This window comes from Lithobates pipiens, unplaced genomic scaffold, assembly GCF_037356315.1.
Source record: "Lithobates pipiens isolate NorthernLeopardFrog02 unplaced genomic scaffold, aLitPip1_a1.2 Scaffold_13, whole genome shotgun sequence".
NCBI lineage: Eukaryota > Metazoa > Chordata > Amphibia > Anura > Ranidae > Lithobates > Lithobates pipiens.
Window position 1 is genome coordinate 533,874,359 of NW_027507718.1, and position 57,148 is coordinate 533,931,506.

The following is a 57,148-nucleotide window of genomic DNA, read 5'->3' on the forward strand; positions in this document are numbered from 1 at the left end:
CCAGAGGATTTTCGGTGGGAAAGGTGTCCAAGTCTGACCTTGCCCCTAGGTATTGCTGCACCATGTAAATCAGACGCTGGCGATGGTTGCTGGAACCGATCATACCTTGGGGCTGCGGACTAAAAAATTGTCTGAATGCATCGGTCAGATGGCCACCTTCTCCACCGCTCCTTCTGACCGATGCCTCAGCAACACATTGTCCAGGACCAGGAGTTTGTAACCTCCCAGTCTCTGGGAACGCGTTGCACAGACCTTTCTGCAAGGTCTCCCGGAGATGTCTCATCCTCTGCTCCCTCTGCGATGGCAAGATCAGGTCGGTAACCTTACCCTTGTACCGTGGATGAAGGAGAGGGGCCAGCCAGTAATGGTCCCTCTCCTTGATCCGTAAAAAACCGAGGGTCCTTCCGCAGGCTTTGCAGGATCAGGGAGGCCATGCAGCGTAGGTTAGCTGAGGCATTCGGTCCGGAGTCCTCTGGATCACCAAGGACAACATGATCCGCAGCTACCTCCTCCCAGCCACGTACAAGTCCACGGGTTTCTTGGGACTGTAAATCATCCCTACAAGACTGCTGCTGCTGCTGAGTGCCAGCCTCCACCTCCATGCTAACACAATCATCCTCCTCCTCCTCTTCCTCCTCCTCTTCCTGTGTAATGGGTGGGACAGCAGGAACACTGTCTGGATAAAGAGGGCCTTGAGAGGCAAGGAAGTCCTCCTCTTCCTGCCTCTGTTCTGCCTCAAGTGCCCTGTCCATTATTCCACGCAGCGTATGATCCAACAGGTGACAAGAGCTACAGTGTCACTGATGCATGCACTGTCACTGCTCACCATCCTTGTGGCCTCCTCAAATGGTGACAGGACAGTTCATGCATCCCTGATCATGCCTCACTGGCGTGGTGAGAAAAAACCAAGCTCCCCTGACCCTGTCCTGGTTCCATAGTCGCACAGGTACTCATTGATGGCCCTCTGCTGCGTGTGCAGCCGCTGCAGCATGGCCAACATTGAGTTCCACCTGGTGGGCATGTCACATATAAGGCGGATCTTCGGCAGGTTCAACTCCTTTGGAGCTCAGCTAGCCGAGCACGGGCATTAAATGATCGGCGGAAATGCACACAGACTTTCCTGGCCTGCTTCAGGACATCCTGTAAGCCCGGGTACCTGCCCAAGAACCGCTGCACCACCAGGTTAAGGACGTGAGCCACACAGGGCACATGGGTCAGTTGTCCCTGTCGGAGGGCGGAGAGGAGGTTGGTGCCATTGTCGCAAACCACCATTCCTGGCTTAAGCTGGCGTGGCCGTCAACCACCTCTCGGCCTGCCCTGCAGAGCTGACAAAATATCTGCCCCAGTGTGGCTCCTGTCCCCCAAACAAACCAGCGCAAGCACGGCATGGCATCGTTTTGCCTGCATACTTGCATAGCCCCTGGAACGCCTACGGAGCACCGCTGGTTCTGAGGACAGAGCACTGGAAGAGGCCATGGAGGAAGAAGAAGAGGATTGGGTGGAGGAGAGAGGTGTTCCACAACCAATAGTAGCATTTTGGAGGCGTGGTGGCGGAACAACCTCCAACACTACTGCACCATGTCCTACATCCTTCCCAGTTGCCAGAAGAGTGACCCAATGGGCCGTGAAAGACAGGTAATGTCCCTGTCCATGCCTGCTGGACCATGAGTCAGCGGTAATATGCACCTTACCGCTGACCGCCTGTCCAGCGAGGCAAGGACATTGCCTTCCACATGCCGGTAGAGAGCCGGAATCGCCTTCTGTGAGAAAAAGTGGCGTTTGGGACCTGCCCACTGAGAACCGCACATTGTACAACTCACGGAAGGGGGCCGAGTCTACCAACTGAAAAGGCAGCAGTTGAAGTGCTAGCAATTTAGCCAAGCTAGCATTCAACCGGGGGCATGTGGATGGCTGGGAGTGAACTTCTTTCGATGGTCCAGCAGCTGGGCAGGGACATTTGCCTGCTATAATCGGACGTGGGTGTACCGCTAGCAGAGTTCCCGGAAGCACTTGACTGTGACACACCTAATTCTACCACCTTCATTCCTCTCAGAGCAGGTTTCAGAGAGGACTGAAGGTCTAGTGGGGTTGGAGATGCCAGCTGATGAGGAGCAAGGAGAGGTCCGCTTGTTCTTTGGTGTGGGTCTTTGAGGTACGCTTGCCAAACAAGCTGCATGGCAGGTCAACATATGTCTGGTCAAGCATGTGGTGCCCAAGCGGCTGATGTTTTGGCTACACGAGATACGCTTGAGACATATGTTGCAAATAGCAGCGGTGCGATCTTATGCACTCGTCTCAAAAAATGCCCACACCAAAGAACTTTTAGAATAACGTGCAGAGACAGCGCCCTGCACAGGTGGAGCTCTGCAGTGTGATCAGTCGGTGTGCTGCCCCTAAGCTGGCCCCCGGAGGGCATCCTGCCTCGTTGGACATGTGCCTCCTCCTCCTCTCTCCTACCAGGCACCCACGTGGAGTCAGTGCCCCCATCATCCCCTCCCTCTTCATCGCTGGAGCAAACCTGGCAGTATGCTGCAGCTTGTGGAACATGACTGCCAGATTGCTGTCCTTCTTGAGCATCCCCTCTCTCTGCGCTCCCGCTACTGCCTTCCTCTAGCTGAGTATCATCATCAGAGCCTACAAAACACTGGGCATCCTCCTGGAGCATGTACCCAACACTGTGCTCAAAGAGTTAAGGAGACTCCTCAGGAGGACATGGTGGGTCTAGGGAAGGAGTCACTGATGATGACATTGAGAGGAGGGAAGACCATGCGTTGGCAGCTGCTTTGCTAGTACCCTGAGACTGGGCGAGAGCAGATGAGGAGGATGAAGAGGGCTTGGTCATCCACTCTACCAAGTCTTCGGCATGTTGCGGCTCAACATGTCCAGCTGCCGAAAAAGAAGACAAGCGTGTCCCATGGCCATGTGCTGATGATGACGATGCACCACGTTCACGACCAGCACTGTTGTCTCTAGACACAGAGCCTGCTTGCCCTCTTATCGGCTCGCACCTATCTGCCTCTCGTTGTTGGCCTTCCAGACCTGGTAATGGCCTGAAGGGAGATGGGAAAACCAGCAAATTGGGTAGTGTATATTGTGCTGGAGGCACAACAACACCCACTAACTCCTGCAGATGGCTCAATTAGAGAAGAGCTATATAGGTGGATATAAACAGTGTATACTGCGGTCCAGGGCACGCAGACAGCACGCACAATCTCCTACAGCTGACTGCAAGCTCTATTACAGAAGAGCAATATAGCTAGCTATATAGGTGGATATAATGGTGTATATACTGCACTACAGAAGAGCAAGAACGCAAAATCGGCCGATAACGAACGGTGTATACTGTGTTGAAGGTACACAGAACACCCACTAACTCCTACAGACGCCAACACACTACACAAGGCCGCTGCGCTGGCGACCCTATATAGTGTGGGGCGTGTACTACACAGCCTGAGCTATGATTGGCCACAGGCATCCTGCCTGTGGCCAATCATGGCTCTCCTCGCTGCCGGCGCCGTGATTGGCCAAGCATGCGGGGGTCACAGTGCATGCTTGGCCAATCATGAGCCAGCAATGCACTGCGATGGCGCAGTGCATTGTGGGCCGTGAGCGCCACACAAATTGGCGCGAACGGCCCATAACGTTCGGTATTTCGCAGAAACGGGCGAGAAGCCGATGTTCGAGTCGAACGTATGTTCGACTCGAAAAACTAAGCTAATCCCTACTGCTGAGTGCTGACCGATTCTGCAAGCTGTCCTTTATCAGTGTAGGGAAGGACAGTTTTGGTGTTTGGAGCAGGGGACAGTCTGCAATTCACTAGCTACTATTATGTCCACAAAGGTCCTTTTAAGGACTGGTATAGGTGTACTATTTGGTGTGCTGTATAGGGGTGTAATACACGTATAAAATACTTGCACATATAGAAAGTATAGTATAGTGCATTTCTACTGTGCAGCAATGTGACTGCTGAGCGGTTCTGCAGCGATACTACAAAGAGTGACAAACACAATAAAAAAAAAAAAGAAGTATTATAACTGGTGGTGATAGACCAGTGGCCCCCAAAACAACAGATTGAAGCGGAGTGTTATATACCTTCTTCCACATACATACTGCACTTCTCTAGAGACTTGTCACAGGGTCATTTAAAAAATGACAGGCAGAGGAAGAGGCAGGCCCTTACGCAGGGGTGGTAGGGGTAGGGCAGGAACAACAGACTTGAACCAAAGTGGCAAATTGCAGAAGGGTGCATGCGATTATGTCAAAGGACGCACCAGAATTGGTTGAGTGGCTCACTCAGCCTTACTCTTCTGCACCCTCCTCATCCTCTCGCTCTGCACCCTCTTCTTCACTCTTCTGCTGTGTGCACCCCCCAAGACACTACCACCAACACCACCACCATATACCCTCCGCTTGAGTCACAGGAATATTTTTCCGATCCATCACAAGACATTGCCGATGCGCAGCCACTCTTGGCATTGGATCAGGAAGAGGAGGTAGCACAACAACCACCACTCAGCAGTCTGACGACAGTACCCAGATCAGCCCAAGGAGGAGGTTGGTCCCCGGTGTTTGCTGCCTACTCCGAGATCTCTAATTATAGCGGTGGGGAAGGTGAACGTCGATGATGACGTGTCTAGTGATGTCACGTGGGTGCCCACAAGAGAGTTAGAGGAGGGGAGTTCAGAGGGAGATATGACCAGCAGATAGGAGGAGAACTTAGATTGCATAGGAGGGGACAAAACAGACTGCTAATGTATCAGGAGCGAGGCATCAACCATGTACGGTCACATCTGGCGCTCCCAGGACGCCGGCACATGGCTCCGCAGTGTGGGCATTTTTTAACGTGTCCGCTGCTGACAATTAGTGTTGCCATCTGCTCTCTCTCTCCTCACAATTATCCTCCACTCTACCTTCCATCACGCCATCCTCACGTTTTTCTGGAAAAAGGCAGGCTTCCGTGGGCCAAATGTTCGAGCGTAAAAAATGATGACGCCGGATAAACCCTCTTGCCCAACGGTTTATGGCTGGCTTTGTCAGAACTGATAGCCCGCCAACTTACTGCCATATAAACTGGTGGACTCGGAGGCCTTTCGAAAATTTGTGGCCATTGGAACACCACAATGGAAAGGTCCCAGGAAGAAGTATTTCTCACAGAAGGGCATCCCAGAGATATATGGCCACGGAAAGTGAATGTATCTCTGGCACACAGTGTCGGTGCCAAAATACATCTGACCACGGGACACATAGTCTAGCAAACACGGGCAGGGAAGGTATATCACTTTTACTGCCCACTGGGTGAACACTTCTGACGGCCGTCAAGCATGTAACCCGTGGCACCCGTGTAGATTTGGTTTTACCACCATGGATTGCATGCAGGCCTGCCTCTTCTTCTCCTCCTCCTATTCCATCCTCCTCTCTCTCCTCCTCTCTCTCCTCCTCGGCTGACTCCTCTTTTCCGCTGCTAGCGTCTCTTCCGCTGCGCCACCCAAGCTCCCCAGAACCTATTCGACATGCCAGGTGAGATGTTGCCATGCTGTGCTGCGTCTGTTGTGCCTGGAAGCCAAGAGCCACACTGGCCCGGCACTCCTTTCAGCTTTGCGTTCACAGGCAAATCAGTGGCTAACACCGCTCAATTTGACAGTTGGTAAAGTGGTGTGTGACAACGGTGACAATCTGCTTAGCGCATTGAAACAGGGCAAAATTACGCACGTGCCATGCATGGCACACATCTTAAACTTGGTCGTGCAGCGATTCGTTGTCAAATACCCTGGTGTCCAGGACATCTTGCAGCAGGCAAGGAAAATCTCGGCCCATTTCAGAAGATCTTACATGGCTGACATTCAGCGGAGACACAATCTGCCGGTCAGACATCTTATTTGTGATTGCCCGATGCGAGGGAACTCAACCTTCTATACGCTTGATAACTGCACGTTTCTGCTGGAGCAGCCCAACAACTACCTGTACGAACTCTGCGGCAGAACAGGTTCTGGGGAGCTTGTTTTTTTTTCACCGCGCCAGTGGCTGCTCATGCGCGATGCATGCAGACTTCTGTGGCCATTTGATGAGATCACCAAACTTGTCAGTCGCAGCCATGGCGCCATCAGTGACATCGTACCTTATGCCTTCTTTATGGAGCGTGCATTGCGTTGTGTCATTGATCAAGCCGTGGAGGAGCAGGAGCAGGAAGATGAGGAAGTCGCAATGCTGGATGAATTCCCGGGGGGGCTACTCTGAGACAAGTCAACAACAGGAGTCTGAAGAGGAGTCAGAGGAGGATGGTGCCGGGGCGGATGAGGAGGAGCAAGAAGAGCATGCTTTAAACCTTTCTGGGATCCCTGTTGTGTGTGGATGGGGAGAGGAGAATGAAGAGGACGACATTATCCTGGATGATGAGCAGGAGCCAGGCCACCCCACCTCTTCCAGTTTAGTGCAAATGGACCCAGGGACCCCCGTATAAAAAGCATAAAGGTCAAGGACCAGTACTGGGTGGCAACGTACTTAGACCCCCAGTACAAACACAAAATGGCAGAAATGTTACCACCATCACAGAGGGCTGGCAGAATGGAGCACTTCCAGGCCTTGCTTCGAGAAATGCTGCATTCTGCTTTTGCGTGCTCTGGCAGAGGAGGAATTCCCACTCCCAGAGAAAGAGTTGCGGGGACAAATCCAACAGCGCCTGCAAGAAGAGGGCGGTTTGAAGATGTGTTGGTGACTTCTGATATGAGGTCATTCTTTCAGCCGACCCATCGACAGGTCTCATCCGGATCCAGCATCAGGGAACGCCTAGACCGCCAGGTGTCCGACTACATCGGGTTAACGGCCGATGTGGATGCTCTGAGAAGTGATGTACCCCTGGACTACTGGGGGGCAGGCTTGACATCTGGCCAGAGCTTGCCCAATTTGCAATGGAACTGTTGGCTTGCCCCTCGTCCAGTGTCCTGTCCGAAAGGACGTTGAGCGCAGCAGGGGGGATCGTGACCAATAAGCGCACTCACCTAGCTCACGACAGTGTTGACTACCTCATATTTATAAAAATGAATGAGGCATGGATCTCGGAGGAATTCAACACATGTGACCAGTAGACCATGTATATGCATAACTCTATAAACAATTTATTTAATCGAGCACACAGACCTTTTTTCTACCTTTGGCTCACTTCCAAAAAAGCACACCGTACCATATGCCCGTACCCTCCTGTTTGAAGAGGTGGAGCGTTGTCATATTTTTGGGTCCCACAGCGAGTTGCTGGTATCAGTGCTGCTGTCAGTGCTCTCCATCTCGGTGCTGGTGTCAGTGCTCTCTCTCTATCTCAGTGCTGGTGCTCTCTATCTCGGGTGCTGGTGCCGGTGCTCTCTCTCTGTGGTGGTGTCGGTGCGCTCTCTCTGTGCCGGTGTCGGTGCGCTCTCTCTCTTTGCTGGTGTCAGTGCTCTCTATCATGGTGCTGGTGTGGTGTCAGTGCTCTATCCCGGTGCTGGTGTCAGTGCTCTCTGTCTCGGTGCTGGTGTCAGTGCTCAGTCTCTATCGCGGTGCTGGTGTCAGTGTTCTATCTCAGTGCTGGTGTCAGTGAGGGAGATAGCAGCGGAGAAGTCAATCAGCAGGCAGTGCCAGCACCATGGCTGAGGATCAGCACTGGACTGGCACCTCCAGACCACCACAGTGGAGCCCTGCATAGGTGGGGGTAAGGGCCGGGCAGAGGGAGGGGCTCAAGCACAGGTTGGCACACTGGGACACTGGCACAGGACTGCGCTGCCCTGACTGTGGCACTGATCATCTCCTGCACCCCCTTCATAGCCTGGCCTGACCTTGCCTCTCCTATGGCCTTCATGCACTCCTGAATTGTCAAAATGTCACAGATAAAAAAAAAAAAGAATGCTTGTTGTTGTCGATCCCAGATTCGCTTAATATTTTTGTTATGTCAGTGTCCATGTTGCGGGACTATGTGTGCACAGCTAGTAAGTATTTTGTGGCTGAAAATATGACCTGGAGGTTTTTAAGGTTCGCCTGCCATTAAAGTCAATGGGGTCCGCCGCGAAATTTGCGGTTCGCGGACTTTTGGCCGCGTTCGCGAAACATCCCATTGGAAGTTCGTCCATCACTATTCATGGATCCACACTTGTACGGTATCGCCGGATCGGCTGAGAGATACTGGTACTGCATGATAGCTCTATTAATTTGTCTATGTCCCTCAGTTAAGCTCAAGTCTTTGGCAGAGACTTTACTTTACTTAACACATCAGCTGCTAGGCCTAGTGAGAGGAGGGATATCCGTGGGGGGGGGGGGGATGGGGGGTTGTGAAGATCCAGCTGTGAAACGGTTATGCTCTGGATTCCTTTTATAAACATTTTCCATCTTTGACAGTCCAAAGTACCTGAACTTCCTCCTAACCCTCTACTCTAAACAGAGATCTTGTTCTTATTCCAAATAAATAACCTAAAAGAAAGATCCAGTGTCAGTTTCCACATTTCTTTGGGCCATCTACCATGGGAAACCCTAGATGGAGACGAGGTCAAGAAGGTAACGGTAAGCCCAATAAAACCAGCAGCGCCTTCGCGGGTCAGTGCTTCACAGTGTTATTGGATTTATTACAGAATTGTTTTCCGGAGTTCTGTCGGATAGTGCCTACTATCGAGAAGTGCCCGGGTTGTTCTTTGAAGGATAGCATAAAAAGTTTATTTAAAAAACTGCCCACAACATGTAGAAATCCGCCTCTGATCGTCATGAACTAGACATGTGCAAAAGGAAAAAATTTGTTTAGTTTCGTTTTAATTCGTTAATTCATTAATTTCGTTCAGTTATATTCGTTAACTTCCTTAAAGTCGTTTTCGGATGTCATTTAGTTTTCTACCGAATTTGAAAAATCGGCCACATTCGAAAATATTTCAACCAAATTCGAAAATATTTCTACCGGATTCGAAATGATTTCAACATGATTCGACATTATTTCAACCACATTCGAAAAAAATGTATGACCCGACTTTAGGGCCATGTATCTCGGGGTCACTTATAGCTAGAAACCCCAAATTTGGTATGCAAACACAATAATACTAGCACTACAACATATCCAAATTTCAAGTGTCTAGCACCAAGTGACCCCGAGATACATGGCCCTAAAGTCGGGTCACAAAATATTTTCGAATGTGGTTGAAATAATGTCGAATCATGTTGAAATCATTTCGAATGTGGTTGAATAATGTCGAATCATGTCAAATTCATTCGTTATATTTCTTTCGTATTCGTTGTAATTTGTTATTTTTTTATGTTTAAGATGCAAAATTTGGCCGAATTTCGATTCGTTACTAAACTAATTGCACAAGCCTATCATGAACTCGCTACGGGAGCGCAGGGCACAATATGACAGAAAATGTATTCTGTCGGCTATTGTGCGTAGGCGCCGTCACAACAGCCGATTGTAAAAACAGTGTTGTGCTGTTCTGTAAAGTGCATGCGTCGTTCATCCCATGCGCTCCTTGATAGCGGGCACTTCTCAACACAACACCGGCAACCACTGCCGACAGATTTATTTTACCCCCCCCGACCTCTGTTGTGATCGCCCCTTTACCCACTCTCAGGACTGGGCTGAGGGGGAGTCAGAAGAGGGGACTACTTTGGGGGATCAGTGGGCGGGGGGCATAAAGGACAGGACCTGTGATCTATGCTGCTGAAGTAGGTCACAGCTCATGAATGGGGGAGGGCACTTTGGCCTGTTTGCTTCGGGTGGTAAAAGACGTCATCTCGTCACTGAATTATATCACTGCTGATTGAATACAGAAGGTGTAGTTCAGCCTCCCTGCGCAGGTGGCACTGTTAAGCAGCTGCCATGCAGAGAGAGGCCTCTGTAGGCATCAACAGTAGAGCATTGGTCCAATTGGACACTACTGCCCAGGGTGACCTTAGCAGCCAGCTTTAGTGTGGGCAGTTCTAATAAATATCGCTCCGTACGCAGCTCACCCCCGAACTCTACCTTCTGTACACAGTGCACTCCTGAACTCTGCATTCTGTGCACAGTGCACTCCTGAACTCTGCATTCTGTGCACAGTGCACTCCTGAACTCTGCATTCTGTGCACAGTGCACTCCTGAACTCTGCATTCTGTGCACAGTGCACTCCTGAACTCTGCATTCTGTGCACAGTGCACTCCTGAACTCTGCATTCTATGGGCAGCACATTCCTGTGCTCTGCACTCTGTAAATAGCACACTCCCAAACCCTGCACTCTGTACACAGTTCATTCCAGAGGTTAATTACTGTGTTATGCTGAGCTTTAATGCTTGTGCAATTTTGGGGGCTAAATGTTGTTCAATGTTATGGGTTAAGTATTGTGTTGTGCTGAGGGTGAATTATTGAACCATGCCCTGGATAAATGACTGTGCTGTGGGTTAATTATTGTGGGGTACTATGTTAAATTATTTTTGCTGTGCTGGGGGTTAGTGCAGAACTTCACACAAGCTGAGGTGTTCTCACTTCTGGCCCCAAGTGGGATTATTTTATTCCAACTGTCTCCTCAGTTCACCCCAAGTCATACTTGGTCTATACAAAGAGTCAAAAGTGTCACACTACAAGCCATAGACCATGAAGGAACACCCACTTGCTGTCCATGCCCACTTGCAGGCTACACTTACTGTTTGGCCATGTCGACATGTGCACAGTAGATGGCGCGCAAAGCGTGGCACATTAGCACTTCTACTCGCAATAACAGCACAGAACCACCCAAAAAAAATGGCTGAAGCTACCTCTGAAAGTAATTATATTTGCTCTGTGATGTGTTTATGTCTTTATTAATAGTAAACATGTAACGTGTGTAACTTGTGTGTCCCAATAAAATGATGGACGTGTTCCATCGGGATTACAAAGTTCTTGTGGAATGTAATGAGGAAATAACGACCTCTGATCCCGGTGAAGCTCACCCCCGAACTCTGCATTCCCCACCTCATACAAAACAATAAAATAATTTTTTTCCTATAGATACACAGTGATGTTGGAGACCCCAGGGCCGTCATTCTGATCCTCGCTACACTATGTAGTGTGTCACTGACCCAGAACAAGCATGCAGCCAGTGAAGGCTGAGCAATCTGACCTCCTGCATGCTTGTTCCTGGTCAGTGACACACTAGGTAGTGAAGTGAGGTTTAGGATGAAGATGACGGCCCCGGAACCTGCAGCTTTATAAATAAATCCCTCATGTTTCCTGTCCTTTGGTGGAATACTCATCCAATAGGAGGAAGAAATCACCAATCAGGTAATCCACCTTGTGATGTCTCTGGGCAGATCTCTCACTTTTGATTCCCCCCACATATCTTTATACAACCTCCCCATCCCCCTACATATACCCCAGCATGGAGGGGGTCAGTGAAGGTGGTGGTGAAGGTGTGGAGATGTCGGATCGGGTCACACAGATCATAAAAGGAGATCCGCCCGGCCTCATAATCCAGATCTATCCTGACTCTCCCACTGGAGACACCGCCGGGTAATGGGGTCTTATTACTGTCATGTATCACTGAGAGCTGATTACCCCACCTCCTCTGTAAACCCCAGGACTTCTTATTATATCCAATCAGTGACTGACATCCTCTCCTGTCTATACTGGGGTAACACATCCCGACTATCCAGTGCCATGACCCCCCGACATCCACTTCCCAGTAATGTCTCCCTGAGGAGAACCTCTGAATGCTCATCACCTGAGAATCCTGAAACCTCTCTGATGTTTCTGGGCAATTCTGATGTGATGAGGATGCAATTTTCCTGTCATCTGATATATGTAGATTATTACCAGCTGTCCTCACATCCAGTAATATGTCTGTAACCCCCAACACCCCCGATGTTTGCTGTACAGCCCCAATATTTGGTCCTCCAGCCTGTAGGTGTGAGTGTTGTATGGTGGGGGAGGGTTGGGGGGGTCTCCTGGATGGTTGTATGGTGGGGGAGGGTTGGGGAGGTCCCCTGGATGGTTGTATGGTGGGGGAGGGTTGGGGAGGTCCCCTGGATGGTTGTATGGTGGGGGAGGGTTGGGGAGGTCCCCCGGATGGTTGTATGGTGGGGGAGGGTTGGGGAGGTCCCCCGGATGGTTGTATGGTGGGGGAGGGTTGGGGAGGTCTCCCGGATGGTTGTATGGTGGGGGAGGGTTGGGGAGGTCCCCTGGATGGTTGTATGGTGGGGGAGGGTTGGGGAGGTCTCCTGGATGGTTGTATGGTGGGAGAGGGTTGGGGAGGTCCCCTGGATGGTTGTATGGTGGGGGAGGGTTGGGGAGGTCCCCTGGATGGTTGTATGGTGGGGGAGGGTTTGAGGCGTTTCCTGGATGGTTCAGCATTGATGTGACCTTCGCCCTTTGTAGTAGAATGTGGATAGACATGTGTGCCTGGACATTTCTCTACATTTACCCCAGACATGATATCAGATAAACCTGTGTGTAATGTGTGTGAGATCCCCCCCACATCCAGATCCCCCCCATCATGGAGGAGGTTATCATGTCTCTCTCTGTCCTCATCATCTCCATCCTCAGTATCACACAAGTCACCTGTGTCTGATTCCTGTAGGACAGTCAGTGGATCCGTCACGTTACACAGCTCCTCAATGTGACGCAACTTCCTGGACAGCTCCTCCTTCTTTATCTCCAGATCCTGGACCAGATCATTGATTATCCCGGAGATCCGCTCTGCCTGCCCGGAGATTTCCCTCAGGACTCTCTTCTCCAGGTCTTCCAGACGTCTCCTGAGGTCTCTGAACAGGACAGTGACTCTCTCTGTCTCATCATCTGCTTCTCCTTGTACTTTCCTCCCGTGTTCCTGCAGACTCTGGACTCTTTTCTCCATCTCCTCTCTCTCTGTCATCAGTTTCTGCAGAACATTCCTCAGTTTCTTCTTCTTCATCTCAGAGGCCTCATCCAGAGTCTCCACCTGGTGCCCCCGATGTTCTCCATCCAGCCTGCAGGACATACAGATACAGGTCTCATCCTCAGTGCAGTAATACTCCAGGATCTTCTTATGGACGGAGCATTTCCTGTTCTCCAGGGAAGTGGTGGGGTCACATAAGACGTGTTCTGGTGACTTGCTGTGGACTCTCAGGTGATTGTCACACAGAGAAGCTTCACAATGCAGACAGGATATGACAGCAGGTACAGGAGTGTGAATACAGTAAGTACAGAAGACCCCGGACTCCTCCTGATCCGGATGGGTGGACAGGAAATTCTCCACTATGTTACATAGTTTCAGATTCCTCTGAAGGACGGGACGTTTCTGGAAGCTTTGTTTACATTCAGGACAGGAATAACCTCCAGACCCCTCCTGTGTATCCAACACACGACCAATACAGTCCCGGCAGAAGTTATGTCCACATTTCAGGGTTACAGGATCTGTATAAATGTTCAGACAGACGGAACATTCCAGCTCCTTCCTCAGATCTGCAGACGCCATCGCTGAGAGCAGAAGAGAGAAATAACAGTGAAAGTATCGGACACCAAGACACGTAGTCATAGGACTCCTTATACAGAGGAACACAGATAATACATGGGAGGACTCCTGACAATAATCTCCCTATCTGGGGAAATAAAGGACATGTAATAAGATGAGGGAACGTTGTGTCAGGAATTCTCCTTCATATCATTAGAACATTTCACAGACAAAGGAACACAAAGTTGATGTATTTGGCTCCAATAACACAAGTCATACGAATGTAGCGTCCATAACCCTTTGCAGGGCGGCCTTGACGTATTGGGCTTACCGGTTACCTCCGCTTGGCTTGTCCTTCCACGTCTAGGGGTTCCCAGGATTGATACCCAACAACTTGGACGCTGGCACCAATAAAGTCCTTTGGAAAGGTTTTTATTTGCAGGGGTAACATCCAACAACACAGTCTCTCATGGGAACAGAGGACGGGGGGTGAAGAACTCAGGCACCTTGAACTGCAGACATTACAAAGTCTCTAATACCACCCAGAGAGTAGCCACTCGCAGCTGGGCAATTCAAGGCTGAACAGATCTCTAGCCAGAGATTATAGCAGTCAGCACGTTGATTCAGAACTTGTGAAATCTCTGACCTTGAACAAGTTGTAAAAAAGTGAACAGGAACCTTTTTCCTCAGTACCCGGAATGTTCTCTGTCTCCTTGGCAGTACTGGAAAAAGTGTGGATTGGTCAATGTCCTACCCAACTCAGTACCCAGGCACTTCTCAGGATGACACTTATCGGCCCTCCTCCGAAGAGTCCTCCCCCGGTCACTTCCACGAGCTGTGGTGCCCCTCCAAGCCGAGAGCACACCCGGACACCTTGAATCCTCCCTCAGTTACTGCGCCTCGGACCAGCCGGTTCCGAGACTCGGGAACAGACGGATCCTCACCCCAGACCAGATGGGTCTATCGCGGGTAACCAACTGAAGCATGGCTACCCCGATGCAGGAAACAAGAAACAGACCGCTCGGGCCTCTCAACATGTGACCTCAACATCTTAAGTACCTCCTCCCAGACTCCTCAGTGGGGCCCGGCACTCCCACTGATTGACTCCAAGAAGGCTGATACTCAAAATGTCCAACCAGGCCTGGTTCTGGCTTCACTTCACTGTGCACATGACCAGGCAGAACTTCTAACACAGCCCGGCCAGACTGATGTCAAATTTAACCTACATAATTAACCCTCAGAACTCCACTACTGATCTGAGGCAAAAACTAAATTTACACTTAAAGGACACTTTGTCCAAAATGTTATCTGCTACATATGGATAGAGCCGGATTACACACAAGCTGCCCCAGGCAGGTGCCTAGGGACTGGCAGTTTTCCAGGGGCCGCCTATATCTTCCCGATTTCTCCTGTAGTGGCGGCTCCTGAAGAGCAGGCGCTATGCATTTTTTCAAAGTTAAAACCTTGCCTAAACTGCAGTTTGGTTTGGGTATAATGGTCTAAATTGGACTTCAGCATCAGTCTGACTGGACTATAAGATGTTCAGCCTAGCCACAGGGGGCACTGTCTCTTCTGGCAGGCATGGAACTATGGTCTGGTTAGGTGCTTAAGTTATTCTCTTCTGGAGCCCGGCCAGTGGGAGTGGCCCTCTCTCTGTGCTTTCTGGGAGAGGGTATTTAAGATGCGGACGTTCCGTGGTTTGGTGTTCCAGTCCAGAATGAGGTGCTGACTTCATGGTCCTGGTCCTCCTGACCAGCCTCCAGGAGGGCTATGGCCTGGGGTGCGGAGCCACCCGACTTTAATGTTTCGGGGCTGACTAGCCCGAGGCAGGGAAACTAAAGGAAGAATTCTGAGGTGTTGACTGTCCAACCTGAGTGATCATCCAGTTGCGAATGGCTATTCTCTGGATGCAGTCAAAGTGAGCAAGTTCTTCAACGTTTTTTCACTTTGACACTAAGAGCATCTGAACTTCCTTTCCAACCCTCCGATCACAATTATTTTTTTTTTTTTTAAATAAAATTTTATTGAAAAAGGCATAGAACAAATTGTACAGCAATTTAAAAAGACTGTTCAATTGTCTAAGTTTTGCAAATAAAATCCATTCAAGTGGATCGGTTGTCAGTCTCAAGTTACGAGGCTATTTACCACGGGACATCCCCTAGACGTGCAACAAGGAGAACGGAAGGTAACGGCAAGCCCAAAAATAACCAGCAGCTCCTTCGGGGGTTAGTGCTAGACTCCCTTCACTATCACTCTCAGATAATAGGAGTGTAAAACATTTCACACCTCAATCATGGATTGCAGCAGATGACTTCAACTCAATTAATGGATCATCTGTCTTGGCTAGTGTTGCCACGTGTACGGGATTTACCTGGACAGTCTGGTTTTTGCATCATGTGTCCGGGTATCTGACTGGCAGACATAGTATTCTGACAGCATACTTCTCGGTGAGATGTCCCCAGTGCCCGTCAGCAATGTATAGTCCCCTCATCTCTGTCCCCAATCCAGACTCCAGTGACCACACACTGCCGGTGTTCTGTTGGATAGGGCCCGCTATAGAGAAGGGCCCGGGATGTACGGCGCATGCACCATACGGAACAGCACAAAAGCTGATTTTACAATCAGCTGTTGAGACGGCGCCTGCGCACAATAGAGAGGGGTGAGGGGCGGATTCGTACATGTTGGGGCGGATTATAAAATTATGGGCAGTGCTGCAAAGATGGGGGCGGATTTTTAAATGATGCCTCATGCCAGTGAGGGGCGGATTTGTACATGTTGGGCGGATTTTTAAAAGATGGGCTTCCCCACTGACAGCAGAATGTAAAAAGAAAACACACACATCGTGGTGTCCCTGTCTCCACCAGGTTCATACCAGGACCTTCGGGTCTAGTAGGTTTTCAGAGGGGACACCCCTACACCATTTTTTTTTTAGAAAGAAATGGCGTGGGGGCCCCCTTAGAATTCATACCACACCTTTATTTGAGCACGCAGCCCAGCAGGTCAGGAAAGGCAGGGGACAAGCTCCCCCCTCCTGAACCATACCACCCACATGCTCTCAACATGAGGGGGCAGCCCCACCCAAAGTACCTTGCCCACATGATGATGGGGACAAGGGCCTCTGCCCGACAACCCTGGCCGGTGGTTGTCAGGGTCTGCAGGCTTATCAGAATCTGGAAGACCCCCCCATGTGAATGTGTATCTGGTATACCGTACCCCTACCCATTCACCCCACAAAGCAGTGAAAATGTTAAAAATATTTAAAAAAACAAACACACACACACACACACACACACAAAACCACAAGGGCTGGTTTTTCACAGGTCCTTTTTTTAAAAAACAAAAATAGCCCTGAGCCATCTTCTCCCACTGCCGGTTACCCACTAAGGTCGCTGAGGCCGTCTTCCTCCATTGTGTTGTCCCCTACTGCCTGGTGTCTCTTATATAGCCATGGGGTGTGGCAATCCAACGTCACCCAGAGGGCCCACCCCTTGTGACATCTAAGGCGTGGGCTCTCTGGGTGATATCATTGGATGGCCACGCCCCATGGCTACATAAGAGATGTCAGACAGCGGACTACAACACAACGGAGGAAAACAGCCACAGAAGAAGAGCGGCCTTTTTTGTTTTTAGTGGGTAACCGGCGGTGAGAAAGACGGCAGCGGGAGAAGGCGGCTCGGGGGGAAGACTGTCTCTTGTTTTTTTTTCCCATTTTACTGCTTTTTGAGATGAATGGGTGTAGGGGTACGATACCCTGATACCCATTCACATGGGGGGAAGAATCTGGGGCCCCGCCTTGTTAAAGGAGGCCTCCAGATTCTGATAAGCCCCTCGCCTGCAGACCCCGACAACCACCAGCCTGGTTTGTTGGGAAGAGTCCTTGTCCCCATCAACATGGGGACAAGGTGCTTGGGGCAGAGACCCCAAAGAACCCATCCCCTCCCATGTTGAGGGCATTCAGCCTGTTATTGTTTGAGGGGGGGAGGGAGGGCTCGCTTGTCCCCTCCCTTTCTTGACCTATTGGGCTGCATGCTGGGATAAGGGTCTGATATGGATTCTAGGGGGGACTCAACACCCATTTTTTGCACCAGCAAATTTTTTTTTTTACATTCAGCTGTCAGCGGGGAACCCCATTGACAGCTGATGACTCATTGGTTGCTATGGATGCAGCAACCAGCTTCCCGGCCCCCTCCTTAGCAACCAGAAAAATAAAAATGGCAAAAAACGCAAATCACATTAAAATTCACATCACAAACAACACTTGCATTTCTGGTGTGATTCCATTGAAATCTAATAACTGCAAAACATGGGGGAAAAAAGCCTCAGCCCCCAAAACGCACCGGTCGCTAAACACACAGATGTGAATGTGTACCATAGTAAACCATGTTCAATGGACTGTAGTGCATTTCTGCAAAATGCACTAAAAAATGCATAGGTGTGAACCTAGGGTTAAGGGACAGCAGGCTGGGTCTATACCACTTAAAGGCACAGTGTACTCCGGTACAATTTTGAGTTGGCAACAGGATATTGGCTGCCAGGCTGGCGAGCGCTGAGGCTCAGGTGATTGCTTTTGCCCAGGCAGCCGAGAGACGCAGAGAGGCCTCAGCAGAAGTGCTACAGTGACTGACAGCCCAGACTACAATGGTTTCCAATGGGTTCCTGTGTGACGCCCTCTCAGGCACCAGAAGACACGTCCTACTAAAGATGGCATCCTAAGATCATGTGGAGGCCTTCTTATGCACTTGAGAGAATTGCAGAGGGTCAGGCCTGGCCTAAAGACCAGCTGCACCACTATTAGCAGGGGACTCCCAAAAGGTGTACTTTGACTTCACCACTGAAAATGCCCGGGATTATGACAGACTAAGAGCTGAGATGGTGTCACAAGTTAGCCAGCAGTTTCCTCCTTGTGTACTCTTAGTCTCTTACCTTCTCACTGCAGTGCTTCTCTACCCCGATCCCTTTCACATGTGTGTGGTTTGGCTGGACTCACCTATGGGCGTCGTCTGCTATTCTGTGGGCTTTTATTTCCTTCCCTTCCATCACTTCCTGGCCCGCCTCCTAGTTTGCTTGTCTATATAAGACATGCTCAGTGGTACCCACATTGCCTGAGCCAGTTCTCCAAGCGCCTGGATGCTTGTCATGGTCTTATACCGGGGCTGACAGCTCATGTACCAACCTGGCTTTGTTTACCATCTGGTCTTGTTCACTACCCGCCTTTACCTTGGCTTGTCTCCTGGATTTCCTTTTGTCTGCTGCTTATACTCTGCACATGCAAGTGGTCTCTGCAGTCTCAGCTAGGTGTAACTGGGGGCTGCGACCTAGGTCTGGCTTGCTGCAAGTCCATCCCCACCATCAGGGGCTCTGATGAAGAAGCAGGCTGGGGCTTAGACTCTGCACCCTGGGGAACCCCAAGTTGGTGATCTACAGGAGCCCACTACTACATACACTTGACAGGTGGTCACAATCTCAGTGAGGGCGCAGCGAGTGCACAGCTGGAGTTACAAGACAGATAGATCTCCTCACTCCCAAACATATGACCTTATCAATCTGATCAAACCTTGGCTGCAACCTGAAGTTCACATAGGGCCTCAGATAGTGGAGAGAGTCACTATAGACAGGTTTATAAGGGCTCTTCCTCCCGAGCTGAGGAGGTGAATGGGTCAAGCTGATCCAAAGTCGAAGAATGATCTGGTTGAGCTGCTGAGCACCCCTTTGTGGGGTCTACAGTTTCAAGGTTACTAACAGCCAAAAGGCCACCCCCTGTAGCAACCAGGTTGAAACCCACAGGTAAAGCCAAAAAGTGAAAGTCCTGAGAGGCTGACGAGTAGTCGGGGGGCTCCTCCAGTTGTAAAGCCCCAACAGAACCCATGGGCCTCTGCAGTGCTGGCAGTGCAGGGAATGGGGTCACATTACTGCAAACTGTTCCCTGAACCCCACGCTGTTGGAATGTGACATAGCCCGATGCATGTCCTTGCTTGCTCACAGATTGGGACATGCTGAGCTCTTTTGTAAAGATAAATGGGGAAAGTGTGCGCACCCTCATGGACACTGGAAGCCTGGTCACCCTGGTTCATACCTGGCTTGTGGACCCTGAAAAGTTGACCCAATGTCAGGTAGGAGTGACTGTAAAACGTACCCCAATGTGCTGGTACCTTTAAAAGCAGCTAAGGATCTTTTTGCCATGAAGTGGCCTTTGTCGTCAGTCTTATTACACATTGTAATACTGGGGAGAGTCTTTTTACTGTTCCAGAACCTCTACAGTAGGAAGGAAAAGAGTCCTGAGCCTGGATCTTCTAGTGGGACTGCACGGAGGACCCCCAACCCATTTGAACCAAAGGTTGATGAAAATGCTGTAGGGGTGACCCCTGATGGGAACGTATCTTTTCCCCTAGCAGTTTGTGTGGATAAGCCAGGAGGTGGCCCCTGAGAGCCAGGAGACGCCCAGTATGCCAGAGCTAGAGGTCTCTTGGGACAACTTTGGGACTGCCCAGTTACATGACCCGACTCTTGAACAAGCCCTGAAAAGTGTGAAGGTAAACAATGGGACCCCGGGAGCTCTGGGGCTAGAGAATGTTTCCTCATATGGAAGATAGCCATGACATGTTGTATTGGTTGGACAAAATTCCAGGCGAGATTGTGGAACAGCTCGTGGTCCCTGGCCCTTACAGGAGGACAGTATTCTGGAAACTCTATAGATAGGCAACTACTATCCGCATATTGATTATTGGATCCAAATGAATAACTACTGTAGTAGGGAACAGACATATACTTAGATACTTAGATATACTTAGCATCTTTCCAAATAACTGTTCTGCTTTATTATGACACAATTGAAGGTTTTTATACACATGATTATGTAGGTATCACATTAGTATTACAATTGTATTTTTGTGGTACCAAGGGACGTAACATAGGCAGACTAATTCTAATCAGGATTGGAAAGAACGCAAACATGTAATGAAAACATTAGTGCTGTGTGCAATACATACAAATGGAACACAATTATATTATAATAAATTTTTTTTGAAAAGCCAGTGGCGTGTGAAACACACCCAAAAACTCCACCCGGTGGCAAAAAAAAGTACACACACACACAGAGTGAAACACAAAAACATGCAACGGGTGTTACCCTGATCCCCCGGGTCATTAGGCTCCTGACAGGGACTGGAGGTACTTCACTATGGTCCATTTGGCCGAAACAGTACTCAGTGGGACTCCCCCGAAAGGAGACCCCACAAGAGAGGGCGAACCAAGCCAAAAGGCCTACAGTGGTGTGAAAAAGTGTTTGCCCCCTTCCTCATTTCCTGTTCCTTTGCATGTTTGTCACACTTAAGTGTTTCGGAACGTCAAACCAATTTAAACAATAGTCAAGGACAACACAAGTAAACACAAAATGCAATTTGTAAATGAAGGTGTTTATTATTAAAGGTGAAAAAAAATCCAAACCATCATGGCCCTGTGTGAAAAAGTGATTGCCCCCCTTGTTAAAACATACTATAACTGTGGTTGTCCACACCTGAGTTCAATTTCTCTAGCCACACCCAGGCCTGATTATTGCCACACCTGTTCACAATCAAGGCATCAGTTAAATAGGAGCTGCTTGACACAGTAAGGTCCACCAGAAGATCCTTAAAAGCTACACATCATGCCGAGACCCAAATAAATTCAGGAACAATTGAGAAAGAAAGTAATTGAGATCTATCAGTCTGGAAAGGGTTATAAAGCCATTTCCAAAGCTTTGGGAATCCAGCGAACCACAGTGAGAGCCATTATCCACAAATGGCGAAGACATGGAACAGTGGTGAACCTTCCCAGGAGTGTCCGGCCGCCCAAAATTACCCCAAGAGCGCAGCGACGACTCATCCAAGAGGTCACAAAAGACCCCACAACAACGTCCAAGGAACTGCAGGCCTCACTTGCCTCAGTTAAGGTCAGCGTTCATGCCTCCACCATCAGGAAAAGACTGGGCAAAAATGGCCTGCATGGCAGAGTTCCAAGGAGAAAACCACTGCTGAGCAAAAAGAACATCAAAGCTCGTCTCAATTTCTCCACAACACATCTTGATGATCCCCAAGACTTTTGGGACAACATTCTGTGGACTGATGAGACAAAAGTGGAACTCTTTGGAAGGTGTGTGTCCAAGTATATCTGGCGTAGAAGGAACACTGCATTTCATAAAAAGAACATTATACCAACAGTAAAATATGGTGGTGGTAGTGTGATGGTCTGGGGTTTTGCTGCTTCAGGACCTGGAAGACTTGCCGTGATAAAAGGAACTATGAATTCTGCTGTCTACCAAGAGATCCTGAAGGAGAATGTCCGACCATCTGTTCGTGTACTCAAGCTGAAACCAACTTGGGTTCTGCAGCAGGACAATGATCCTAAACACACCAGCAAGTCCACCACCGAATGGCTGAAGAAAAACAAAATGAAGACTTTGGAGTGGCCTAGCCAAAGTCCTGACCTGAATCCTATTGAGATGTTGTGGTATGACCTTAAAAAGGCCGTTCATGCTGGAAAACCCTCTAATGTAACTGAATTAGGACAATTCTGCAAAGATGAGTGGGCCAAAATTCCTCCAGGACGCTGTAAAAGCCTCATTGCACGTTATCGCAAACGCTTGGTTGCAGTTGTTGCTGCTAAGGGTGGCCCAACCAGTTATTAGGTTTAGGGGCAATCACTTTTTCACACAGGGCCATGATGGTTTGGATTTTTTTTCACCTTTAATAATAAACACCTTCATTTACAAATTGCATTTTGTGTTTACTTGTGTTGTCCTTGACTATTCTTTAAATTGGTTTGATGTTCCGAAACACTTAAGTGTGACAAACATGCAAAGGAACAGGAAATGAGGAAGGGGGCAAACACTTTTTCACACCACTGTATGTCGTTTCCCCCCCCCCCCCCAAGATTTTCAAGGTAGGCCCGAGGGGTCACATCCTACTCAACACACAGTGACAAATGTGTAAGCAACCAACAAAAAATAAATAAAAAATACATAAAAGTGACGGGATAAATAAAAAGAAAGTGGGGAAGAAGGAAGTGGGAGAAGTGAAAAGTGGCCATTGTGCAGTACAATGGCCAGCCCTTCGGCCAGGAATCAAAAATTCCTCTGGTCAAAAGGCTCAGCCCTAGAGGAAGGTGTGACAAAAAGAGTGTGTAGTGAAGTGACTAAGGTGCCAAATCTCAAAGTGCCCCTCCCCTAACACTTGTGCGAGCTATGGCACCCCTGGACTGTCACTCCGGGGGCACATTCACCATGGGCTTTTCATCACAACCCTGACCAACAGCCCAAACCAATACAACCCCCTTCCCAACCAGGAAGGTATAGAGTTCTGAAAACTCAGGGAGAGGCCTCTTTACTAAGCACCCCCGTTGCTCCCACCTAATTAGTTGGAAGAACCAACTAACCCCCCCCCCCCTCTACTAGAGGGGCCAACATGCTCTACTTATAAACTGGCAGGTCTAGGGACTGCACCAAGTCTAGGCCAGAAGGCCAGGGAACCGACCCTTCAGCCGCACCCAGGGGTTCTCCATCCCCATCAGAAGGCTTCCCTTTCGGCTTTCTCTAACTGCTCCAGGTCACCTTTACACCAGCAGGTTTTGCATATCCACCGCCACCCCTAATACCACCTCGCCGTAGATCAGAAAACGGAAGAAAGCGACACCTCCTGGCAACTGATAAGAACAGAAACTACTACACTTGATCTTAGCCAAAAGGCCGAGAAGCGATGGAACACAATTATATGCAGAACTTACAAATTTCCTTTACAATCTCCTCTCTTTTGATCACTATCCATACCGGCTATCACCTTTAACCTGGAAGCTCCACACGCTTAGGTGAGGGTAGTCCCGACCAAAGAGGCAAAACTCCATTGTGGAGAATAGAATAGCTGAGAGCAGCTTTATCATTACAAAATGACTTTACATTGTGGAAAACAAAACGATAAGAAATCATTTACAGAGTGTTGGCTGTACACTCCTGTGGCCAGAATGGCCTTCTAGCTGAATTGTGGACATGAGGACTTCTCAGCATAAATAAGACAATTCTACATAAAATGGAAGACGTATAAAAGACAATGGGGTTCATTTACTAAGAATAAGGAGAAGCAATACATGATAGACTCCTAATTGCACAAACTACGACTATAATGTGGAGAAGCGCCATCAATTAGGTGAACGCCTATTAGTAAATGTCAAGTCAGGATTGTGACTTTTCCATTATAAAAAATACTAAATGTGGTCCCTAGAGGGCGTAGGACTGCAGGATTTAGCCAAGATCCCGTTTGTGTGTAAAAAGAAACAATTGGCAAATGTGGTTGATGGTAAAAATATTCATGTTTATTTCCTGTTTTGTAGAGTTTTATTTACTGCAAACAAAATGTATTTCTTAATGAATGTTATGCGTACTTTTTCCGAATGTTAAATATATCTATAAATATTCTAGTTATATCTCTAGTATATGACAAACAATTTCTCATGTCTTATTCTAGTTTTATTAGAATATCTACTTATAATAATATATCTTAGTTCTTGAATCATGGTAATACTATATATGCTTGGTAATACTATGGGCAGCACAGTGGGTTAGTGGTTAGCACTTCTGCCTAGTGACACTAGGGGTAAGGGTTCAAATCCCAACCGTGACATCAGAGTCCTGTGTGTTTTCCAAACATGCACATGGTGCTGTGGCTGATTTAGGTGAGCTATAAGAGGTCTCTCAATGTTATATTAAAACAAACGTTATTGTAACAGAAATTTACCCTCCCCCACTTCATTTGCCCAGCCTGTCTCCTTTGTGTGTGCATTTAGTTTATTAATTTTCATACTGAACATGGCTTTGAAATCGAGCGACTTCATGTGAACGCACACAATTTCAAAGCAGCATTTCTGTCCAACTTTGGGGGGGGGGGGGGCAACTTGAAAGACATCTGTGCAGGTTCATGCACAGATGAGGTCTATTGAAGTTGCTCCCGGAGTTGCCACACGTAGTGCAGGAGCTACTTTTGGAAATCGGTGCGGCGCTGCAAAGTTGGCGTCTCACCGATTGGGACGCTCCTATTGCCGGCAATAGGCTGGAATTTGACTTGTCAAGTCACACCAATGTGAACGGGGGCCAAGGGCCGGTTCACACCACATGCAGTCCAATGTGGATTTTTTTCTGCATCAAAATTGCATGGAAAAATGGTTATATGGTTTTCAATTGCATAGTTTGTGGTGTGGTCATTAGATGAAAGGGCGGCGGGTTCATTGGCATAGCAGGTAACAAGCCATGGTTAATACCCTAGTAAAGAGAGGCCCAGAGTACAACCCCAAAGCCATAACGGAGGGCCGGCATGATAGGGGTTAATGGGGCTTTAGGTACTGAGGTTTAGGGAAGAAGGAGTGCGAATGGGTGATGGAGATGGGGGCAGAGCTTTGGGGGAAGGGACGCAGGACGAGGAACGGGGGCAGCCTCAGTCTGAAGGGGAAGAGAGAGAGGAACAGCTTCCCACCCTCCCGCCCGACATGTTGTGGTAATTTTCCCATTTGGTTTTGGGGACTGGAGCATCTCTGAGAAAAAGTGGTGCACTTGGTGGGGTGCAAGATCCTTTTAGGTCATATGGGCACTTAAAAGGTATGGTGTAGGGCCCCGTCTGAGGCAAGGCTCCCAGTTGGTGTATGGGTACCTGCTAGTTGTCTCTGAGTCGGTGGTTTGCGACTAGTAGCCTTAGAAGTGACTAGCCGGTACGGTTCTGGTTTATGCCTATTGGGTTCTTGGCCTCCATTATCGATAATAAACTGTATGTTATGTTTAAAAGGTTATTGATATGTTAATTATTGGATATTTATATATTTGGTTAATAAAACAGCTACTACAGCCAATTTACTCCAGTTATGTGTGGTGGGGTCATTAGATGAAAGGGGGATGGGTTCATTGGCATAGCAGGTAACAAGCCATGGGTAATACCATAGTCATGTACCTCTGCTGCAAAACAATACACAATTTCTGTAATGGAGAGAAGAAGACCTTACCTGCGTATTTCCTACAACACGTCATCTCTCGCTGGTCTGTAGATATCAGACCGAGAAGCCAATAAAGACACAGGAAGGAAATCATCAGCTGACCTCATTAGTTCACACCTGTGGTGCCCCTCCCCCTAGCTGATAACGACTCCTAATCCTGGTTTGATTCATGTTAGGAAATACAAAAACAAACCCACTTCAGTAACATTTAGAAAGTTAGGAGTTGTGCTGCCTGCCACAAGGGGGGGTAACAACACGAATTTGATTGGAGACAAATCAGTGTGGGGCCCCTCCCCCCAATCCAGGCCACGCCTTTAGGTCTCTATTATATGATCAATCATTTTTAATGTGTAAATATAATTTTATTAAAATGTTATCTTCTAGTTATAGATGTGTATCCTTTTATCACGGTACTACTATATATTCTAGTACCATATCTGAGCAGCACAGTGGTTAGCGCTCCAGAGCTAGCAGCACTCAGGTCATGGGTTCAAATCCCAACCACAGCACCTCCTGCTTGGAGTTTATATAGTGCAGTGATGGGGAACCTTGGCACCCCAGGTGTTTTGGAACTATATTTCCCATGATGCTCATGCTCTCTGCAGTGTAGTGGAGTATAATGGGAAATGTAGTTCCAAAACAATTGGGGTGCCATCACTGGTCTAGTGAATGGAAAAGTGCCATCCAATAGGCAAACACCCAAGGTAGGTTCACACATGTCCAATGTGAATGGTGCATTTTCTAAGCAGCGTTTCAGGGGCAAACTTTTAGAGACAGAGGCCTCCGGCATCTTTAACATTGCTGGTATTAAAAAAAAAATCATGAAAAGGGAAAAGGAAAAAAAAAAAACGGGGGGGGGGGGGGGAACCTTCTAATCCATACCAGGCCCTTTTGTGTCTGTTACGGATTTTAAAGGGAACCCCCATGCCAACATTTTTTTTTTTTTACCAACGGCGCAGGGTCCCCCTCAAATCCATACCAGACTCTTAGGACCCTTTCAAACTTGTACGACCTGAAAGTAGTGCGACTTTGATGCGACTTGATGCGCCTGTGTAATCTTGAGTTCTATGGACATCAAATCGCATCAAAGTCAGACCAAAGTAGTGCAGGGACTACTTTGAAGTCGCACAGATATGAACGCTACTCATTGGAAATCATGGGGGGTACAATTTGTCATGCGACTTTGCAATTCCAAGTCACAGGACAAGTCACACAAGTGTGAAAGAGGCCTTCTCCAAACATGCAGCCCGACAGGCCAGGAAAAGGGGGTGCAAGCAAACTTCCCCCTCCTGAACCTTACCAGGCCACATGCCCTCAACATAAGGGAGGGGGGTGATTTGGGGCAATCATTCACCCAAAAAAAAAAATCTAATAATAATAATATGTTATTAGTATTTACAGTTACATCTTTATTTCAAATATGTTTTAATGTTTAATTTGTATTTTATGAGAATATTGAGCTCTATTTATATATGTGAATTCTTTAATCATGGTACAAATGTATATTCCATGGATAATTGTACTCAGCACAGCAGGTTAGTGGTCTGCATTCCTCGCTGGTAACAGTTAGGTTATGGGTTCATTTTAGGAGAATATAGAGTTCTCTATATCTATGTTCATTCGTTAATCATGGTACTACTGTATATTCTACATAGAATTGTGCTCAGTTCAGTGGCTTAGAGATTTGCAGTCTTAGTTGGCAACACTCAAGACGATGGGTTCAAATCCCAAACGTGGTATCACCTGCTTGAAATTTAAATAGTAAACAGTAGAGTGTGCTGAAAATAGGTGAATGCCTAATTGCTGCATCAGCATTGCTATTTTCATAATTTGAATGGCTCAGAATGTATGCAATGTTATTTAGCAACAATATTATTATTGTGTAGAATGAAAAGTATCAAACACTAGGAAACACGCAGGGTGTTTTTTTTTAATATTTGGGCATTCGCTTATGCACTTGAAAAGTCACAAACACAACCTTAGGCGGGTGGTAGCATAGTTGGGATTTGAACCCATGACCCGAGTGCTATTTGAGCATGTTCAAGGAAGACTTGAATGTATGCAATGTTATTTTAGCAACAATATTATTATTGTGTAGAATGAAGAGTATCGAACACACAGGGTGTTTTTTTTTTATATTTGGGCATTCGCTTATGCCAGGGGCGCCCAACCTGTTGAAGCAAGAGGGCCACTTAAGAGACTTGGTAACCGGTCGCTGGCCACAATGAGCGGAGCAGGCGGATGGCAGGTCCGTGTCTGCTCTGTATATGCAGAGCGGACACAGACAGTCCACTACACTTTTTATTTTTATTTTTTATTTTTATTTTTTTATGCGGATCAGATTGGAGGTAGGACATAAGTTTGTTTACATCTGCCACTCCTCAGAGGTGAATGGAGGGTCCAATTGGGTCAGACTGACCGCGAGAAAGGGGCCAGAGGCCGCTTTCACACTGATGCACTGCGGTTTTCCCGCACTGCGGGTGCAACGCAGCGTACCTATTAATAACAGTATTCTATTCCCAGAGCAGGAGGTCACAGGCCACATCAGAGGGCTCCATGGGCCACATGGTTGGGCACCCACGGCTTATGCACTTGAAAAGTCACAAACACAACCTTAGGCGGATGGTAGCGTGGTTGGGATTTGAACCCATGACCTGAGTGCTATTTGAGTATGCAAGCCACGGTAAAACCATCTCTGTGCTGATGGGTTCCACAGCAGTGAAAAAGAACTCCACGTGGGCTCGCCTGGGATTCAAATCCCAGGATATCTCACACCCAAAGTGAGAACCATACCCCTAGATCAACGAGCCAAAAGCTGCTTGCCAATATAGCTGGTTTCCCAGGCTAGGCTGAGCAGTAGACAAGGGCACTGAAAGTTCAAGCATTGCATAAAGACACCTTGACTGTGACAAGAAGACGATGGGAAATCGGGCCTGCTACCTAAAGCTTGGGCTCATCTGGGATTTGAACCCGGGACCTCTCCCATGCAAAGTGAGAATCATACCCCTAGACCAACGGGCCAAGAATGTCACACTGTTGGAGAATATTTTTTTTTCCGAAAAAAAGTAGCCTTCTCTTCCCCAAACGTCTTCTTCCTTGGGTGAAAGGAGTTTGCAATCTTTGCCTATTTTAAGTACAATTCGACCTCCAAAATACTTGAGTATGAGTAAAGACTGAACATAGTTAAAAAGAACTCTAAAGTCTCATAAAAAAAATAATTCAACATGAAAAAATATTTCACATTTATTAGATATGTAAGTGTAAACGTTCAATACATGCAACGTTACAGAATAACAGACATTACTCTGTAATACTCAATCAGAACAAGAAAACAAAGAAATAAATATCTGTGTGCTTTAGTATTAGCTTTACAGTGACATGAACACGGGTCATACCAAGCAAAGGAGATATATTTGTTCCATTCTGTGATGGGTTTGTGTCTTATATATAGGAAATATTGTAACTAGGGATGGCCTTGCGGTTCGCCCGGCGGTCGGTTTGCGGCAAATTTACTGTATATACGGTTCTGGTGCACTGCTGCTGAGTGCACTGCTGACCGATTCTGCAGTTGTCTTTTGTCAGTGTAGGGACAGGACGCTGTGTGGAGCAGGGACAGTCAGTTTAATCACTAGCTATTACTATTAGGTCCACAAAGGTCCTTTTAAGGACTGGTATAGGTGTACAGTACGTAGGGTTGTACACATACAATATACTTTCTTTCAAATATAGAAAGCCTATTATACTTGACTACTGAGCTGAGTGCTGACCAATTCTGCAGCTGTCTTTTATCAGTGTAGGGACTGAGGGACAGTCTGCAAATCACTAGCTACTAGGTCCACAAAGGTCCTTTTAAGGACTGGTATAGGTGTGTAATACACATATAAAATACTTGCACATATAGAAAGCATATTATAGTGCATTTCCACTGTGCAGCATTGTGACTGCTGAGCGGTTCTGCAGCGATACTACAAAGAGTGACAAACGCAATTGAAAAAAAAAAAGTATTATAGGGGCGTGGCCTGCAACGGAGCCGGATGGTCGCGTAATCCTGGAGCTCCGACTTCACAGGGACCAAGCGGCACATAGCAACCCTTCTAGGGCACATGTACAGCCCATTTTTACGGCGGTTCAGACCGGGACACCTCCGGGAATATGCCCAGCAAATGGCGGAACGATAGACGCCCGCAACGTCTGACGGACTTTTATTCCATGAAAAGCCCCGGAGGTAAGCAAGATGGCACTGAGGCCTACACTCCTCCGGCTGCATCATACACTAAAAAGACACTGAAAAAAAGGCAATCAGCCATCCAAATCACCCTCAACCAGCATCAAACACTCCTATCCCCCCCTCTCCCTCATCGAACAGCCCTGTTAAATCAAAGCCCAGGCTCGATGACGACGGATTAAGTCTGGCCGCGAGCCCTGCGCTAGAATCAGGAGATGACACACAAGAGATGCCAGACTCCATTGAATCTTTCCCCACAAAAAAATCAGCTTGTGTTTGATACGGTATTAAAAGACATGTTGATGTCATTAAGAAGCACAATCCAGGCTGACATGGCCACATGCATGAACAGATTCAACAGGGACATCCAAGCAATGGGGGATAGGGTTGACCACATTGAGGTTAAGATGGGAGAGTATGCTGTCACTATAAATGACCTAGTAGATGCCTACAAGGATAAAGAAGGAGAAAATTAATGGATCAAAGCAAAAATAGCAGACATGGAAGATAGGTCGAGGAGAAACAACTTGAAAATAATAGGGATACCGGAATCGGTGCACCAGAGCGATTTGGTTCGCTACGCAGCGACCATGTTCAAAACCCTCATCCCGAGTCTTACTGACCTCGACGTTACGATCGACAGGATCCATCGTCTCCCTAAGTCGCCTCACTTAGCTGATCATGTCCCTCGAGATGTGATTTTGCCGCTGCACTTCTTCCATGTGAAGGAGAACTTAATGGCACACATGAGGAAGCAGGAGCAAATACCACTAGCTTACCAGAACTTACAATTCTTTGCGGATCTATCGCAAGATACCCTCCAAAAGCGGAAAAAAATTGAACACAGTGACCAAAGCTCTAAAACCATAAAATCCCATATCGCTGGGGCTATCCGACCAAAATCACTATAACCAGAGACAACCGTTCCCATTTGATAACGTCTCTAGACCAGGAAGTTTCTCTTCTACGAGAATGGGTAATATACCCGGAACTTAGAGGGGATAACCCCACTAGCAGTGCACCACGTCAAGTTGACAGTGAGTGGAAGGCGGTTACCTCCAGGAATGCAAAATCGCACCTGTGACTTCAACCAGAAGGTCTTATTTTCTATTTTTCAACTCCCAAGTCCCTGGAGAGTGGAGGTCAGGGATTGCAGGGTCGAACTAAAACCCCCTAGTTCCAGTTAGCAGCTGACTGCTGCCTATAGGTGCACCAGTCTTTCGGTTGCACCATGTTTAGTGCATTACTCTTAACTCTCCTGTTTGTTGTTGTTCCCCTTTACTTTTGTTTTATATTTTTTGGGATGTTGACAGCCTCCAATGGACAGCCAAGGTACTCTACCATGGGTCAGCCACAATGGAGGATTATCGATGGATGGCATCACCCAAGACAACATGTAGAGGTATGGTCGGGGCATCCACTGATTATACTAAGATGATATTGCCCTTGACGTTCATATGCAATCATAAGTCTATCTACAATCCTAGCTACGGCACTTTTCTCTTACAATGACGTTTAACGTAGTGTCTATCAATGCTAAGGGACTTCATCATCCAGCTAAGCGCAAGTCTCTCTGGAGGGAAGCTCTTCTGCATAGAGGTGATGTACTCTGTGCACAGAAGACCCATTTCACTTTGTCAGCCCCTCCTAGATGCAAGCATAGGAACTACCCTTTTATCTTCACTGCTAATGCAGATACCAAGGCCAGAGGAGTTCTTATAGCTATCAAAAGACACAATGGCATTTAAATTGCACGCTGCCATAAAAGACCCAAAGGGGAGGTTTCTGATTCTCATCTGTGACCTAAACTCAATCACATATACGATCGTCACAGTATATTCTCCAAATAAGCATCAAGTTAGTTTTTTCAACAAATTAATGGAAAAGATTAATCTCCATCTTAAAGGCCTGTTGATCATTTGTGGTGACTTTAATGTTATACTGGACCAGTCACTAGACTCAACAACCCGTATTAAACGCCGTGTCCCTACTCTATCATCTGCTATTAACACCCACAACTTATATGACGCATGGGGATGTCTACACGCCGGAGAAAAAGATTTTACTTACTTTTCCCCACCTCACCAGGTCTACACCAGGATCGATTTATTCTTAATTGACCAACGTGTACTACTTCAAACCACCTCTGCTGACATTAACGCAATAACTTGGTCAAACCATGCCTCTATTGTCTTATCAGTAGTAGACATATCATCTACCAGACATAAATCTGTATGGCGATTGAACCCTCTTCTGTTGCAATGGAAAGAGACCAAAAAGATCCTTCGCACTCGATTGGAGGAGTTTTTCTCTCATAACGATGGCTCGGTTCAGGACCCTTTTATACTATGGAACGCCCATAAGGCGTTTATGAAGGGCATATTGATACAATTGGGGGCCAGAGAGAAGAGGCGGAGGCAGAAATGGTTAAAAGATCTCGTGAAATAAATTACACTTATAGAAGGGCAAAATAAAATAATATCTACACCTTCCCTTTCTAAAAAGTAGCTTCGACATGACTGCTACTACTTGATAATTTTGAAAAAGCCTCCCGGCGTCTGAAAATGACCTATTACGTGCGGGGTAATAGAGCTAATAAACTGTTAGCACAAAACCTCAGGGCATAGATATAGTTGTCCGACTACATCAGGTTGATGTGGACACTCTGAGAAGTGATGAACCCCTGGACTACTGGGTAGGCAGGCTTGACCTCTGGCCAGAGCTTGCCCAATTTGCAATGGAACTGTTGGCTTGCCCCTTGTCCAGTGTCCTGTCCGAAAGGACGTTCAGCACAGCAGGGGGGATCGTGACCGATAAGCGTACTCGCCTAGCTCACGACAGTGTTGACTACCTCACATTTATAAAAATGAATGAGGCATGGATCTCGGAGGAATTCGACACATGTGACCAGTAGACCATGTATGTGCATGACTCTTTATTTAATCTAGCACAGGGACCTTTTTTCTAACTTTGGCTCACTTCCTTGTACAAAAAAAGCACACTGTACTATATGCCCGTACCCTCCTGTTCGAAGAGGTTGACCGGTGTCATATTTTTGGTCATATTTTTTGCTGGCATCAGTGCTGGTGTCAGTGCTCTCTATCTCGGAGCTGGTGTCAGTGCTCTCTATCACGGAGCTGGTGTCAGTGCTCTCTATCATGGAGCTGGTGTCAGTGCTCTCTATCACGGAGCTGGTGTCAGTGCTCTCTATCACGGAGCTGGTGTCAGTGCTCTCTATCACGGAGCTGGTGTCAGTGCTCTCTATCACGGAGCTGGTGTCAGTGCTCTCTATCACGGAGCTGGTGTCAGTGCTCTCTATCATGGTGCTGGTGTCAGTGCTCAGTCTCTATCGTGGTGCTGGTTTCAGACAGTGAGGGATATAGCAGCAGAGAAGCCAATCAGCAGGCAGTGCCAGCACCATGGCTGAGGATCAGCACTGGACTGGCACCTCCGAACCACCAGTGGAGCCCTGCATAGGTGGGGGTAAGGGCTGGGCAGAGGCAGGGGCTCAAGCACAGGTTGGCACACTGGGACACTGGCACAGGACTGCGCTGCCCTGACTGTGGCACTGATCATCTCCTGCACCCCCTTCATAGCCTGCCCTGACCTTGCCTCTCCTCCATGGCCTTCATGCGCTCCTGAATTGTCAAAATTTCACAGATAAAAAAAAGAATGCTTGTCGTTGTCGATCCCAGATTCACTTCATACATGTGTTATGTCAGTGTCCATGTTGTGGGACTATGTGTGTACAGCTAGTAATTATTTTGTGGCTGAAAATATGACCTGTAGGTTTTAAGGTTTGCCTGCCATTAAAGTCAATGGGGTCCGCCGCAAACTTTGCGGTTCGCAAACTTTTGGCCGCGTTTGCGGTTCACGTAACGTCCCGTTGGAAGTTCGTCCATCGCTAATTGTAACATTGTAAGACAATCCTGACCATAGGAAGCCTTGTGTGTCCCAATAAAATGATGGATGCGTTCCATCGGGATTACAAAGTTCTTGTGGAATGTGATGAGGAAATAACAACCTCTGATCCTGGTGAAGGTTCTGGAAGTTTATTTAGAAGAGAAGACTTACAAAGTAAAGATTAGAAAGTAGAGAGATGAAGGTGTGCGGAGATCCTTAGACATGGCAGGTGGACCAAGGATCTGACCTCTTCATCATACGGGAGGCTTTTACCCTCCAATCCTGGACAGTTGTCATGGAGGACCGTCCCAAACATCAACATTTTACAGATGGAATAATTCACTGAAGAATTTGTACAAGCAACACATCATTCTTTACAAGAGACATTCATTTCTGTTATCTCTGAACACCTTATCAGCTTGTCCCACCTCCAGACCCCCAAATCCCTCATTGTAGAAGAAGGAGACCAACTGTCTCTATGTTCCCCAACAAGACCTTCCAAGGATCCCGAGAACAACAATTTCCTCTAATAACATCTTTCTGTAAAGTCCTTCTAGACAGAGAACCTGTTATTATATAAAGAACCGAACATTAGCATATAAGCACTTAGTCATGTCATCTCATCATTAGTAAATCATGTGAGAATTATTTCTCTTTATCAGATGAATAGAGCCATAGAGGAAATGGAAGAATTGCTCAGCTCCATAAGGATCATAGAGGTGCCGGGACTGAAGGGGTTAATGATGATTGTAGTCATCGTCCAATCCCTCCCATCATTCTATCTATATCCAATCATTGATCAATATTCCCATATACAGAGCCGAGGATTTCCACTTCCTGAGACTGTATACCCCTCCCCATCACCTGTCCACAATCCAGCCCCCTCTACATCATAACCAATAGGAGCAAGGCTAGCAATGGCTGTCCCAGATAGCAGAAAATAAATAATAAGATGATCCACCTTGTGATGTCTCTGGGCAGATCTCTCACTTCTTATTTCCCCCACATATCTTTAGAAAACCTCCAAATTCCCCTACCCATACCCCAGCATGGAGGGGCTCAGTGAAGGTGGTGGTGAAGGTGTGGAGATGTTGGATCGGGTCACACAGATCATAAAAGGAGATCCGCCCGGCCTCATAATCCAGATCTATCCCAACTTTCCTACTGGAGACACCGCCGGGTAATGGGATCCTATTACTGTCATGTCTCACTGAGTACTGATTACCTAACAACCCTCTCTCCAAACCCCAGGACTTCTTATTATATCCAATCCGTCTCTGCTCTCCTCTTCTGTCTATACTGGGGTAACACATCCCAACTGTCCAGTATTCTGCCCCCCCGACATCCACTTCCCAGTAATGTCTCCCTGAGGAGAACCTCTGACTGCTCATCACCTGAGAATATTTCTGAAACCTCTCTGGTGTTTCTGGGCGATTCTGGCTCTCATATGACCAGAATACAGTTTTCCTGTCATCTAATATATGTAGATTATTACCAGCTGTCCTCGCATCCAGTAATATGTCTGTAACCCCCGACACCCCCGATGTTTGCTGTACAGCCCCAATATTTGGTCCTCCAGCCTGGAGGTGTGAGTGTTGTAAGGTGGGGGAGGGTTGGGGAGGTCCCCTGGATGGTTGTATGGTGGGGGAGGGTTGGGGAGGTCCCCTGGATGGTTGTATGGTGGGGGAGGGTTGGGGAGGTCCCCTGGATGGTTGTATGGTGGGGGAGGGTTGGGGAGGTCCCCTGGATGGTTGTATGGTGGGGGAGGGTTGGGAAGGTCTCCTGGATGGTTGTATGGTGGGGGAGGGTTGGGGAGGTCTCCTGGATGGTTCAGCATTGATGTGACCTTCGCCCTTTGTAGTAGAATGTGGATAGACATGTGTGCCTGGACAAATCTCTACATTTACCCCAGACATGATATCAGATAAACCTGTGTGTAATGTGTGCGAGATCCCCGCCACATCCAGATCCCCCCCATCATGGAGGAGTTTATCATGTCTCTCTCTGTCCTCATCTGCATCCTCAGTATCACACAAGTCACCTGTGTCTGATTCCTGTAGGACAGTCAGTGGATCCGTCACGTTACACAGCTCCTCAATGTGACGCAACTTCCTGGACAGCTCCTCCTTCTTTATCTCCAGATCCTGGACCAGATCATTGATTATCCCGGAGATCCGCTCTGCCTGCCCGGAGATTTCCCTCAGGACTCTCTTCTCCAGGTCTTCCAGACGTCTCCTGAGGTCTCTGAACAGGACAGTGACTCTCTCTGTCTCATCATCTGCTTCTCCTTGTACTTTCCTCCCGTGTTCCTGCAGACTCTGGACTCTTTTCTCCATCTCCTCTCTCTCTGTCATCAGTTTCTGCAGAACATTCCTCAGTTTCTTCTTCTTCATCTCAGAGGCCTCATCCAGAGTCTCCACCTGGTGTCCCCGATGTTCTCCATCCAGCCTGCAGGACATACAGATACAGGTCTCATCCTCAGTGCAGTAATACTCCAGGATCTTCTTATGGACGGAGCATTTCCTGTTCTCCAGGGAAGTGGTGGGGTCACATAAGACGTGTTCTGGTGACTTGCTGTGGACTCTCAGGTGATTGTCACACAGAGAAGCTTCACAATGCAGACAGGATATGACAGCAGGTACAAGAGTGTGAATACAGTAAGTACAGAAGACCCCGGACTCCTCCTGATCCGGATGGGTGGACAGGAAATTCTCCACTATGTTCCGTAGTGTTATGTTCCTGTGCAGTGCAGGCCGATCCTGGAACTCTTCTCTGCATTCAGGACAGGAATAACCTCCAGACCTCTCCTGTGTATCCAACACAAGACCAATACAGTCCCGGCAGAAGTTATGTCCACATTTCAGGGTTACAGGATCTGTATAAATGTCCAGACAGACGGAACATTCCAGCTCCTTCCTCAGATCAGAAGACGCCATCCCTGAAAGCAGAAGAGAGAAATGAAAGTGAAAGTAACCAGTGTGACCAGTACATGCTCCTACACAGGGCGAGGTGACCGGTTCTGTACATTCCTACACATGACCAGTGTAGACTAAAATGTTCCTTTGCCCATTTTCTGTTAACCACTATACCCCAAAACCCATTCCAACTTGCCACCTAAATGAAGACACCACACCTTCTTTGGAGTATAATGGCCACAACACCCTTTATTACACATAATCAATAAAATATATATATATATATATATATATATATATATATATATATATATATATATATATATATGTATGTATGTATGGAGTAAACAACCATTAACATATAATAACATGCCCCAGTCTGGTGATCTCGGACGGGGACCCAACATATTCCCCAAATAACCAACTCACTGCGGTACCCATTTTAACATAATCAGGCCTCCAGCTGTGACCGCTCGGAGACAACTTCCGTCAGTGAAAACCATACCAGTATTCCATCCACCGTTCAGGAATACACCGGGGGGGTGCATACTACCAATGAGCCTCCCACCCCTTTCAGATCACCACTGGATTTACCGCCAACCGTCAAAGACCACCAGAAACACCGCCACAGCCTGAAAGGGAGATATCCTCAACCCCACACCCTCAGGGCTTCTGAATTCAATCCTGCAGGCCCATCGACCATAGGTCGATCCCCACATTAGATAGGTGAACCCCGTCCCTCCTCAGGTATAGCCCCACATTAGACTCCAGCTCTTTATGCCGAATGACAATCCCCCCGTTCTGCACCTCAAACCTCCCTATCACCTTGTTGACCCTGATGCGCGTCTTATTAATGCTAACCGTAGACCTCGCCCACCTCCATACTATCCTGGCAACAATATCCGACCAGAGCAGCAAGGTTTCTGGGAACTGGAACCGCAACCTCATAAAGTCAGCCTTTATATCCGCCAACAGGTCCCTGACCTTGCAGAGCCCCAGATCGTTACCCCCTGCACTAAAATGTCCAGACGCCTGTCCAACCTTGCCTACCTATCCACCTTCTCCACCACTCTTTCCCACTTCATCCCGGGGATCCCCAACCACCTCAAACAGGCATCCCTTCTTGAAATACCCAACTGCCTGCCGTCAGAGTGCTTGTCTCCTATCCTGGCCCGCCAGCACACATACGAGTGCCCCAAGATCCAGACGAGGCAAGCTGAACCTCCATCTGAAACGAAAAAAAAAACACAAACTGTACCCGTGCAACCCATATAACTCCCACAGCACCGTAACGGCTACCACTAGCATCCCAAACAAGAACCCAACGTGGACATCCTGTTAAACTTTACCCACGTTTTTTTTTTAGGTTATTCCCATGCCAACTGTGGCCTCACATAGGTATGGAATCGGCAAGATTCCCATCTCCCAATTCTGCAAACTGCCGCCTCGTCCAACCCGCACCTGGTGGCCTCCGTGGCCGCCCCAATGCAGAAGGAGTGTGAGGCGTATTCCGTGCTGTCCAATCCCACCTCCTTCAAATAAAAGCCTAAACACGGATACAAACTGAAACTTCGACAGGAACGACCCATCCGCATGCCGCAGGAAAGGACCCGTCCCTCCTCCCCATACAGTCCGGAAATTCCGCACCACCGCCACTGGGCACACCCTGGAGCTCGAACAAGGACACCACCATCCCCTTGCCCTGTTGGTCCGTTTTGGACCTCCTCAGACGCAGCCCCACCCGATCAACTGCCATTGTCACATCCTCCTCCAGCAATCCCCCGGCCAGCCGTTTTGAGGGGTTCACCAGTTCCCCGATCCTAAAGGCCCCATAAAATGCTAATAAGAACGCCGCCGTAAAGAGCAGAGTCTTATATCCCTAAGTATACACAGAGCTCAGCCGCTCGCAAATCGCCTTGAGATTCGCGAATGTGAACGGCCGCCTAGCATCCCACCTTTTGTGTTGCCTCCGATATCCCTTCAAAGCTTGCCGAACCCAAAAATCCTTCGACCAATCTTCCTCCCCCAGCAACTTGAACAGAAATGCCAGTCCGCCAGCTTCCAATCAAGCGACAAGGTGGACAACCCTCTTTCCATGGTCCTTGCCACAAAGTACAGCATCAACAAATTCTGATCGGGTCCCCAATCACTTACCCCCGTTTCCTGTACCATGCCTGACCACTCAGTCCATACCTTTGAGTACGCCAACCATGTAGACTCACTCAATGACTGTCGGAACCCATCCAGCGACGACACCAATGGCAGCTCCCAAATCCACTCCGGGCAAGGCACCCTGGTAACTTCCATGTCCGGTGCCAGCTCCCTGAACTTGTCCCACTGGAAACGAGACAGAGTCCGCCAATGAGTTCTCAACCCCTGGGATATGAACGGCATAAACAAAAATGTTTAACTGTAAACACCTGAACACTAACTGCTGCAGCAACCGTATGACCGGGGGAGAGGAGGACGACATGCGGTTGACCACCTGTACGACCCCCATATCATCACAGTTAATTCTCAGTTTCAGATTTTTGCAGTCCTCCCCCCACAGCTCCAAGGCGAGGACCACTGGGAAAAGTTCAAGCAACACCAAGTTTCCCAGAAGCCTCGCGGTCTGCCAGGACTGCGGCCAAGGCTCCGCACTCCACCTACCCCTAAAGAACGCACCATAACCTGTGGAGCCCGCCGCATCAGTGTCCAAGTCCACACCCATCCACATGGCCCTACCATTATAGGAGGACAAAAATTCGTGCCACACCCGTAAGTCCTCCCTGTGCTCCTGCCGCAGCCGAATGAAATGAGTAGGTACCTTTACCCCCACTGTTGCTGCCGACAGCAGAAAACCCTACCCATGGTGATGATCCTGCAAGCGAAATTCAGCTTGCCAGCAGCGACTGCAAGGTTCTCAATTGCACTTTCCGATGCCCTAATCTCCCTCTGCAAGTCCTCCAAATTGTTGCTAGGCAACCTGCACTCCATAGCCCCCGAGTCGATCATGATCCCCAGAAAACTCAATTCCGACGTTGGTCCTTCCATTTTATCTTCCGCCAAGGGGACCCTAAACCTGCCTGCAATGTGCTGCAATGTGGACAGAAGAATCGCACACACAGCGGAGGCAGGTGGGCCATCGCACAGAAGGTCGTCCAGATAGTCGATGACTGACTCCAGGCCCGAAACATCCCTCACCACCCATTCCAGAAAGGAGCTAAATGCCTCAAAGAAGGTGCACAAAATCAAGCAACCCATGGGCAGGCACTTATCCACATAAAACTGATCCCGCCAGTGGCACCCCAGGAGCCGAAAGCTATCCGGGTGCAGTAGCCGAAATGCCGATTCAATATCGGCCTTAGCCATAAGTGCCCCCTGCCCATAGTGTCTAACCCATCGCACTGCCGCGTCAAAAGATGTGCAAGACATCGTGCACGCTTCCGGTTCTATGAAGTCATTCACCGAGCCCCCTTTCAGAAAGGAAAGATGATGTATTGGGTGGAACATGGCAGCCTCCTTCTTGGGGACAACCATCTGTCTGTGGCCGTTTCACTGGGGGCAAAAGTTCTGTCCTCCCCTGGGCTTCTCCCTGCACGAGGTAGCCGAGTTACAGGCCCTGGCGAAAAATGCACCGGAGGCCGCGACCTCCGTGCATGCTGCTGCCGCTCACCCGTCCACGCCGCCGTCCCTTCTGCCGCAATTATGTCCCCCACCTGCCGCTGTAGCCATTCCGCTCCCCTCTCAGCCATCACCCTCCACAGCTGGGCTAGCAATTCCTAGATGTCCGCCATGTGTAAGTGGAGGAGCAGTCAGTAAAAACTGCCTCCTCCTTCAGCTTCTTCCTCGCACTGCCCTGATAGCTCTGCCCCCTCCACTCACTGAAGCCCAGAACCTCCCCCTCAGCCTTTCCTCTTCCTTCAGCTTAACCCCTTATCATCCTCCTTAGTCACCCTGTCATGTCCAGCCCCTGCTCTGCCTCCCTTCAGTCCTTCATTCCGGGGCCTCTCTGGACGAGGAGACCCGTTCGGGACACTCCGACACGGGGCGGGGAGACCCGTTCGGGACACTCCGACACGGGGCGGGGCGACCCGTTCGGGACACTCCGACACGGGGCGGGGCGACCCGTTCGGGACACTCCGACACGGGGCGGGGCGACCCGTTCGGGACACTCCGACACGGGGCGGGGCGACCCGTTCGGGACACTCCGACACGGGGCGGGGCGACCCGTTCGGGACACTCCGACACGGGGCGGGGCGACCCGTTCGGGACACTCCGACACGGGGCGGGGCGACCCGTTCGGGACACTCCGACACGGGGCGGGGCGACCCGTTGGGGACACTCCGACACGGGGCGGGGCGACCCGTTGGGGACACTCCGACACGGGGCGGGGCGACCCGTTCGGGACACTCCGACACGGGGCGGGGCGACCCGTTCGGGACACTCCGACACGGGGCGGGGCGACCCGTTCGGGACACTCCGACACGGGGCGGGGCGACCCGTTCGGGACACTCCGACACGGGGCGGGGCGACCCGTTCGGGACACTCCGACACGGGGCGGGGCGACCCGTTCGGGACACTCCGACACGGGGCGGGGCGACCAGTTCGGGACACTCCGACACGGGGCGGGGCGACCAGTTCGGGACACTCCGACACGGGGCGGGGCGACCAGTTCGGGACACTCCGACACGGGGCGGGGCGACCAGTTCGGGACACTCCGACACGGGGCGGGGCGACCAGTTCGGGACACTCCGACACAGGGGGGGGGGGTGTTGGAGGGGACAGAACGCGAGCCTCTTGCCTTGCGATTATGGGCCCTGGCATTTGGGGGAACGGTGCTCTTTGTGAGCTGTATGCCTGGGGACCCCTGAGGTGGTGTTATCCCTGAAAAGTCCTATCTCTCAGACAACTAGTCTGGGTCAATGATTAGCTAATTAGGTTAGGTTTTAGTCTTCTACTGCATTATAAATTTGGTTCGAATAAATCAGTCCATGTTGAGAAGCTAAGCAAGTGTTGTCTTGTTTTGTGCTTGTGAGCGGTTGGAATATCTGTTATCTATATTCAGACTTAGGAAGCGGTATACTGACGGAAGCAATCGGAGTGTGGGATAGGATCCATCAATTGTACATTCCTACACAGGGCGAGGAGACCAGTTCTGGACACTCCGACACAGGGCGGGGCGACCAGTTCTGGACACTCCGACACAGGGCGAGGAGACCAGTTCTGGACACTCCGACACAGGGCGGGGCGACCAGTTCTGGACACTCCGACACAGGGCGGGGCGACCAGTTCTGGACACTCCTACACAAAGCAAGGAGACCAGTTCTGGACACTCCTACACAGGGCGAGGGGACCAGTTCTGTACACTCCTACACAGGGCGAGGGGACCAGTTCTGTACACTCCTACACAGGGCGAGGGGACCAGTTCTGTACACTCCTACACAGGGCGAGGGGACCAGTTCTGTACACTCCTACACGGGGCGAGGGGACCAGTTCTGGACACTCCTACACGGGGCGAGGAGACCAGTTCTGGACACTCCTACACGGGGCGAGGAGACCAGTTCTGGACACTCCTACACGGGGCGAGGAGACCAGTTCTGGACACTCCTACACAGGGCGGGGTGACCAGCTCTGTACACTCCTACACAGGGCTGAGACTTGTAGTAATAGAAATCCAAACACAGAAGAACACAGATCAGATTACTAATAATAATCTCCCTGTCTGAGGGAAAATAAAGGAGGAGATTTATTAAATTGTGGAAACATTGGGGCACATTTACCAAGAATAAGGTGAAGCGATAGATGGTAGATTCCTAATTACACTTAACTGAAACAACTACAACTTCAAAAGTTGAGATCAGAGAAGCACCATAAATTAGTCGAACATCTTCCGTGTTTCTCCAAAAATAAAACCAGGTTTTATTAATTTAGGATACAAAAAACAGATTAGGGCTTATTCTCAGGGGATGTCTTATTTATGTACAATAATCTACAAGCCCTTGTAAAATCATGTAAAAGGATTTTGTGCAGTGTGTGTCCTTATGTAACATTATTGTAGAAAATATCTTATTTAGTGAGCCGCTGTGCGCTCACGTGACTAGAGATGGACGAACTTCCGACGGGACGTTTTCGCGAACCGCGAACGCGGCCGAAAGTTTGCGAACAGCAAAGTTAGCGGCGGGCTCCATTGACTTCAATGGCAGGCGAACTTTAAAAACCTACAGGTCATGTTTTCAGCCACAAAATAATTACTAGCTGTGCACACATAGTCCCACCACATGGCCACTGACATAACACATGTATGAAGTGAATCTGGGATCAACAACTACAAGCATTTAGCTTTTTTTATATGTGAAATTTTGACAATTCAGGACTCAGGAGCACATAAAGGCAATGGAGAGGAAAGGTCAGGGTAGGCTATGAAGAGGGTGCAGGAGATGATCACCAGCACCGTGATAGAGAGTACCGACACCAGCACCGCGATATAGTGCACCGACACCAGCACCGCGATATAGTGCACCGACACCAGCACCGCGATATAGTGCACCGACACCAGCACCGCGATATAGTGCACCGACACCAGCACCGCGATATAGTGCACCGACACCAGCACCGCGATATAGAGCACCGACACCAGCACCGCGATATAGAGCACCGACACCAGCACCGCGATATAGAGCACCGACACCAGCACCGCGATATAGAGCACCGACACCAGCACCGCGATATAGAGCACCGACACCAGCACCGCGATATAGAGCACCGACACCAGCACCGCGATATAGAGCACCGACACCAGCACCGTGATATAGAGCACCGACACCAGCACCGTGATGGAGGAGCACCGACACCAGCACCGTGATGGAGGAGCACCGACACCAGCACCGTGATAGAGTGAAAAAGGTAGAAAAAAGGTCTGTGTGCTAGATTAAATAAATAGTTTATAGAGATATACATGGTCTACTGGTCACATGTGTTGAATTCCTCCGAGATCCATGCCTTTTTATAAATATGAGGTAGTCAACACTGTCGTGAGCTAGGCGAGTGCCCTTATCGGTCACGATCCCCCCTGCTGCGCTGAACGTCCTTTTGGACAGGACACTGGACGAGGGGCAAGCCAACAGTTCCATTGAAAATTGGGCAAGCTCTGGCCAGAGGTCAAGCCTGCCCACCCAGTAGTCCAGGGGTTCATCACTCCTCAGAGCGTCCACATCGGCCGTTAACCCGATGTAGTCGGACACCTATCGGTCTAGGCGTTCCCTGATGCTGGATCCAGTTAAGACCTGTCAATGGGTCGGCTGAAAGAATGACCTCATATCAGAAGTCACCAACACATCTTCAAACCGCCCTCTTCTTGCAGGCGCTGTTGGATTGGTACCCGCAACTCCTTCTCTGGGAGTGGGAATTGCTCCTCTGCCAGCGCACGCAAAAGCAGAATGCAGCATTTCTCGAAGCAAGGCCTGTAAGTGCTGCATTCTGACAGCCCTCTGTGATGGTGGTAACATTTCCACCATTTTGTGTTTGTACCGGGGGTCTAAGTACATTGCCACCCAGTACTGGTCCTTGACCCTTATGCTTATTATACGGGGGTCCCTGTTAAAACACTGGAGCATGAAGGCCCCCCATTTGCACTAAACTGGAAGCGGTGTGGTGGCCTGGCTCCTGCTCATCATCCAGGATAATGTCGTTCTCCTCTCGTTCTCCTCTCCCCATCCACGCACAACAACAGGGATCCCAGAAAGGTTTAAAGCATGCTCTTCTTGCTCCTCCTCATCCGCCCCGGCACCATCCTCCTCTGACTCCTCTTGTTGACTCCTCTTGTTGACTTGTCTCAGATAGAGTAGCCCCCCCTGGGAATTCATCCAGCATTGCGACTTCCTCATCTTCCCGCTCCTCCACGGCTTGATCAATGACACAACGCAATACACACTCCATAAAGAAGGCATAAGGTACCATGTCACTGATGGCGCCATGGCTGCGACTGACCAGTTTGGTGATCTCATCAAATGGCTGCAGAAGTCTGCATGCGTCGCACATGAGCAGCCACTGGCACGGTGAAAAAAAACCCAGCTCCCCAGAACCTGTTCTGCCGCAGAGTTTGTACAGGTAGACGTTAAATGCTAGTTTCTGCTGGAGCCGCCTATCAAGCATATAGAAGGTTGAGTTCCATCGCGTCGGGTAATCGCAAATAAGACGTCTGACTGGCAGATTGTGTCGCCGCTGAATGTCAGCAAGGCAAGCCATGGCCGTGTAAGCACTTCTGAAATGGGCTGAGATTTTCCTTGCCTGCCGCAAGATGTCCTGGACCCCAGGGTATTTGACAACGAATCGCTGCACGACCAAGTTTAAGACGTGTGCCATGCATGGCACGTGCGTGATTTTGCCCTGTTTCAATGGCCATATAGCTCTGGGATGCCCTTCTGTGAGAAAAATACGTCCGTCCTGGGACCTTCCATTGTGGTGTTCCAATGGGCACAAATTTTCGAAAGGCCTCCGAGTCCACCAGTTTATATGGCAGTAGTTGGCGGGCTATGAGTTCTGACAAGTCAGCCATCAACCGTTGGGCAAGAGGGTTATCCGGTGTCATCATATTTTTACGCTCGAACATTAGGCCCACGGAAGCCTGCCTTTTTCCAGAAAAACGTGAGGATGGCGTGATGGAAGGTGGAGTGGAGGACAATTGTGAGGAGAGAGGAGAAGGAGAAGTAGAAGACGAGGCTGGACGGCGAGAGCCTGGAGTGTGGCTTTGTGTGTTCCGTTGCTCCCACTGGGCTCGGTGATGGCTGCTCATGTGCCTTCTTAAGGCGGTCGTCCCTATGTTAATGTGTTGGGCTTACCGCGACTTATGCGTTGACTGCAAAGATTGCAGATGGCAACACTATTGTCAGCAGCGGACACGTTAAAAAAGCCCACACTGCGGAGCCATGTGCCGGTGTCCTGGGAGCGCCAGATGTGACCGTACATGGTCGATGACTCGCTCCTGATACATTTGCAGTCTGCTTTGTCCCTCCTGTGCAATGTAAGTTTTTCCTGCTTCTCCTCCCTATCTGCTGGTCCATATCTCCCTCTGAACTCCCCTCCTCTTCCTCTCTTGTGGGCACCCACGTGACATCACTAGACCATCATCATCGATGTCACCTTCCCCACCGTTATAATTAGAGATCTCGGAGTAGGCAGCAACACCGGGGACCAACCTCCTCCTTGGGCAGATCTGGGTCGTCAGACTGCTGAGTGGCGGTTGTTGCTACCTCCTTTTCCTGATCCAATGCCAAGAGTGGCTGCGCATCAGAAATGTCTTGATATAGATCGGAAAATAATTCCTGTGACTTAAGCGGAAGGTACAGTGGTGTGAAAAAGTGTTTGCCCCCTTCCTCATTTCCTGTTCCTTTGCATGTTTGTCACACTTAAGTGTTTCTGGACATCAAACCAATTTAAACAATAGTCAAGGACAACACAAGTAAACACAAAATGCAATTTGTAAATGAAGGTGTTTATTATTAAAGGTGAAAAAAAATCCAAACCATCATGGCCCTGTGTGAAAAAGTGATTGCCCCCTAAACCTAATAACTGGTTGGGCCACCCTTAGCAGCAACAACTGCAACCAAGCGTTTGCGATAACGTGCAATGAGGCTTTTACAGCATCCTGGAGGAATTTTGGCCCACTCATCTTTGCAGAATTGTCCTAATTCAGTTACATTAGAGGGTTTTCGAGCATGAACGGCCTTTTTAAGGTCATACCACAACATCTCAATAGGATTCAGGTCAGGACTTTGGCTAGGCCACTCCAAAGTCTTCATTTTGTTTTTCTTCAGCCATTATGTGGTGGACTTGCTGGTGTGTTTAGGATCATTGTCCTGCTGCAGAACCCAAGTTCGTTTCAGCTTGAGTACACGAACAGATGGTCGGACATTCTCCTTCAGGATCTCCTGGTAGACAGCAGAATTCATAGTTCCTTTTATCACGGCAAGTCTTCCAGGTCCTGAAGCAGCAAAACAGCCCCAGACCATCACACTACCACCACCATATTTTACTGTTGGTATAATGTTCTTTTTCTGAAATGCAGTGTTCCTTCTACGCCAGATATACTTGGACACACACCTTCCAAAGAGTTCCACTTTTGTCTCATCGGTCCACAGAATGTTGTCCCAAAAGTCTTGGGGATCATCAAGATGTGTTGTGGAGAAATTGAGACGAGCTTTGATGTTCTTTTTGCTCAGCAGTGGTTTTCTCCTTGGAACTCTGCCATGCAGGCCATTTTTGCCCAGTCTTTTCCTGATGGTGGAGGCATGAACGCTGACCTTAACTGAGGCAAGTGAGGCCTGCAGTTCCTTGGACGTTGTTGTGGGGTCTTTTGTGACCTCTTGGATGAGTCGTCGCTGCGCTCTTGGGGTAATTTTGAGCGGCCGGCCACTCCTGGGAAGGTTCACCACTGTTCCATGTCTTCGCCATTTATGGATAATGGCTCTCACTGTGGTTCGCTGGATTCCCAAAGCTTTGGAAATGGCTTTATAACCCTTTCCAGACTGATAGATCTCAATTACTTTCTTTCTCAATTGTTCCTGAATTTCTTTGGGTCTCGGCATGATGTGTAGCTTTTAAGGATCTTCTGGTGGACCTTACTGTGTCAAGCAGCTCCTATTTAAGTGATGCCTTGATTGTGAACAGGTGTGGCAATAATCAGGCCTGGGTGTGGCTAGAGAAATTGAACTCAGGTGTGGACAACCACAGTTTTAACAAGGGGGGAAATCACTTTTTCACACAGGGCCATGATGGTTTGGATTTTTTTTCACCTTTAATAATAAACACCTTCATTTACAAATTGCATTTTGTGTTTACTTGTGTTGTCCTTGACTATTGTTTAAATTGGTTTGATGTTCCGAAACACTTAAGTGTGACAAACATGCAAAGGAACAGGAAATGAGGAAGGGGGCAAACACTTTTTCACACCACTGTATATAGTGGTGGTGGTGGTGTTGGTGGTAGTGTCTTTGGGGGTGCACATAACAGAGTGAAGAAGAGGGTGCAGATAGAGAGGATGAGGAGGGTGCAGAAGAGTAAGACTGAGTGAGCCACTCAACCAAGTCTAGTGCGTCCTTTGACGTAATTGCACACACCTTCTGCAATTTGCCACTTTGGCTCAAGTCTGTTGTTCCTGCCCTACCCCTACCACCCCTGCGGAAGGGCCTGCCTCTTCCTCTGCCTGTCATTTTTTAAATGACCCTGTGACAAAAGTCTCTAGAGAAGTGCAGTATGTATGTGGAAGAAGGTATATAACACCCCGCTTCAATCTGTCGTTTTTGGGGGCCACTGGTCTCAGCAGTCACAATGCTGCACAGTAGAAATGCACTATACTATGCTTTCTATATGTGCAAGTATTTTATACGTGTATTACACAACTATATACTGCACACCAAATAGTACACCTATACCAGTCCTTACAAGGATCTTTGTGGACCTAGTAGCTAGTGATTTGCAGACTGTCCCTCAGTCCCTACATTGATAAAAGACAGCTGCAGAATCGGGTAGCAGTCAAGTATAATATTCTTTCTATATTTGGAGGAAAGTATATTATACGTGTACAACCCTATATACTGTACACCTATACCAGTCCTTAAAATGACATTTGTGGACCTAGTAGTAATAGCTAGCTAGTGATTAAACTGACTGTCCCTGCTGCACACAGCGTCCTGTCCCTACACTGACAAAAGACAGGCTGCTGCAATCACCAGCACAACAGTGCACTGAACCCTATATACTGTACTACACCTATACCAGTCCTTAAAAGGACTTTTGTGGATCTAATAGCTAGTGATTTGTGTCACTACAGTCTGTCCCTGCTCCACACAGCGTCCTGTCCCTACACTGACAAAAGAAAGAATGTAAAATGGCCGCCAGATCAAGTCTATTTATAAGGTAGGGGGAATGTCCAATTGTCCATGTGCTGAAATGTCTCAAATGGCTGTCCTGTACCCCATGATGGATGTGTCATCATGGGTCAAAGTTCTTTCACACTGTAAACACATAAGTCCGCCGGGCGAACAGCGGCAATAGTCCGCGGAATCGCGAACACGCAAAATTCGCCACGAAACGACCGCCGAGCGAACAGTTCGACCATCCCTACACGTGACCCACCGGAGCTCTTCTTCCCCGCTCCGAACACTGCAGAGGGAGGGGCCTGAGATCCCAGCTGATGTAAGCACTGCAGAGGGAGGGGTCCGAGATCCCGGCTGATGTGAACACTGCAGAGGGAGGGGCCCGAGATCCCAGCTGATGTGAACACTGCAGAGTGAGGGGCCTGAGATCCCGGCTCATGTCAGCACTGCAGAGGGAGGGGCCCGAGATCCTGGCTGATGCAAACACTGCAGAGGGAGGGGCCCGAGATCCCGGCTCATGTCAGCACTGCAGAGGGAGGGGCCCGAGATTCTGGCTGATGCAAACACTGTAGAAGGAGGGGCCCGAGATCCTGGCTGATGTCAGCACTGCAGAGGGAGGGGCCCGAGATCCCAGCTGATGTGAACACTGCAGAGGGAGGGGTCCGAGATCCCAGCTGATGTGAACACTGCAGAGGGAGGGGTCCGAGATCCCAGCTGATGTGAACACTGCAGAGGGAGGGGCCGAGATTCTGGCTGATGCAAACATTGCAGAGGGAGGGGCCCGAGATCCCGGGTGATGTCAGCACTGCAGAAGGAGGGGCCGAAATATTCTAACTAGGGATGGCCTTGCGGTTCGCCCTCGGTCGGTTTGTGGCAAATTTTGCGTGTTTGCGATTCACCAAACCGGTGGACTTCTGGCGTTGTTCGCCCGGTGGACATATGCGTTTACAGTGTGAAAGAACTGTGACCCATGATGACACATCCATCATGGGGTACAGGACAGCCAATTGAGACATTTCAGCACATGGACAAATGGACATTCCCCCTACCTTATAAATAGACCTGATCTGGTGGCCATTTTACATTCTGTCTTATGTCAGTGTAGGGACAGGACGCTGTGTGGAGCAGGGACAGACTGTAGTGACACAAATCACTAGCTACTAGGTCCACAAAAGTCATTTTAAGGACTGGTATAGGTGTACATTATATAGGGTTCTGGTGCACTGCTGTGCTGGCGATTGCAGCTGTCTTTTGTCAGTGTAGGGACAGGACGCTGTGTGCAGCAGGGACAGTCAGTTTAATCACTAGCTAGCTATTACTACTAGGTCAACAAAGGTCCTTTTAAGGACTGGTATAGGTGTACAATATATAGGGTGCTGGTACACTGCTGCTGACTATTCTGCAGCAGTCCTTTATCAGTGTAGGGACTGAGGTACAGTCTGCAAATAACTAGCTACTAGGTCCACAAAGGTCCTTTTAAAGGACTGGTATAGGTGTACTATTTGGTGTGCAGTATATAGGTGTGTAATACACGTATAAAATACTTGCACATATAGAAAGCATAGTATAGTGCATTTCCACTGTGCAGCATTGTGACTGCTGAGCGGTTCTGCAGCGATACTACAAAGAGTGACAAACGCAATTAACCACTTTCAGACCGGACCAATTTGCTGGTCAAAGACCAGACCACTTTTTGCGATTCGGCACTGCGTCCATTTAACTGACAATTGCGCAGTCGCGCGACGTGGCTCCCAAACAAAATTGACGTCCTTTTTTTCCCCACAAATAGAGCTTTCTTTTGGTGGTATTTGATCACCCCTGCGGTTTTTATTTTTTGCGCTATAAACAAAAATAGAGTGACAATTTTGAAAAAAAACACATTATTTTTTACTTTTTCTTATAATAAATATCCCCCAAAAATATATAAAAAAACATTTTTTTCCCTCAATTTAGGCCGATACGTATTCTTCTACATATTTTTGGTAAAAAAAAAAAAAAAAAAAAAAAAATCGCAATAAGCGATTGATTGGTTTGCGCAAAAGTTATAGCGTTTACAAAATAGGGATAGTTTTATAGCATTTTTATTAATAATTTTTTATTATTTTTTTTTTTACTAGTAATGGCGGCAATCTGCGATTTTTATTGTGACTGCGACATTGTTGGGGACCCATCGGACATTTTTGACACATTTTTGGGACCATTGTCATTTATACAGTAATCAGTGCTATATAAATGCATTGATTCCTGTGTAAATGACACTGACAGTGAAAGGGTTAACCAGTGGGTGGCAGTGTAGGGGTTAAGTGTTCCTAGGGGTGTGTTACTAACTGTGGGGGGGTTGGGCTTTCATTTAGTGTACACTGATCTCTGCTCCAATCACATGGAGCAGAGATCAGCATCACTAGTTGCTAGGCAGAATGGAAAAATGTTGTGAGACGATCGCGGGGATGCCCGCGGCGATCGAGTCCGCGGGTCCCGCGACCGGACTCACGGGGGTCCCGACCAGCGCGGGAGCGCGCCGCCGGCGGCGCGCTCCCGATGGCAGGGCGGCATCGAATATTGGACGTACCTGTACGCCAATATGCCTGCCCGTGCCATTCTGTCGACGTATATCATCGTGCGCTGGTCGGGAAGTGGTTAAAGAAAAAGTATTATAACTGGTGTGATAGACCAGTGGCCCCCAAAAAACGACAGATTGAAGCGGGGTGTTATATACCTTCTTCCACATACATACTGCACTTCTCTAGAGACTTTTGTCACAGGGTCATTTAAAAAATGACAGGCAGAGGAAGAGGCAGGCCCTTCCGCAGGGGTGGTAGGGGTAGGGCAGGAGCAACAGGCTTGAGCCAAAGTGGCAAATTGCAGAAGGTGCGTGCGATTTACGTCAAAGGACGCACCAGACTTGGTTGAGTGTCTCACTCAGCCTTACTCTTCTGCACCCTCCTTATCCTCTTGATCTGCACCCTCTTCTTCACTCTCTGCTATGTGCACCCCCAAAGACACTACCACCAACAACACCACCACCACCACCATATACCTTCCGCTTGAGTCACAGGAATTATTTTCCGATCCATCACAAGACATTTCTGATGCGCAGCCACTCTTGGTATTGGATCAGGAAGAGGAGGTAGCAACAACCGCTACTCAGCAGTCTGACGACAGTACCCAGATCAGCTCAAGGAGGAGGTCGGTCCCCGGTGTTGCTGCCTACTCCGAGATCTCTACTTATAGCGGTGGGGAAGGTGACGTTGATGATGACGTGTCTAGTGATGTCACGTGGGTGCCCACAAGAGAGGAAGAGGAGGGGAGTTCAGAGGGAGATATGGATCAGCAGATAGGGAGGAGAAGCAGGAATAACTTACATTGCACAGGAGGGACAAAGCAGACTGCTAATGTATCAGGAGCGAGTCATCGACCATGTACGGTCACATCTGGCGCTCCCAGGACACCGGCACATGGCTCCGCACTGTGGGCTTTTTTTAACGTGTCCGCTGCTGACAATAGTGTTGTCATCTGCAATCTTTGCAGTCAACGCATTAGTCGCGGTAAGCCCAACACTCACCTAGGGACGATCGCCTTAAGAAGGCACATGAGCAGCCATCACCGAGCCCAGTGGGAGCAACGGAACACACAAAGCCACACTCCAGGCTCTCACCGTCCAGCCTCGTCTTCTACTTCTCCTTCTCCTCTCTCCTCACAATTGTCCTCCACTCCACCTTCCATCACGCCATCCTCACGTTTTTCTGGAAAAAGGCAGGCTTCTATGGGCCTAATGTTCGAGCGTAAAAATATGATGACGCCGGATAACCCTCTTGCCCAACGGTTGACGGCTGGCTTGTCAGAACTCATAGCCCGCCAACTACTGCCATATAAACTGGTGGACTCGGAAGCCTTTCGAAAATTTGTGGCCATTGGAACACCACAATGGAAGGTCCCAGGAAGGAAGTATTTCTCGGAGAAGGGCATCCCAGAGCTATATGGCCATGTTCAGCAGCAAGTGAATATATCTTTGGCACACAGTGTCGGGGCCAAGATACATCTGACCAAAGACACGTGGTCTAGCAAACACGGGCAGGGAAGGTATATCACTTTTACTGCCCACTGGGTGAACCTTCTGATGGCCGTCAAACATGCAACTGCAATGGAACTGTTGGCTTGCCCCTCGTCCAGTGTCCTGTCCGAAAGGACGTTCAGCGCAGCAGGGGAAATCGTGACCGATAAGCGTACTCGCCTAGCTCACGACAGTGTTGACTACCTCACATTTCTAAAAATGAATGAGGCATGGATTTCGGAGGAATTCAACACATGTGACCAGTAGACCATGTATATGCATAACTCTATAAACGATTTATTTAATGGAGCACACAGACCTTTTTTCTACCTTTGGCTCACTTCCTTGTACAAAAAAAGCACACCGTACTATATGCTCGTACCCTCCTGTTTGAAGGGGTTGAGCGGTGTCAAATTTTTGGGTCCCGCAGCGAGTTGCTGGTATCAGTGCTGCTGTCAGTGCTCTCGATCTCGGTGCTGGTGTCAGCGCTCTCGATCTCGGTGCTGGTGTCAGCGCTCTCGATCAGGGTGCTGGTGTCAGCGCTCTCGATCAGGGTGCTGGTGTCAGCGCTCTCGATCAGGGTGCTGGTGATCATCTCCTGCACCCCCTTCATAGCCTGCCCTGACCTTGCCTCTCCTCCAAGGCCTTCATGCGCTCCTGAATTGTCAAAATTTCACAGATAAAAAAAGAATGCTTGTAGTTGTCGATCCCAGATTCACCTCATACATGTGTTATGTCAGTGTCCATGTGGTGGGACTATGTGTGCATCCATCACTATTGATAGATAAAGATCTTCATTTTCTTTCCTGTTTTGTTATGTTTTTTACATGTTCTGCAAACGAATGTATCTTTTAATAAATGTTACAGAGTAATGCATACTTTTTTCTCATGTTAAAATTACAGTTATATCTCTAGTATATGACAACAAAAAAAATGAATGTCCAATTAGAATTTTATTAGAATATCTACTTACAAGTCTAGATCTTAATTCTTGAATCATGGTACTACTATATATTCAAGGTAATACTATGGGCAGCACAGTGGCTGAGTGGTTAGCACTTCCGCATAGCTGCACCGGGGTCATGTGTTCTAACCCCAACCATGACATCAGAGTCCTGCGTGTTTTCCAAACATGCACGCGTTACACATAGCTGTAGGTGGGCTCTCTCTTACTGTAACAGAAATTTCCCCTCCCCCATTTCATTTGTCCAGCCTGTCTTGCCTATCCACCAGCTGAATTCAATGGCCCAATAAATTCAGCTTGTTAAATAGTATTGGGGGTTATATTTCACTTGAGGAAGAATACAGATAGAGAAGAAAAGTGACATCACAGACACAGTATATAGCTGTATACAGATAGAGGAAGGAAGTGGTTGCTGGAGCAGTCTGGCATCTAGCAACCAGCGACGTCACAGCCATGACTCCCTGCTCGGCATTGAAAGTGGTGGAGGATTTATCTTACCTCCACACCTAGCACTCGTGGGGCCCAAAGCAGCTGCCAAGGTGAGTCCCGCCAGGTCTGGGGGCGCCAAGGGGCAGGACAGCTGAGCTAAGCAGCGACCAATCCTGTGCCAACAGCAGCAGCCGCTGCTGCTGAGCATCAGCTTCTTCACACAGGGAGCGGGAGGCCCCAGAGGCTGCGGGGAAGGCGAGCAGTACCAGCATGAGACTGGCTAGAACCGAGAGCCCAGGAGGGAGAAGACCTCCACCATCACCCTGACCCGAGAAGCAGCCAGCAGATCATCCCCGTCTCCTCCAAGAGCCTGCACGTCTCCAACTACCTCTCTGCTTCCTCTCCCAGCTGTGACATCAACAGGAAGACTGGCTTACCGAGGGCCTAGAGGACCTACCCACAGACAGGGGGCACAGGAGGGACTGCAGGCAGGGCCAGGGGGGTCTCTCCCCCACCCCCTCCTCCCAACTAGTGGTGACCACAGGTCCCAGCACGCACCCATGAGACCTCAGGGCCTCATGCTTGGACTTGTAGTCCTTAAATTTGGGAGTCACATCCCTTAAACAGGAAGGGGTGGGGCAAATTTACATGGGGGGCCCCCCCATTTTACTTTTGCCTAGGGCAGCACAAAACCAAAGTACATCACTGGACACAGCCACCCTATCCTGGTCCATCCTGCACCTTTACCACGTGATCAGGTGCCAGCCAATGACAGCTGATCACATGATGTAAACAGAAGCTGGTAATAGGCTTTTTTTCCCCCCTTATTCCGACAGCATGAGGAGAAAAAAAAAAAAGCAGATTAACCGGCTTGTGTAAACGGGACATTCGTCCAACACCGTGAGTCACTGCTGCTAAGCCGTGCCCACCAGTGTCACCTACCAGTGCCCATCAGTACTGCTAAGCAGTGGCCACCTACCAGTGCCCATCAGTACTGCCAAGCAGTACCACCTACCAGTGCCCATCAGTACTGCTACGCCATACCCACCAAGTGCCACCTACCAGTGCCCACCAGTACTGCTAAGCCGTACCCACCAAGTGCCACCTACCAGTGCCCATCAGTACTGCCAAGCAGTACCACCTACCAGTGCCCATCAGTACTGCTAAGCTGTACCCACCAAGTGCTACCAACCAGTGCCCATCAGTACTGCTAAGCCATACCCACCAAGTGCCACCTACCAGTTGCCATCAGTACTGCTACGCAGTGCCACCTACCAGTACCCATCAGTACTGCTAAGCCGTACCCACCAAGTGCCACCTACCACTGCCCATCAGTATGTGTCACATGACCTACCAGTGTCCAGCATATTTTATCCAGCTTAATAAGGGGCCCCCAGATTCCAGCCCCCTACTCTATGTGAATGAGTATGGGGTACGATGTACCCCTACCCATTTCACCTAGGGAAGGAAGAAGAAGAAGAAGAAGAAGGCGGTGACAGTGACAAGCGACAAGTCCGGGCCAACGCTAGTCAAAGCTGTAAGAAGATAGCGGAGGCCCCGCAGAAGAAGTGAAGAGCGGGGAAAGACCCCCGAAGTTGGAAGATGACCCCCGAAGTCAGGAGAAGACCCCCGGACAGCGGCAGTGATGAAGGAGAAAGCCAGGCTCCTCCGCTAGTAAAAGAGCGGAAGATAGCGGAAGAGTCCAGAAAGAAGACCCCATGAAGACGGAAGACCCCCGGAGCCGTCTAATAAACTGCTTTAAAACCCTGTGTGATTGTACCCCATACTCATTCACATAGGGTATGGGGCCGGAAACTGATAAGCCCCCCCACAGACCCCAGATATTTTATCCAGCGCTCCACAAACTGTTAAGTAAAATAAAATCCTGTACAGTCCTAATGACCACTCCGCACGTCACCCCGCAATGCTCACCCCTCCCCCCCCCCATACATACTTGTCTGGTTTTTGGTGACCTCCTCCTGGTGGGGTTCACATGTCACCCCTTCAAAAGTTCTCCATTCACAGAAAATGTCCCCGATGAGTCCTCTCTGACAGATGAGCGTCTCCATACCTCACCATTAAAGGCCAAATCCCCTCCCCCCCATGTGCCAATATACCATTAATGTGCTGCAAAATATATACAATTTCTGTACCTGAGAGAAGAAAACCTTCCCTGCGTGTTTTCTATATTTCCTACAACACGTCATCCCTCGCTGGTCTCTACATATCAGACCGAGAAGGAAGGAAGTCATCAGCTGACCTCATTAGTACAAAACTGTGTCTGCCCCTCCCCCTCCCAGCAGATCACACTCCTCCCCCCTCCCCTCCCAGCAGATCACACCCCTCCCCTCCCAGCAGATCACACTCCTCCCCTCCCCCTCCCAGCAGATCACACCCCCCTCCCAGCAGATCACACCCCTCCCCCCTCCCCTCCCAGCAGATTATGCTCCTCCACCTCCCAGCAGATCACACCCCTCCCCCCTCCCCTCCCAGCAGATCACACCCCCCTCCCAGCAGATCACACCCCTCCCCCCTCCCCTCCCAGCAGATTACGCTCCTCCACCGCCCAGCAGATCACACCCCTCCCCCTCCCAGCAGATCACACCCCTCCCCCTCCCAGCAGATCGCACCGCTCCCCCCTCCCCTCCCAGCAGATTATGCTCCTCCACCTCCCAGCAGATCACACCCCTCCCCTCTCCCCTCCCAGCAGATCACACCCCTCCCCCTCCTAGCAGATCACACCCCTCCCCCTCCTAGCAGATCACACCCCTCCCCCCTCCCCTCCCAGCAGATCACACCCCTCCCCCTCCCAGCAGATCACACCCCTCCCCCCTCCCCTCCCAGCAGATCACACCCCTCCCCCTCCCAGCAGATCACACCCCTCCCCTCTCCCCTCCCAGCAGATCACACCCCTCCCCCTCCCAGCAGATCACACCCCTCCCCTCTCCCCTCCCAGCAGATCACACCCCTCCCCCCTCCCCTCCCAGCAGATTACGCTCCTCCACTTCCCAGCAGATCACACCCCTCCCCCTCCCAGCAGATCACACCCCTCCCCCTCCCAGCAGATCGCACCGCTCCCCCCTCCCCTCCCAGCAGATTATGCTCCTCCACCTCCCAGCAGATCACACCCCTCCCCTCTCCCCTCCCAGCAGATCACACCCCTCCCCCTCCTAGCAGATCACACCCCTCCCCCCTCCCCTCCCAGCAGATCACACCCCTCCCCCTCCCAGCAGATTACACCCCTCCCCCTCCCAGCAGATTACACCCCTCCCCCTCCCAGCAGATCACACCGTTCCCCCCAGGTGCACGCTTACAATAAAATCAGATCATCAGATCATCAGATATTTTATTCCTTCATTCCATCTTGCAGAGATCTGTTGATCTGTAGGGTGGAGGAGATGAGAGATCAGACAGCGGTCTA

General features: G+C 49.2%; 1 protein-coding gene and 1 pseudogene across 1 annotated transcript; both read right to left on the reverse strand.

Annotated features, from left to right (window-relative positions):
- Positions 1-11,238: 11,238 nt before the first annotated feature.
- Positions 11,239-36,461, reverse strand: LOC143975962 (E3 ubiquitin/ISG15 ligase TRIM25-like). The gene is made up of 2 exons (XM_077478491.1): positions 35,553-36,461; positions 11,239-13,523 (listed from the first exon to the last, which is right to left on the reverse strand). Exons 1-2 carry the CDS (start codon positions 36,444-36,446, stop codon positions 11,268-11,270), a joined length of 3,150 nt encoding a protein of 1,049 aa, XP_077334617.1. The 5' UTR covers positions 36,447-36,461; the 3' UTR covers positions 11,239-11,267.
- On the reverse strand, positions 22,972-23,109 carry LOC143979990 (U2 spliceosomal RNA; annotated as a pseudogene).
- Positions 36,462-57,148: the final 20,687 nt, after the last annotated feature.

Excerpts from the sequence above, each read along its gene's own strand:
- LOC143975962 (XM_077478491.1), bottom strand. The coding sequence starts at position 36,446 with ATGGCGTCTTCTGATCTGAGGAAGGAGCTGGAATGTTCCGTCTGTCTG. Across the intron at positions 13,524-35,552 it reads TCCTACAGGAATCAGACACA|GGAGATTATTGTCAGGAGTC; the intron begins GGTGACTTGTGT and ends TTCCCCAGATAG.